At 41.4% G+C, this 69,389-nt stretch overlaps 4 protein-coding genes and 1 non-coding gene across 5 annotated transcripts; 2 read left to right on the top strand and 3 right to left on the bottom strand.

Annotated features, from left to right (window-relative positions):
• Positions 1 to 30,490: 30,490 nt before the first annotated feature.
• Positions 30,491 to 30,598, bottom strand: LOC117134493. Its single transcript, XR_004458678.1, has one exon. It is a non-coding gene; the product is annotated as a small nucleolar RNA R71 (small nucleolar RNA).
• A 12,754-nt stretch (positions 30,599 to 43,352) lies between these two features.
• On the bottom strand, positions 43,353 to 44,481 carry LOC108871884. The gene is made up of 3 exons (XM_018658905.1): positions 44,457 to 44,481; positions 44,013 to 44,373; positions 43,353 to 43,821 (listed from the first exon to the last, which is right to left on the bottom strand). Exons 1-3 carry the CDS (start codon positions 44,479 to 44,481, stop codon positions 43,353 to 43,355), a joined length of 855 nt encoding a protein of 284 aa, XP_018514421.1.
• Positions 44,482 to 46,404: 1,923 nt separating this feature from the next.
• LOC103868876 lies at positions 46,405 to 48,307 on the top strand. The gene is made up of 3 exons (XM_009146933.1): positions 46,405 to 47,178; positions 47,327 to 48,136; positions 48,224 to 48,307. Exons 1-3 carry the CDS (start codon positions 46,405 to 46,407, stop codon positions 48,305 to 48,307), a joined length of 1,668 nt encoding a protein of 555 aa, XP_009145181.1.
• Positions 48,308 to 50,906: 2,599 nt separating this feature from the next.
• Positions 50,907 to 56,231, bottom strand: LOC103868875. Its single transcript, XM_009146932.1, has 7 exons — positions 55,350 to 56,231; positions 54,640 to 55,251; positions 53,099 to 53,149; positions 52,664 to 53,004; positions 52,496 to 52,559; positions 52,021 to 52,407; positions 50,907 to 51,188 (listed from the first exon to the last, which is right to left on the bottom strand). Exons 1-7 carry the CDS (start codon positions 56,229 to 56,231, stop codon positions 50,907 to 50,909), a joined length of 2,619 nt encoding a protein of 872 aa, XP_009145180.1.
• Positions 56,232 to 67,150: 10,919 nt separating this feature from the next.
• LOC103868874 lies at positions 67,151 to 68,515 on the top strand. The gene has a single exon (XM_009146931.2). It carries the CDS (start codon positions 67,151 to 67,153, stop codon positions 68,513 to 68,515), a length of 1,365 nt encoding a protein of 454 aa, XP_009145179.2.
• The last annotated feature ends 874 nt before the right edge of the window (positions 68,516 to 69,389 follow it).

Raw genomic sequence — 69,389 nt, 5'->3', positions numbered from 1 at the left:
TCGTATACTCCCACTTAGAAAAATCTTCATTATGTAATCGAGTTTTTAGAAACTTCAAAAACTTTTACTACAATTAAGTTGTCTTTCTTATCAAAAACGTTTACGCTTCAGTAAAACACAAAAGAAACTTTCAGGACACGCCTGAAACGTGAAAACTAAACTCTTGTCTGCGGCCCCTCCGCCCAAAAATCGTAAGATTATCATCTTCAACAAATACACGCATAATCCTTGAAATAACTGCGAGACGTCGCAAAAGTTAAAATTCGAGGAATGCTAACAAATTGTCCGAACGCGACCACCAAAAACCTTACACCCCGTTCGTCGATTGGCCCCGACGAACACGCCAGCCGTCTTAAACAAACAATCCGATCACTCTTTTGATCTTTAAAAACGTCCAGCCACAAGGACAAAAGCGCGCTACAACAAAAATCTGAAATTTTGGTTTAGCACTTCCAGTTGATTCTGGGAAGATGCTCGATTCGTACCATACAAGTCATATAAGCCGAGAACATATCGCGGACTTTAAATCGGTGCGAGTCAGGAAGAAATCGCAACAGGAAAAAACGATAGCCGGCTAGTCAGACGCATAAACCTTAACCGAAAGTAACCTAGGTCTTGCCCTAAACCCAACGCTCTGGTCTCAAACATCTCAAGGCATGATATCTAAAAGATACGAGATCATAAACCATGTCTCTCCGTTCGTATCTCAATGTTCTCGAAAATCGTAAAGACGGATAAACTTTTACGAAAATCACGAACGAACCAACAGATTGAACGTCTAATTAGAACTACATACGAGACGACAACTCGTATTTACTTCAACCCTACTCAGGAAAACTCGAAATAAAACATTTATCATATAAATAAACCGCGTAAAGCGGCAAGGGAATCAAAGCCACCAACGGCCAGTCCCGGAAATACAAATACGGCCATCTAGGCCTAAACGAAATCCAAATTCAAAGGGCCGCATTTGGCCGAAAACAAGGATAACTGATCCATCCCTCATAATCCAAAGTCAAAGTCCCCGGACAACGAAGCACCAAACGCATCCGCGGGACGATCCACTTCCTCGCCGCCATCGTGAAAATCGATCGGAACCTCCTCGGTATCGGGGGAAACCGAGATGGAATCCCAGAACCCTTGGATCCTCTCGTCGATCGAAGGGATAAGCGCCTCAGCGTGGGCACAGTCACTCATCCCACTCTTCAAACACATAGTCATCAGCTCGCGTCCTCCAAAGACTTCCGACCGAACCGCGGCACTCGCGAAAGTCACCTACCGAGGTAAAGGCATTCTTGAGGTTCCCGTACTCAACCTGGAACTGCGATGCACGAGTCTTCATCACCTCGACGATTTCTCTTTTGCCTTTCCTCTCCGCTTTACGAACAGCCCGGGCATGATCAAGAGTAAGCTGCGCTTCTCGCTCCAGCATCTCGCCTTGCATGCGAGCGAGATCCCGCTCCGCTTTCTCCGCCTTGAAGCGGTAGACCATGGCTTCTCTATGGCCCGCCTCGATGGCCGAGCCCAGCAAGCTCAGGCCCTGCAAAATCGATTGGCATGTTACAAATATATACATAGGACAATCACCAAAACATTTCTCAAAAAAAAAAACTAACCCCATTGATGATGCGAGATCCTTCCGCAACGACTCTCGGCCTCGCCGATTCTTTCGTAAGAGGAGGAGCATCGAAACCCGATGGCAGCCCAGCAAAGAAATCATCGAAATCCGGAATAGGGGCCTCGCTCGAACCGCTCCCGTCGCCGTAAGCAAGGTTCGGATCCCATCCTGGAAGCATAGAGTCATCCATCGAAAACTCTATGTCGCCAAGATCGACATCTTTTCCCTTCCAAGAGCTCGACTCCGGCGCAGCTGTCGGAGCTTCGACGGGATTCTGGTCGTCGGGTTCGGAGTCGCTTCCCGTGTCCGCGTCCAAAGCAGGACCGGGTTGCACAAATCTCAGTGCCTTCCGAACCCTCTTCGGCGTAAAAGAAGTCCAGAAGAAGGGACCATTCCTGAGAAGATCCCTCACCGAAATGATGTCCTCGGGGAATGGAGCAAGAGGGTTGATGAAGGGACGATCATTCGGCAACCTCCGGAACAATGGAATGCAACTCTCTTCGACGGATGCAGCGTCTATACGGACAAAGAAAAATAACCTATACGAGGTTTTTACGAAGAAGTATCCTTTGGGAATCAAACCGAACAAACCAAGCTCGGTCGCTACGTATACACGCCGTCTGGTCGCTACGTAGAAACCAAACCCGAGCCAGGCTCGGTCGCTACGCAGCGACCGAGCGCTCGTCCCGCTCGGTCGCTACGTAGCGACCGAGCGATCGTCCCGTAGTGACCGAGCTAAGCCAAGCTCGGTCGCTACATAGCGACCGAGCGCTCGTCCCGCTCGGTCGCTACGTAGCGACCGAGCTCAGCCAAGCTCGATCGCTACGTAGCGACCGGGCGATCGTCCCGCTCGGTCGCTACGTAGCGACCGAGCTCAGCCAAGCTCGGTCGCTATGTAGCGACCGAGCGATTATCCCGCTCGGTCGCTACGTAGCGACCGAGCTCAGCCAAGCTCGGTCGCTACGTAGCGACCGAGCGCTCGTCCCGCTCGGTCGCTACATAGCGACCGAGCTCAGCCAAGCTCGGTCGCTACGTAGCGACCGAGCGCTCGTCCCGCTCGGTCGCTACGTAGCGACCAAGCGATCGTCCCGCTCAGTCGCTACGTAGCGACCGAGCTCAGCCAAGCTCGGTCGCTACATAGCGACCGAGCGCTCTACCCGCCGCGCTCGGATCCTACGTAGCGACCGAGCGCTCGTCCCGCTCGATCGCTACGTATCGACCGAGCTCAGCCAAGCTCGGTCGCTACGTAGCGACCGAGCGATCGTCCCTCGGTCACTACGTAGCGACCGAGCTCAGCCAAGCTCGGTCGCTACGTAACGACAGGGCGATCGTCCCGCTCGGTCGCTACGTAGCGACCGAGCTCAGCCAAGCTCGGTCGCTACGTAGCGACCGAGCGATCATCCCGCTCGGTCGCTACGTAGCGACCGAGCTCAGCCAAGCTTAGCCAAGCTCGGTCGCTACGTAGCGACCGAGCGCTCGTCCCGCTCGGTCGCTACGTAGCGACCGAGCGATCGTCCCGCTCGGTCGCTACGTAGCGACCAAGCGATCGTCCCGCTCGGTCGCTACGTAGCGACCGAGCTCAAGCCAAAGCTCGGTCGCTACGTAGCGACCGAGCGCTCGTCTCACTCGGTCGCTACGTAGCGACCGGGCTCGAGCCAAAGTTCGGTCGCTGTGTAGCGATTGAACCTTTCCGAACATCGACACGACACCGGTCCATGCATTCTCGTCAAACCTTCGAATGCTATCTCCCGAAGACCGTAGCAAGCTCAGTCCATGTTTCCCGCTATTCTAATTCATCGATCAAACTTCGCGGATTAGAAACCGCGGAAAACTCGTAGTAAACGTGTCAAGTCGGAAGACGGCCCAGAGGGACCTAAAACACGATTCGAAGCCCATCCTACGATTTTCCTACCCAAAAGCCCGTAAACCACAGCATGGTTTACGCTTGGCCCACGAGGAAGGATAAATGTCAAGTTTCCGCGGATAAATACGGAAGTTTTGAAGATAATTATGAAGATCGGGAAAAATGGAAAATCTCCATTTTATGCTATGAAGGCTTAAGGGCAGAAGAGTAAAAGCGTAAACCGACCTTGGAGCTAGTATATAAGGAGTCCTAGGTGAGGAGCAGAGGAAAGAACTTTTTCAGAGCAAACTTAGCACTTAGAGCATATTAGGCAATTTTCCGTTTTTGTTATTTCGAGCTGCGACTCAATTAGGTTTAGCCGTCTTAGGGTTGCTAAAACTAGGAATCTCGCCGACAGCTCTCGAGCCCAGGCTTATACCTTGTTGTAACGCTCATACGCAGATTCGGAATAAAGATCTACTTTGCTCTCTCTCTTTTCGATTTCTTACTTTTATCCTTGTTATTCTCTTGTTCTGATTGCTTGACGTGTGGTAATTAACAGATATCCGGGTCCTCTGGGAAATTAGGGTTTTCCTAGTTTCCTTATTTAAACGGTAATCGACAGTGTGAATTTCGGTTCCCACAGAACTCAGTTCATGTCTTCCGACCATTCTAAAGACATCAATCACACTTTGCGGTAAAAACCGCGGAAAGTTCCTTCTTTATCGAAAGAAGTCGTAATAAACTTTTCGAGTCGTAAGACGGCCCAAAGGGACCTAAGACACGACTCGAAGCCCAACTTACGATTTCTTAACCAAAAGCCCATAAACCGTATGACGGTTTACGCTTGGCATGCAAGGAAGGATAAATGTCAAGTTTCCGCGGATAAATACGAAATTTTGAGGATAATTACGAAGATCGGAAAAAATGGAATATCTCAATTTTATGCTGTGACGGTTTAAGGGCAGAAGAGTAAAAGCATAAACCGACCTTGGTGCTAGTATATAAGGAGTCCTAGGCGAGAGGCATGGGAGAGAACTTTTTAGACTCGGAATTCTCTGCACTTAGAAACTTTAGGCTTTATTCTCGACAAGTTCGGTTTCTATGACTGGCACTCAATTACTAGACGAACTCGCCCAGGCAGTTCGATCTCTTGTCCAGCTCTATCCATTGAACTACGTTCGGCTTGATCCTCAAAAGGGGTACGTAGGCAGCCTTTAACAAGGTTCAGTCCGAAATCAATCAAAAACCTTTTTTGTATCTTTTTCGTCTTTTGTTATCAAGCTGCGACGTAACTAGGTTTGAACTTTTAGGCCGCTAGAACTAGGTAACTCGCTGACAGCCTTTGCGGCCAAAGCTTTTATGATCTCTTGTAATGATCGCAACGCTCTTACGCAGATTCGAAATAAGATCTACTGTTTTTTCTAAACTCGTTTGTTATCTTTTCACGATTTCCACATATATTTGGTCACTTGTCGTTGGCTCTCGCAGAGATCCGGGACCTCTGGGAAATTAGGGTTTTCTTAGTTTCCTAATTTAAACGTAAATCGACAGTGCGAATTTCAGTTCCCACAGTTTGGCGCTAGAAGGAAGGGGGGGTACGGATTACTCTAACTCATAGCCGCAAAACGCTTGATCAAAACAATGTCTGGAGATACGAAAGACAAAATCACAGTTCGCAACAACACTGGTAGGACAACCCCAGCCGCCACTGCGCCTATGGCCAACGCTTACGCAAACGCCATAGTGCCTAAAAGAAAATCGAAAAAACCTAGCCGCAATTTTTCGCCAACAGGAAGTGCAATGAAACGAGCTCGCGATTTCTCTTTCTCAACATAAAGGGAAACGATAAATCTTATCAAACCCCGTAAGTTTGGCTCATTACCGAACAACAAAAATCTTAATGCGTAAGGGTTTTACCAAAACACGTTTTCCGAAAACATTTTGGAAAAGTAAAACTTGTTCTCCCAAAAAAACCGCTGAAAAACCCCTAGGTTAATCGCGGAAAAAGGAAACGCAACAAATCGATTACACAGCTCGGTCGCTACGTAGCGACCGAGCACACACACTGCTCGGTCGCTACGCACGCACTGCTCGGTCGCTACGTAGCGACCGAGCACGCACACCACTCGGTCGCTACGTAGCGACCGAGCACGCACACCGCTCGGTCACTACGTAGCGACCGAGCACGCACTGCTCGGTCGCTACGTAGCGACCGAGCACGCACACTGTTCGGTCACTACGTAGCGACCGAGCACGCACACTGCTCGGTCGCTACGTAGCGACCGAGCACGCACACTGCTCGGTCGCTACGTAGCGACCGACCACGCACACCGCTCGGTCGCTACGTAGCGACCGAGCACGCACACTGCTCGGTCGCTACGTAGTGACCGAGCACGCTCACTGCTCGGTCGCTACGTAGCGACCGAGCACGCACTGCTCGGTCACTACATAGCGACCGAGCTCAAGCCAACTCTCCACTCGCTACGTAGCGACCGGTAAGGCCTCAGAAAGGTCCTCCTTTGGGTTCTCTTGTGAATCCTCATCGCCACGCTTTTCGTTTCGTCTTAATCGGAGTTTCCATTGAGATTTTACGACGAAAACAAGTAGGACTCTTCTTGGCTTGCTTCCACTCGCTACGTAGCGACCTGTCAGGCCGTCAGTCGCTACATAGCGACCTGTAAGGCTTCAGAAGGGTCCTCCTTTGGGTTCTCTTTTGAGTCCTCATCGAAACGCTTTTCGTTTCGTCTCAATCGGAGTTTCCGTTGAGATTTTACGACGAAAACAAGTAGGACTCTTCTTGGCTTGCTTCCACTCGCTACGTAGCGACCTGTCAGACCGTCAGTCGCTACGTAGCGACCTGTAAGGCCTCAGAAAGGTCCTCCTTTGGGTTCCCTTTTGAATCCTCTTCGAAACGCTTTTCGTTTCGTTTCAATCGAAGTTTCCGTTGAGAATTTACGACGAAAACAAGTAGGACTCTTCTTGGCTTGCTTCCACTCGCTACGTAGCGACCTGTCAGACCGTCAGTCGCTACGTAGCGACCTGTAAGGCCTCAGAAAGGACCTCCTTTGGTTTCTATTTTTAATCCTCATCGAAATGCTTTTCGTTTCGTCTCAATCGGAGTTTCCGTTGAGATTTTACGACGAAAACAAGTAGGACTCTTCCTGGCTTGCTTCCACTCGCTACGTAGCGACCTGTTAGACCCCCAGCTCGCTACATTGCGACCTTTCAGGCTTCAAAAACTCCTCCTTTGTGTTATATTTTGAACCCCGATCGAAACGCTTTTCGTTTCGTCTCAATCGGAGTTTCCATCGAGATTTTACGACAAAAACAAATAAGACTCGTCTAAACTCCTTCGCTTGCTCCTACTCGCCCTTACCTCCAGCTTTGTATTCTCCTTCAAATCTCGATCGAAACGTCTCTTGTTTCTATCGGAGTTACCATTGAAACTTTACGATAAAAAAAAACCCGCAAAGACTTGTTTTCTCGCATGGATTCAGATTAATCGTATAAAACAGCAGCGGTTAACTCAACATATTAGCCGCCTTAACTATACGATTACGTTGAACCTTTTTACAAAAATCGACGTCTTATCTAAGGAGAAGATAACAGTCAAGTTCGGAAGATAAATGTCAAGTTTCAAAGGATAAACACCAATATCGGAAATGGCGAACATACACGAGAAGAGGAAAGGGAAATGAGCAAGCAAAACTGAGAAGAGACAAAACTGCATCTTCGAGAGAACTAAGGCATTTCCGACTTGAAATTTTTGAAATCAGACTTGGAATTTTCATAGGAAATTACTTTGAGGCTGCCATAGAACATTAGGGAACGTAAAACCTAGGCGGATAGTCTAGCGAACTAAGTTTTAAAGCGATTTTTCCTGCCTCGATATGTTGTTCCATAATTGTTCATCCAGATCTTGCAAACCGATCTAAACTCTCCGAAAGTTGAGAAATGATCGCCACGCATATCAAGCTCGCTTCCTAAAGAGAGAAAAAGTTAGAGACATGAACGTCGTCTTAAAACCGATTCGTTTCTGGCAATTTTCTCGGAACCGACATATCCCAAGTCGTCAACGTGGAAACAACCAAATCACAGTCCAAGCGTCGTCTATAAATCATCCCGAATTATCGATCATTCCAAACATCAGAAGAAGAAACGTACACAACCCTTCAAAGTATCGGTTCAACCGTTTTCTTTCGTTAAAAAAAAAGGGGGAGTAGGTACGTATACTATACTCGTATACTCCCAAACTTCAAAAACTTCTGCAAATCGTCAAGAATAGGCAAACGACAATCTTAATATTCGTCTAAACGCTAGCAACATATCCAGACGATCATGAACATAATCTCAAAAACTATACATCATTTCTTGTCGCAATCATGCGTACAGAAAACTTGTACCAATATCAAACTGAAACTCGATGATTAGCCAAAGTATTGAAGCCTTTTCCGGCTTCAGAAAGCCAGTTTCGTTTTAAAAAAATTTACGAGAAATCTTCAATCACCAAAGCATTTCTTTCAGTTTCCGTTGTACCTAGTAAGTCACGGAGAAGCATCGAAAACATTTGCGACGAAGAAAACTCGAGAATAGATGTAGCATCGTGCACATTAAAAGGAGCACTTTCCTCCCGATGGTTAGCTAGATCCACCTCTGGTTGACCAAGTCGTGCAAGAAACGAATGTGTCATGAGAATCCTCTCGAAAAACCTATGAAAAACGTTCTGCGACTAGATCGTATTGAAATAAACTTCGGTAACACTCCATGAGTAACTCCAAGCAACTTTCACCTAAGATCAAAATCACGGCGGGAACGTTTCTCGTAAAACCCGCAGAAACAATGCTACTTTGACATATGTATACATATCACTGATTTACGACCTTCGTAAAATCGGTTATATGATATCATAAATTATCGTATAGCCCACAGTCGAAAATCATATGATAAATTCTTCGTAACGAAACTAAGTCCTAACAACCAAACGGTTAACGGAAAATCTAAGCTTTTCGAAAATTGACCAAGTTCAATACGCTCCACAATTCACTTTAAGCCCGCAACGTTTTAACCTAATACGCGGCATGTAAGGAAAAATTCGTAACAAAGCTCCTAGAGCTATACGAAACATCCTCAAAAATGCACGAAATAGATCTCGAAAGGCCAACACTTCAAAAACCATTATGAAGGAAAATGCTTCTTCCCATGGATAAATTTACGCTACACCTCAATCCTAATTCCTCGATCGAAAATCAAACTATTAGCATCTAAACAAGAACACTTTTGCTGCGAACATCCGTAGTCAAACAAGAACGTTTCTCAAACACAGGGCTAAGACTAAACCCTTTCAACATCGCGAAACATCTTCAAGCCGGCAAATATTTCAAGCACGAAACACGGCATACGAAAGAATAACAAATCTTCAACATCGCGAGACGTCGCAGACGCCTGAAGATTCGTTCTTCGACAAAATTTCCTTCCTCGATAAAAACATTTTCTTGGAAGACCAGACAGTCATACACGCTAACACCTTCTCAAAACATATTCTTCGCGAAGACTCAAATTGGTAATTTTTACCATTAAGTTTGTTGCTGATCACAACAAACTCTCAACGTCCTAAACCGACTTAGCCATCTCGTAGAAGATGACTCTCTTACATCCGACACAAGGATAATAGCGCTATAAAAGAAATCCGAAATTTTGGTCCAGCACTTCCGGTCTCCGGAGAGATGCTCGATTCCAACCATACAAGTCGTATAAGCCGAGAACCTATCGCGGACTTTAAATCGGTATGGAATCAGGATGAAACTGAAACGGGATACGTAAGTCGAATTAGTCATTGCACCCTCTAAAACCAGGAGTAAACCTAGGTCTTGCCCTAAACCCAGCGCACTGGTCTCTAACATCTCTAGGCATAGTATCAAACACCCTGATACGAGATCCCAAAATTTGTCTCTTTGCCAATATTCGAGAATCATCAGAAATTCCGCAAGTTTACACACTGCAGAAAACTCTCGAAACAGATTATGGATATCGCAGTTCACACAGAGTTAGATTACGAGATGACAACTCGTAGTCTTCCCTCTACACCCATACAAAATGCCATCGGCAGCAACACGCCTTATAACCGCTACATAAAAACTAGACCATAAAGGTCCCACTGGAAAACTAGTCATAAGAACCTTAACTCCAAGACGAACTACGAAAGGCTTGATCCCTTCAACAAGGGTACGTAGGCAGCCGTCATAAGGCGCAGCCCCAATCTTATCGCGTTTTCTACTTTTAGGAGAGCGAGAATATCACTTACCACAGACCTTTTCAACCACTAAATTCCGCCTAACTCGCCTAACTCACCTAACTTGCCAAGCCACTCGCTAGAACCTCACGCTAGAAGCTCATGGTTCTAACGAGCTGGGGGGCTAACTGTTGGGGTCAAAATCGGTCACGACGGAATCAATGTCTGAAAGTCCGTAAAAATCGGCATAAACGTTTTTACGAAAAGTAATCTTCGTAAAGATATCTTTAAGAAGAGCCTTGCGGTAAAATCTCGTCCAAATCTCAATCGAACCACTAAATACCGATTATCCGAAGGCAACAGACATGTATCCAAATCGGCCGCGGACAAGCTCGAGTATGTAAATCAGACCGCGGACAAGCCAAGCTCGATCGATACGCGGCGACCAAGCATGCACGCAGCTCGGTCGCTACGTAGCGGCCGAGCGTCTGTTCCGCTCGGTCGCTACGTAGTGACCGAGCTCGAGCCAAGCTCGGTCGCTACGTAGCAACCGAGCATGCGTTCTGTTCGGTCGTTACGTAGCGACCGAACTCTTCCGAAACGTCGATACGACACCAGTTCATGCATTCTCGTCTATCCTATGATGCTATCTCCCGAAGACCGTAGCGAACTCAGTTCATGTCTTCCGACCATTCTAAAGACATTAATCAAACTTTGCGGTAAAAACCGCGGAAAGTTCCTTCTTTATCGAAAGAAGTCGTAATAAACGTTTTGAGTCGTAAGACGGCCCAAAGGGATCTAAGACACGACTCGAAGCCCAACTTACGATTTCTTAACCAAAAGCCCATAAACCGTATGACGGTTTACGCTTGGCACGCAAGGAAGGATAAATGTAAAGTTTCCGCGGATAAATATGAAATTTTGAGGATAATTACGAAGATCGGAAAAAATGGAATATCTCCATTTTATGCTATGACGGTTTAAGGGCAGAAGAGTAAAAGCGTAAACCGACCTTGGAGCTAGTATATAAGGAGTCCTAGGCGAGAGGCATGGGAGAGAACTTTTTAGACTCGGAATTCTCTACACTTAGAAACTTTAGGCTTTATTCTCGACAAGTTCGGTTTCTATGACTGGCACTCAATTATTAGACGAACTCGTCCAGGCAGTTCGATCTCTTGTCCAGCTCTATCAATTGAACTACGTTCGGCTTGATCCTCGAAAGGGGTATGTAGGCAGCCTTTGACAAGGTTCAGTCCGAAATCAATCAAAAACCTTTTTTGTATCTTTTTTTTTCGTCTTTTGTTATCAAGCTGCGACTTAACTAGGTTTGAGCTTTTAGGCCGCTAGAAATAGGTAACTCGCTGACAGCCTTTGCGGCCAAAGCTTTTATGATCTCTTGTAATGATCGCAACGCTCTTACGCATATTCGAAATAAGATCTACTGTTTTCTCTAAACTCGTTTGTTATCTTTTCACGATTTCCACATATATTTGGTTACTTGTCGTTGGCTCTCGCAGAGATCCGGGACCTCTGGGAAATTAGGGTTTTCTTAGTTTCCTAATTTAAACGTAAATCGACAGTGCAAATTTCAGTTCCCACACACACGCTAAACAATCAGAACATGCGATAACAACGACAAAGTATAAAAATCGTAGAAAGAGAGCAAAGAGAAGTCTTATTCCGAATTTGCGTATGAGCGTTTACAACAAGGTATAAGCCTGGGCTCGAGAGCTGTCGGCGAGATTCCTAGTTCTAACAACCCTAAGTCGGCTAAACCTAATTGAGTCACAGCTCGAAATAACAAAAACGAAAAGTTGCATAATCGCTCTAAGTGCTACGTTTGCTGTAAAAAAGTTCTCTCCTCATGCCTCTCGGCTAGGACTCCTTATATACTCGCTCCTAGGTCGGTTTAGGTTTTTTTCCTTTCTGCTCTTAGGCCGTCATAGCCTAAAAATGGAGATATTCCATTTTTCCCGATCTTCGTAATTATCTTCAAAATTTCGTATTTATCTGCGGAAACTTAACATTTATCTTTCCTTGCGAACCAAGTGTAAACCGTCCCACGGTTTACGGGCTGCTGGTTAAGAAATCGTAAAGTGGGCTTCAAGTCATGGCTTAGGTCCCTTTGGGCCGTCTTCTGACTTGAAGCGTTTATTACGATTTCTTTCGATAAAAACAAACTTTCTGCGGTTTTTATCGTAAAGATTGATCGATGACTTCAAATGACGGAAAACATGAAATGGGTTCGCTACGGTCTTCGGGAGATAGCATCAAAGGGTAGACGAGAATGCATGGATTCGTGTCGTATCGACGTTTCGGAAGAGTTCGGTCGCTACGTAGCGACCAAACAGAACGCATGCTCGGTCGCTACGTAGCGACCGGGCAGTGTACATGTTCGGTCGTTGCGTAGTGACTGAGCTTGGCTTGTCCGTGTTCCGATCGTCACACTCGAGCCTATCCGTGGCTGGTTTAGATATGTTTCTATTACCTTGGGACAGCTTGTGTTTGATCCAACCGGGACTCGAACAAGGTTTTACCTCGAGATCATTGTATCGTGATATAATCTATCGCGGAAAGAGGTTCACACTTGTTTTTGCGGAGGTTTAGATATTAACTTTGTCGTAACCATTTTTGACCCCAACAGTCATTGATACAACATTTTAAGAAACAAGTATTTTACCCACTTATAGCAATAATCATCAGTTGTGCATACTTAAGAGATGTAAACAAACAATAGTAACTAGTCAAAATATATCACAATTTTTACAAATTTGTGTTGAAAAACTTAGTCAAATTTAGTAAAACTAAGGCAGAAAACATATTTTGAAAATATGAGTTTTACATATCTTGAAGTTAATTAATAGTCTTAAAAATACAAGTTAATAAAAAACTAGCGTAGAAGACTTCTACAGAAATCTTCTCGGATCAGCTAGAAACTTTAATAAACATGAATGTTGATAACCTCATAAATATCACGAGTTAAGTTATAAATTTCATTCATTAATAGACATGAATTAACAAGAAAATATTAAAAATGTTTTATAGTTTTAGAGAAAATGAAAGTTTATTAAACATTGACGCATACGACTTCCACGGAGGCCGTCTGGGAGACTTCTAAGAAATCGTCCATTTAGGTTAGTTTTGCAATTGATTTTTAACGTAGATGACTTACATGGAAGTCGTTCATCTTTGTTTGTTAAAAAAAAACTCGAGATGACTTACATGTATGTTGTCTAGGAAAAATGGGTTAGTTTTGCATTTGACCGGATTGTGTCAGAGATTTGACTTTTCCTGGACGACTTACACATAAGTCGTCCAATAGAAAATTAAAAATCAATATTTTGTTATACCTAGATGACTTTCATGTAAGTCGTCTCATGTTAGTTTTGCAATTGAAAATAAAACAAAAAAATATTTTTTTCTAGACGACATACACGGAATGGAAGTCGCCCGTCCGACGACTTACATGGAAGTCGTCCAAGATAAGCAAGGTTTGACCAGAAGCTCGGAATAAAATCATGGACGACTTCAATGTAAGTCATCGGACATATGACTTCCATGTAAGTCGTCTAGGTATAACAAAATATTGATTTTTTAATTTTCTACTGGACGACTTACGTGTAAGTCATCCAGGAAAAGTCAAATTTCTGATACAATCTGGTCAAATGTAAAACTAACCCGTTTACCCTAGACGACTTACATGTAAGTCGTCTCGAATTTCTTTTTTTAACAAACAAAAATGGACGACTTCCATTTAAGTCATCTATAAAAACATATTTAGAGTCAATTGCAACACTAACCTTTGCATTGACAAGAAGACTTCCAAGTAAGTCGTCTGGACGAACAAATCTGAGAAAAAAACTGATTTTATTGTTTCAACCAGTGAGATAACTTGTTTAGCCCACATAAGTCTTCTCCAAGCACTCAGAATCTCAAACAAAAGTGACCCAACAAGAATCGTAAGCTTCAATGGCTCTATGTAACATAAAAATTTTAGAATCAAAATCTTGGGTTTTTTTTAATGAATATGTAGAGAAAGTGAAAGAGATGTTGTTTTTAGTTCATAAGAATTGAGAAAGAAAGAGTGTAAATCGATTTTTAGGTGCATTAAGAGCTTCAAATTGGTTGTTCATGGTGGTTGGTGTATTGATGGAAATGGCAATATTGTGAATACTTGAGGAAGATGAGGGTGATAGAGTAAAATATGCATTTTCGAAAAAAAAGAAAAAAAAATGATGACATTTTCGTGAATAATCTGAACTTTGGGGATGAAAGATGCAAGTCAAAGTTCCAAAAAAAAGATGGTTTAGTTTTGTATTTAACTTCAAGTTTTGAGTCATATTTGCAAAAAAAACCCTTAAAAGTTTCGTGATTAACGGTTTAAATTTTTGTTACAGCAAACATACAAATGTTAATAAAATCATATGAGTAGGAAGTGTCAATAAAAAAATATTTATATTAAAATATACTATATGCATCTATGTCAATATCACTAAAGTTTAATTATATACCCTATGATTTCTTCGTTTTACCACATGCCAATTAACCTAACGTGCACACTAATAACATGTCATTGCAGCATTTTAGGATCGTATCCACAGAGAACTATTGATCTATAACATTCAGAATACACAAACCTCCTTAATCTAAGCAAACATAGAGGTTTTTTTTATCTAAACAACTAAAACAAACAATATAAACTAAAGAAAGACGAGCCCTTGAGTTAAGATAATTAACCAGGATGAATTATTTCAGACCAAGATGCCAAACATAATCAACTAACAAGTTTCTTGAACCTAGGAACACAATGATAAGCTAATCCACTCTCGTGATAGAAGCTCTTATGCTAGTCATGCATTAATACATCAACTCTCGTTAGACAACTACACTCAAGCATGCATTCAAACAAGTCCTAATAGTCAAAGTGCCCTTAATGCAGCGTCCGGTCAGGCAGCAAAACACAATATGAGATATTCAGACATTTCATCGAACACCTTTCGGGCATGAAATAATCCAAGATCTAGAAATAGAGAGATAAAATCTACTCTACCATTAAGCACATTTCATTTGTAAAAAAAGACTACTCACTATAAGCCATAGAAACCCAAAAATTTGTCATCGATCCTTGAAGAATCATGTTTAGAGAAGAGTATAAAATATATAAACAAGATAAGTACTTAGATTAATTCAAGAACTAACAAGAGTGTCAGATCTAAAAAGAGAGAAAAAGTGACTGCGGTAGCTTAGGTTTTTATCACCCTTAACAACATATATATAGGCACTGTGGCATGTGGTTAATTGTCGTAGCACTAATGGGCCTCAAAATACAAATGCCCAAACCAAACAGTTTCTCTAAAGCATCAATGTGCAAGATGCAGCTTTTCTAAAGTGGTCGCTTCTGGGCTCTAGATAACTTTGCAGATTTCCTTGCAGCAACAAAGTGCTGAAGACAAGTTCCTGAAGTGGGCACTTCAGAGCTGTACGTGAAACTGTGTTTCTTCTTCTTCCTCTTCGACTTTGGCCTCATAACTTCCATTTTGTGTACTTTTGTCCTCCATTTAGCCTCATAACTTTTGATGTGCATTCCATGCAATATGTACAAATGCAACACCTAATGATACCTAAATACAGTTCCTAAACACTAAAATGACCAAAATAAAGAGCTAAAAAACATGTAAGAACAATATACATCAACCCCCCCCCCCCCCCCCCAGACTTTCTTCTTTACTTGTTCTCAAGTAAACTTTCTAAAAGAGTATGGGAAGAGGTTGAAACTAGGGGGTTTAGAACAACCAAATTCACATCCAAGATTCAACCCAATGTCCTTCAAAGTAGTTATAAATTGCATCACCTAAACAATCTATCAATATGATTCATCATTGGCAACACAACTCAAACTTTAGTCTAGAAACCAAGACCAAATTGAACTCAAGCAATAACCTCAAAGCAACTCCCTACATTCATTTTAGATATAAGTGCAGTCTTGCAAAGGGAGTATCAATCACTCTCATTTGGTTGGGTTAAAAGATTTTTTATGGGTGGTGCATTGTTTTGGGTGACTTTCTCTCGAACAAGGAGCAATTGACCTTACACAAAATTTATCTAACAAATGGAACAATATATGCATACAACAATTGATACTCATTGTTCTACCCAATCCTAAGATATGAACAAGTTATACCCTTTTCTTTAATGTCAAACTTTCAATCTCTCACCCCCAAACTTGAAGATTTTTCTTTCTATTCACTCACCCAAATGAACTTAGTTTTTCTTTTGCTAGTCTACTAGGGAGATAGATTTTATTTTTCTTTGGCTCTTTTCAATTTTTTTTTTTGGCCCCATTCTATTTTTTTTCTTTTCTATGAATCAAAGGGGAGTTTCTTTTCTAAAACTTAGAGCTCTTTTTTTTTCACTTGCTCCCTAGCAAATTTCTTTTCTTTCTGCACTCTACAGTTCATTTCCTTCCTTTTATTCTTTCCCAACAAGCTTAGACTTAAAAATATTCTCAATCTCACTCTCAATCCTATATGCTAGCTAGGGGTGGGCAAAAAAAAAAACGAACCGAACCGAGTCAAACCGAACCAACCGAAACCGATTTAAACTGAACCAAAGTCTATTTCAAACCATTCAGTTGGAGATTTCTCCAACCCGAATGGTTCGGTTTTAAACCGAACCGAACCGAGAAACTGATGTGTTTTTGTAATTTTTTAAATTAAAAATATTAGTAATACCAATATACTAAAATTCTAATACCATACCACATATTTTCCATTTTTCATTTATTACATATATTCTTCTAACCGAATATGTAATCATTAAAATATTTGATTTAAAAAATAGAAAAGTCTGTATCTTTATATTCTTATATATGTAAACGTGGATGTTAAATCTAAACCTAAATAAACTGATCCAAAAAATAAATCCAACCGAACCAAATACAAACCGAACCAAATATAAACCTAACCGAATACAAACCGAACCGAACCAACCCAAACTAACTATGGTTTGTTTCAATTATAAAAATACTAGAACCAAACTAACCAAACCGAACCGAATGCGGACCGAACCGAGAAAATAACCGAAGTGCCCACCCCTAATGCTAGCCATAATGAGGTTCTAATAGCATGCTGTAATGAGAAACAACCATTGTCGTTCCCAATACTCTCAAGATTTTGCACATGTCAAAAGCTATCAAGAAAAGGCCTCACTCAAGCAAACTTATGATAGGTTTAAAATGAAAACTAGGGTCAAATGGTGGGAAGAGATGCTCGGGTTAGCAGAAGATTGGCAAAATGGATAAGAAAACCCGACCTTAAGCCATGATAATGCATTTCAAACCCCTAAGCAAGAATAATAGATTATTTTTTAAGTCCAATAGTCTTAGAGTTGCTTCAAGACCATACAGGTTTCACAAACATAGGTTTCTTCAAGAAAGAATTTTCCTAATATAAAAAAAAAGATAAGGCAACAAACAACTACTTCAGAGGGCATTGATCTCAATCTTAAGTGTGAACTCATACAAATTCATAATCCCCAATACAAATGAATGCAATCCTATATGCTCTGGACTCAATCCTAACTTGCAAATGATACAATATGAGCTATATGATTGTTTTTGGTTTTTGAAAATTCAAAAAGTTTCAAATTTTTATGCAAAAAAAGGTATGATCAACGCAGTGCATAAGACTCAAGAAAACAAAATAGAAGACAAGGTGAGAAGATGGTCACTCCCCCAAACTTACTTCACACAGTCCCTTGTGTGAGAGTAAAGGTGAAGAAAAGACCAAAAGAGAAAGAATAAAACAAAATCTAAATATGCAAAGGGTTGGTGTGGGAACCGAAATTTGCACTGTCGATTTCCGTTTAAATTGGGAAACTAAGAAAACCCTAATTTCCCAGAGGTCCCGGATCTCTGCGAGAGCCAACGACAAGTGACCAAAGATATGCGGAAATCATGAAAAGATAACAAGCGAGTTTAGAGAAAACAGTAGATCTTATTTCGAGTCCGCGTAAGAGCGTTGCGATCATTACAAGAGATCATAAAAGCTTTGGCCGCAAAGGCTGTTAGCGAGTTACTTAGTTCTAGCGGCCTAATAGCTCAAACCTAGTTGAGTTGCAGCTCGATAACAAAAGACGAAATAGATACAGAAAAGGTTTTTGATTGATTTCGGACTGAAACTTGTTAAAGGCTGCCTACGTACCCCTTTCGAGGATCAAGCAACGTAGTTCAATTGATAGAGCTGGAAAAGAGATCGAACTGCCTGGGCGAGTTCGTCTAGTAATTGAGTGCCAGTCATAGAAACCGAACTTGTCGAGAATAAAGCCTAAAGTTTCTAAGTGCAGAGAATTCCGAGTCTAAAAAGCTCTCCTTTCATGCCTCTCGCCTAGGACTCCTTATATACTCGCTCCAAGGTCGGTTTACGCTTTTACTCTTCTGCCCTTAAGCCGTCATAGCATAAAATGGAGATATTCTATTTTTTCCGATCTTCGTAATTATCTTCAAAATTCCGTATTTATCCGCGGAAACTTGACATTTATCTTCCCTTGCGAACCAAGTGTAAACCGTCCTACGGTTTACGAGCTTTTGGTTAAGAAATCGTAAGATGGGCCTCGAGTCGTGTCTTAGGTCCCTTTGGGCCGTATTCCGACTCGAAACGTTTATTGCGACTTCTTTCGATAAAGAACAGACTTTCCGCGGTTTTTACCGCAAAGTTTGATCGATGATTTAGAATGGCGGAAAACATGAACTGAGTTCGCTACGGTCTTCGGGAGATAGCATCGAAGGATAGACGAGAATGCATGGACTGGTGTCGTATCAACGTTTCGAAAGAGCTCGGTCGCTACGTAGCGACCGAGCTAGGCTCGGGCTCGGTCGCTACGTATCGACCGAGCTGTGTGCATGCTTGGTCGCCGCGTATCGATCGAGCTTGGCTTGTCTGTTGTCCGATTGCCATACTCGAGCTTGTTCGCGGCCGATTTGGATACATGTCCGTTGCCTTCGGACAATCGTATTTAGCGGTTCGATTGAGATTTGAACAAAATTTTACCGCAAGGCTCTTCGTAAAGATATCTTTACAAGGATTACTTTTCGTAAAAATGTTCATGCTGATTTTTACGGACTTTCAGACATTGAGTTCGTCGTGACCGATTTTGACCCCAACAGTTGGAGAAACACATACTTGAAGCTCAGTTAGATTGGGAGGAGAGAAAACAGAGAAATCATCTTATTTTGACCTCTAGCGATTATGATTGACCTTTGAAGGATAACAGGGGACTGCCTCCTTGTTTTAAGTCTCTAAGTTTGACAGCAGAGCCTTTTTAGGCAAATGGTGGCCCACAGAAGGCCTTGTTGCAACAACCCCGATCACCAGGATCATACTCATCGTAGAACCATCCCATGAATTCGTTCATCCTTATTTCCTCAAATGGTATCTTCCTTGGATCATCAACCTTCAACTCTTCGGTGGAGAGAATACCAAAATAATTTTCAAAGGGTCTGTCAACTGGAGACTCTTCTTCTTGTACCTCTTTGGAGGATTCTTCAGTGTAAATTACTTGATTCTCCGTATACTCTTCACCCTTTGCTCCTTCCTTGGTTACAGGGATACATGCGTTTCTTCTTCATGCAAAAGCTCGTTTATTAAAAACAGGCTCTCTCTTGTCTCCTCAATGCATTCAACAACCAAACTGTCATCACCCCTATCTTCAAGATTTTCAACAAAGCCTACTTCTTTTCATCGATGTTTGTGTAATAATTCATGAATGTCACAGTCTCGGTTTGTTCCTCAATCTTAGAATAAGATTATCATCTACTGTGCATTCAGAGAGTGATTCAAACTCGTGCATAGATGTTGGGCTCAAAATCGGTCACGACGGAATCAATGTCTGAAAGTCCGTAAAAATCAGCATAAACGTTTTTACGAAAAGTAATCTTCGTAAAGATTGTTGGGGATAAAAACGGTTAAGACGGAATTAGCACCCGAAAATCCTCGGAGATCGTATTTCCGAAAGAGATAGTAAAAAGAAGGATACAACTTTCGTAAAATATAACCAACACGAAGTTTTTACGAAGAAGTATCCTTGAAGATTCAAACCAAACAAACCAAGCTCGGTCGTTGCGTAATTACTGCGCATACACGCCGTCCGGTCGCTACGTAGCAACCAAGTCTGGGCCGATATCGGCCGCTGCATAGCAACCGAACGTCCAACCCACTCGGTCGCTACGAAGCGACTGAGCGGGACGATCGCTCGGTCGCTACGTAGCGACCGAGCGTTCGTCTCGATCGGTCGCTACGTAACGACCGAACTCGAGCCAAAACTCGGTCGCTACGTAGCGACCGAGCGCTCATCCCGCTCGGTCGCTACGTAGCGACCAAGCGCTCGTCCCGCTCGGTCGCTACATAGCGACCGGGCTCGAGCCAAAGTTCGGTCGCTATGTAGCGATTGAACTCTTCCGAACATCGATACGACACCAATCCATGCATTCTCGTCAAACCTTCGAATGCTATCTCCCGAAGACCGTAGCAAGCTCAGTCCATGTTTTCCGCTATTCTAACTCATCGATCAAACTTCGCGGATTAGAAACCGCGGATACTACGTAGTAAACGTGTCGAGTCGGAAGACGGCCCAAAGGAACCTAAAACACGACTCGAGGCCCATCCTACGATTTCCTAACCAAAAGCCCGTAAACCGCAGCATGGTTTACGCTTGGCCCACAAGGAAGGATAAATGTCAAGTTTCCGCGGATAAATACAGAAGTTTTGAAGATAATTGTGAAGATCGGGAAAAATGGAATATCCCCATTTTTATGCTATGACGGCTTAAGGGCAGAAGAGTAAAAGCGTAAACCGACCTTGGAGCTAGTATATAAGGAGTCCTAGGCGAGGAGCATGGGGGAGAACTTTTTAGATTCGGAATTCTCTGCACTTAGAAAATTTAGGCTTTATTCTTGACAAGTTCGGTTTCTATGACTGGCACTCAATTACTAGACGAACTCGCCCAGGCAGTTCGGTCTCTTGTCCAGCTCTATCAATCGAACTACGTTCGGCTTGATCCTCGAAAGGGGTACGTAGGCAGCCTTTAACAAGGTTCAGTCCGAAATCAATCAAAAACCTTTTCTTTATCTATTTCGTCTTTCGTTATCGAGCTGCGACTCAACTAGGTTTGAGCTATTAGGCCGCTAGAACTAAGTAACTCGCTGACAGCCTTTGCGGCCAAAGCTTTCATGATCTCTTGTAATGATCGCAACGCTCTTACGCGGACTCGAAATAAGTTCAATTGTTTCCTCTAAACTCGTTTGTTATCCTTTCATAATTTCCGCATATATTTGGTCAATTGTCGTTGGCTCTCGCAGAGATCCGGGACCTCTGGGAAATTAGGGTTTTCCTAATTTTCTTATTTAAACGGAAATCGACAGTGCGAATTTCGGTTCCCACAGTTTGGCGCTAGAAGGAGGGGAGGGGGTAACGGATTACTCTTACTCATGGCCACAAAACGCTTGATCGAAACGATGTCTGGACATATGAAAGACAAACTCGCAGCACTGACTGCTCCTATGGCCAACGCTTACGCAAACGCCGTAGTTTTCAACAAAATCGAAAACTTAGTCGCGACCTTCCGCCACAGGAAGAGCACTAAAACAAGCTCGCGATTTCTCCCTGTAAACACGAAGAGAAACGATAAATCTTATCAAAACCCCGTAAGTTTGGCTCATTACCGAACAAAAGAAATCTCGATGCGTAAGGGTTTTACCAAAACACGTTTTCCGAAAACATTTCAGAAGGATAAAACTTGTTCTCCCAAAAAAACCGCTGAAAAACCCCTACGTTAATCGCGGAAAAAGGAAACACAACAAGACAATTACATAGCTCGGTCGCTACGTAGCGACCAAGCACGCACACGGCTCGGTCGCTATGTAGCGACCGAGCACACACGCTGCTCGGTCGCTACGTAGCGACCGAGCACACACACTGCTCGGTCGCTACGTATCGACCGAGCACATACACTGCTCGGTCGCTACGTATCGACCGAGCACGCACACTGCTCGGTCGCTACGTAGCGACCGAGCACACACAATGCTCGGTCGCTACGTTGTGACCGAGCACGCACACCGCTCGGTCGCTACGTAGCGACCGAGCTCAAGCCAACTCTCCACTCGCTACGTAGCGACCTGTAAAGCCTCAGAAAGGTCCTCCTTTGGGTTCTCTTTTGAATCCTCATCGAAACGCTTTTCGTTTCGTCTCAATCGAAGTTTCCGTTGAGATTTTACGACGAAAACAAGTAGGACTCTTCTTGGCTTGCTTCCACTCGCTACGTAGCGACCTGTCAGACCGTCAGTCGCTATATAGCGACCTGTAAAGCCTCAGGAAGGTCCTCCTTTGGGTTCTCTTTTGAATCCTCGTCGAAATGCTTTTCGTTTCGTCTCAATCGGAGTTTCCGTTGAGATTTTACGACTAAAACAAATAGGACTCTTCTCGGCTTGCTTCCACTCGCTACGTAGCGACCTGTCAGACCGTCAGTCGCTACGTAGCGACCTGTAAGGCCTCAGGAAGGTCCTCCTTTGGGTTCTCTTTTGAATCCTCATCGAAACGCTTTTCGTTTCGTCTCAATCGGAGTTTCCGTTGAGATTTTACGACGAAAACAAGTAGGACTCGTCTTGGCTCCCTTCCACTCGCTATAGCGACCGAGATGACATCCTCACTCGCTATAGAGACCTGTCAGGCCTCAAAGGGGTCCTAACTTGCGTTCTCCTTTGAATCCTCATCGAAACGCTTTTCGTTTCGTCTCAATCGGAGTTTCCGTTGAGATTTTACGACGAAAACAAGTGGGACTCGTCTCGGCTCCCTTTCACTCGCTATAGCGACCGAGATGACATCCTCACTCGCTATAGCGACCCGTCAGGCCTCAAAGGGGTCCTCCTTTACGTTTTCCTTTGAATCCTCATCGAAACGCTTTTCGTTTCGTCTCAATCGGAGTTTCCGTCGAAAATTTACGACGAAAACAAGTTGGACTCGTCTTGGCTCCCTTCCACTCGCTATAGCGACCGAAATGACATCCTCACTCGTTATAGCGACCTGTCAGGCCTCAAAGGGGTCCTCCTTTTGCGTTCTTCTTTGAATCCTCATCGAAACGCTTTTCGTTTCATCTCAATCGGAGTTTCTGTTGAGATTTTACGACAAAAACAAGTAAAACTCATCTTAAACTCCTTAGCTTGTTCCTGCTCGCCCCACCTCCATCTTTGCGTTCACTTTCGAATCTCGATCGAAACGTCTCTTGTTTCGCCTCGATTGAAGTTACCATTGAGAATTTATGATATAAAAAAAAAACCGCAAGGACCTGTTTTCTCGCATGGATTCAGATTAATCGTATAAAACGGCAACGGTTAACTTAACACCTTAGCCGCCTTAACTATACGATTACGTTGAACCTTTTTACAAAAATTGACGTCTTATCTAAGGAGAAGATAAATATCAAGTTTCAAAGGATAAACACCAATATCAGAAATGGCGAACATACACGAGAATAGGAAACGAAAATGAGCACGCAAAACTGAGAAGGGACAAAACTGCATCTTCGAGAGAGCTAAGGTATTTCCGACTTGAAATTTTTGAAATCAGACTTGGAATTTTCGTAGGAAATTACTTTGAGGCTGCCATAGAACTTTAAGGAACGTAAAACCTAGGCGGATAGTCTAGCGAACTAAGTTTTAAGCGATTTTTCCTGTCTCGATATATTGTTCCATAATTGTTCATCTAGATCTTGCAAACCGATCTAAACTCTCCGAAAGTCGAGAAACGATCGCCACGCATATCAAGCTCGCTTCCTAAAGAGAGAAAAAAGTTAGAGACATGAACGTCGTCTTAAAACCGATTCGTTTCTGGCAATTTTCTCGGAACCGACATATCCCAAGTCGTCAACGTGGAAACAACCAAATCACAGTCCAAGCGTCGTCTATAAATCGTCCCGAATTATCGATCATTCCAAACATCAGAAGAGGAAACGTACAGAACCCTTCAAAGTATCGGTTCAACCGTTTTCTTTCGTAAAAAAAAAGGGGGAGTAGGTACGTATACTATACTCGTATACTCCCAAACTTCAAAAAACTTCTGCAAATCGTCAAGAATAGGCAAACGACAATCTTAATATTCGTCTAAACGCTAGCAACATATCCAGACGATCATGAACATAATCTCAAAAACTATACATCATTTCTTGTCGCAATCATGCGTACAGAAAACTTGTACCAATATCAAACTGAAACTCGACGATTAGCCAAAGTATTGAAGCCTTTTCCGGCTTCAGAAAGCCAGTTTCGTTTTAAAAATTTCTACGAGAAATCTTCAATCACCAAAGCATTTCTTTCAGTTTCCGTTGTACCAAGTAAGTCACGGAAAAGCATCGAAAACATTTGCGACGAAGAAAACTCGAGAATATATGTAGCATCGTGCACATTAAAAGAAGCACTTTCCTCCCGATGGTTAGCTAGATCCACTTCTGGTTGACCAATTCGTTCAAGAAACGAATGTGTCATGAGAATCCTCTCGAAAAACCTTTGAAAAACGTTCCGCGACTAGATCGTATTGAAATAAACTTCGGTAATACTCCATGGGTAACTCCAAGCAACTTTCAACTAAGATCAAAATCACAGCGGGAACGTTTCTCGTAGAACCCGCAGAAACAATGCTACTTTGACATATGTATACATATCACTGATTTACGACCTTCGTAAAATCGGTTATATGATATGATAAATTATCGTATAGCCCACAGTCGGAAATCATATGATAAATTCTTCGTAACGAAACTAAGTCCTAACAACCAGACGGTTAACGGAAAATCTAAACTTTTTGAAAATTGACCAAGTTCAATACGCTCCACAATTCACTTTAAGCCCGCAACGTTTTAACCTTAATACGCGGCATGTAAGGAAAAATTCGTAACAAAGCTTCTAGAGCTATACGAAATATCCTAAAAAATGCACGAAATACATCTCGGAAGGCCAACACTTCACAAAGCACTATGAAGGAAAACGCTTGTTCCCATGGACAAATTTACACGACACCTCAGTCATAAATCCTCGATCGCAAATAAAACAATTAGCATCCAAACATGAACAACAATTTTGGATGCGAACATTCGTAGTCAAACTAGAATGTTTTTCAAACGCATGGCTAAGACTAAACCCTTGCAACATCGCGAAGTATCTTCAAGCCCGCGAACATTTCAAGCACGAAACGTGGCATACGAAAGAATAACAAATCTTCAGCATCGCGAGACGTCGCAGACGCCTGAAGATTAGTTCTTCGACGAAATTTCCTTCCTCGATAAAAACACCTTCATGGAAGACCAAACAGTCATACGCACTAACATCTTCTCAAAGAATATTCTTCGCGAAGACTCGAAACGGTATTTTTTACCATTAAGTTTGTTGCTGATCACAACAAACTATCAACGTCCTAAACAGACATAGCCAACTCCCGAAGATGACTCTCTTACATCCGACACAAGGATAATAGCGCTATAAAAGAAATCCGAAATTTTGGTCCAGCACTTCCGGTCTCCGGAGAGATGCTCGATTCGTATCAAACAAGTCGTATAAGCCGAGAACCTATCGCGGACTTTAAATCGATACAAATCAGGAAGAAATCGCAACATAAAAAACGATAGCCGGCCAGTCACCGCACAATCCTTAAACCGAAGGTAAACCTAGGTCTTGCCCTAAACCCAGCGCACTGGTCTCTAACATCTCTAGGCATAGTATCAAACACCCTGATACGAGATTCCAAAATTTGTGTCTTTGCCAATATTCAAACGTCTTCAGAAAATCCCGCAAGTTTACACACTGCGGAAAACTCTCGAAACAGATTATGGATATGGCAATTCACACAGAGTTAGATTACGAGACGACAACTCGTAGTCTTCCCTCTACACCCATACAAAATGCCATCGGCAGCAACACGCCTTATAACCGCTACATAAAAACTAGACCATAAAGGTCCTACTGGAAAACTAGTCATAAGAACCTTAACTCCAAGACGAACTACGAAAGGCTTGATCCCTTCAACAAGGGTACGTAGGCAGCCGTCATAAGGCGCAGCCCTAATCTTATCGCGTTTTCTACTTTTAGGAGAGCGAGAAGATCACTTACCACAGACCTTTTCAACCATTAATTCCGCCTAACTCACCTAACTTGCCTAACTTGCCAAGCCACTCGCTAGAACCTCACGCTAGAAGCTCATGGTTCTAACGAGCTGGGGGGCTAACTGTTGGGGTCAAAATCGGTCACGACGAAATCAATGTCTGAAAGTCCGTAAAAATCAGCATAAACGTTCTTACGAAAAGTAATCTTCGTAAAGATTGTTGGGGTTAAAAACGGTTACGACGGAATTACCACCCGAAAATCCTCGGAGATCGTATTTCCGAAAGAGATAGTAAAAAGAAGGATACAACTTTCGTAAATTATAACCAACACGAAGTTTTTACGAAGAAGTATCCTTGAAGATTCAAACCAAACAAACCAAGCTCGGTCGTTGCGTAATTACTGCACATAAACGCCGTCCGGTCGCTACGTAGCAACCAAGTCCGGGCCGATATCGGCCGCTGCATAGCAACCGAACGTCCGACCCACTCGGTCGCTACGAAGCGACCGAGCTCGAGCCAAAGCTCGGTCGCTACGTAGCGACCGAGCGATCGTCCCGCTCGGTCGCTATGTAGCGACCGAGCGCTCGTCCCGCTCGGTCGCTACGTAGCGACCGAGCGCTCGTCCCACTCGGTCGCTACGTAGCGACCGCGCTCGAGACAAAGTTCGGTCGCTATGTAGCGATTGAACCCTTCCGAACATCGATACGACACCAATCCATGCATTCTCGTCAAACCTTCGAATGCTATCTCCCGAAGACCGTAGCAAGCTCAGTCCATGTTTTCCGCTATTCTAACTCATCGATCAAACTTCGCAGATTAGAAACCGCGGATACTACGTAGTAAACGTGTTGAGTCGGAAGACGGCCCAAAGGAACCTAAAACACGACTCGAATCCCATCGTACGATTTCCTAACCAAAAGCCCGTAAACCGCAGCATGGTTTACGCTTGGCCCACAAGGAAGATAAATGTCAAGTTTCCGCGGATAAATACGGAAGTTTTGAAGATAATTGTGAAGATCGGGAAAAATGGAATATCCCCATTTTTATGCTATGACGGCTTAAGGGCAGAAGAGTAAAAGCGTAAACCGACCTTGGAGCTAGTATATAAGGAGTCCTAGGCGAGGAGCATGGGGGAGAACTTTTTAGGTTCGGAATTCTCTGCACTTAGAAATTTTAGGCTTTATTCTTGACAAGTTCGGTTTCTATGACTGGCACTCAATTACTAGACGAACTCGCCTAGGCAGTTCGGTCTCTTGTCCAGCTCTATCAATTGAACTACGTTCGGCTTGATCCTCGAAAGGGGTACGTAGGCAGCCTTTAACAAGGTTCAGTCCGAAATCAATCAAAAACCTTTTCTTTATCTATTTCATCTTTCGTTATCGAGCTGCGACTCAACTAGGTTTGAGCTATTAGGCCGCTAGAACTAAGTAACTCGCTGACAGCCTTTGCGGCCAAAGCTTTCATGATCTCTTGTAATGATCGCAACGCTCTTACGCGGACTCGAAATAAGTTCAATTGTTTTCTCTAAACTCGTTTGTTATCTTTTCATAATTTCCGCATATATTTGGTCACTTGTCGTTGGCTCTCGCAGAGATCCGGGACCTCTGGGAAATTAGGGTTTTCCTAATTTCCTTATTTAAACGGAAATCGACAGTGCGAATTTCGGTTTCCACAATAGATTCTTCGGCTTCCTGTTGGATTTCATCCTCTTCATAATCACATTCCATGTATGTGGTATATGCTCTATATGAGTTGTTTGTACAGGGGTGATGTGATCATGGAACAGCTATCTGATCAAGACAAGGAGATCAAGGACAATCTAGCTGATGAGGATACCTTAGCCATTCCGGTTGGGCCTATGACTCGTTCCAGAACCAAGAGGCTTAATGACACCATTTGAGGATTGCTTATGAAGGCATGAAAGCAAGAAGAATGTCTTGGTAGAAGCTTGATCAACTAAGACACACTCATCACCATTCAAGCTACTTCACCATCAAGCTGATCATCATCTAGGCAAGTGACTTGTGTGTACTCTTTTTCCCTTGATTGGTTTTGTCCCACTGGGCTTTCCAATCAAGGGTTTTAATGAGGCCACAAGTTCACTTTCACATCTCCTATTTGATGTATCTTGGATGAATCTTGGCCTAGGCAACTTGGACTGACTTCATCATCTATCTTATGTTATGTTTTTTAGTCTATTTATTATGACTTTATTTAAAAACCGTGTGGAGAGTTGTGTTTTTGAGACCTTGTGTATGTACAAGGATCTCTCTACTTAAGTGTTTCGAAACCCTTATTCTAAGTTAAGTTATCTTTTGTTTTAAAACCTCTTTTGTCTTCTCTCTTCTCTCCAGTCTGCTGGTGTTTAATATCCAGTGTTAAGGGCATTAGTTAGGTGTGTCATATCCGATCTATTGCCTAGGAGTATCAAAGAGCCTTTTGATATACCATGGATTTGACCCATTTTCATCCATGGTATATAAGTATTTTACTATCTATATACTATATATATTCTATCCTATTAGGTATGTTTTCAGGTTCAGAAGTATCTTGGAGTAAAGTGATGAATATGGAGCATTTAGGAGCTTAAATGAGTAATCATCCGAGCTGACCATTAGAGGTCGATACGAAGAAGACACAATCGATCAATGCACATCCAGTGTCGTCGATCGATACAGAAGAGAAGCCTCGACGATTGAAGATTAAGATCGATCGATGTACATCATGTACCATCGCTCGATGTCGAGACGCGGAAGCACGACTTGGTTCCAGCCGACTTTAAACCCAAGACTTCACCAAATTACAAGATTACCCCTGACGAGTTTTTAAACTAATAGATATATACTTGCCTAAGTGTTAGGAGGCAGGAGAGCTTGAAGCCACCTTTGTATTCTTATTTTCAGCAGAGAGTTTTAGGAGAGAAGATCATAGAGAGATTTGTGATTGGAACTCCATTGATTCATCTATTCTATTCTATGCGGTTTTTATTTACATTTTGTGTTATGAATTGCTTAGCTATGTCTGAGTAGTTTACTTGTTAGATTCAGGGTTCAAATAGGTTAGAGGGATTAGCCCCAACTATAGATTGCTAAGTTGTGGTATTCATTTATTGATTGTTCTTAATGCTTGTTCTAGATTAGCTACCTAGAATATTGAATCTAGGAATCTGCATGAGTCAAACATCCTTGACCATCCAGTCCTGAACCAAATCTGTCATACTAGACAAATGCAAAAAGGCTACCACTGAACTAGGAAGCTAGTGAGCATTATCAACTTACGCCTAAGGCTTAACTAGAAGCATCAATCGATACTGTCTTCTGACAATCGATCTATATTTATGAAAGGTATATCGATCGATATCCCTATAGGACTATCGATCGACACTTTTTTGTGATCAATATACGACAGTTGAGATCCAAGATCTAGTTAGTTAACCAGTGAAACATTGCCATCGCTGATCAGTGTGTCTAAGGGGTTGAGCTCTAATATATCATGCATGCAACTGATAGGCATCTATAGGATTATAATCTCCAACACCTGAATAGAAACCATGCATCTAATACCTTTCCAATAAGTTACACCCCCAAATCATCTTGTTAGTCGAGCAATAGACTGCTCAATTAGGATTGCTATTTACTTTAAAACCATAAAAGAACAAACACTTATAATTAATAAATTACTAGATTTAATAGGTTTCCTAGCTCCTTGTGGATTCGATCCCTAAGTACAATTGAACCTCTTATTTACGAGAGTAATTCACTCCTTAGGGTAATTTGAGTGGTATCAAATTTGGCGCCGTTGCCGTGGAGCTTTGATCGCCATTATATTTAGTGTTATTAATTCTTTTCTTTTTCTTTACCCCCATTCTGACACAAAAAAAATTTCTTGTCTTTTCAGGTGCATGCCTATCAGTACCAGAAGCAACAAGGAAAAACACATGCTATTCTCAGAAGATCCTGCTCACCTGGAACACATGTTCCACATCGCTCGACGCAACAGCTTTCACGTCGACTGATTCTCGCACCAACCCATCGACCGACACCCGACCTTCATTGTCGACCGATACACCTCGTTCGACATCCATCGATCCTACACCGCTTACATCGATCGATCCTCAGTCGCGGAACATGGTTGGGATTGTTATTCTCAGACAGGATGAGAATGGAGACCTGTATGACTAGGATGGTCATCTGCCTAATGCAACAGGTCATAAACTAGACGCTCAGGAAAATGTAATCCCTGATGTTGATGCTACAAGAGCTGCTCAACCTGTAGAAGAGGCTGCTCCACCAAAGGCACTGGCCGACTACAATCGTCCAGACGAGTACTACACCAACAGATCAGCTATTCGCCTTCCAGAGATTCAGAAGGAGAATTTCGAGCTGAAGCCTCAGTACTACACACTCGTGGCACAGCTACCCTACTCTGGGTTACCGCATGAGCATCCTATCGACCATCTGGAGAGGTTCGAGGATCTTATCGCTGCTATTCGTATGGATGGAGTCCCTGGGGACTACCTATTGTGCAAGCTCTTCAAATATGCTCTGACTGGAAAAGCGATGCATTGGGTTAATCAGCTACCCACAGGATCTCTAAAATCCTGGGCTGACATCAAGAATGCTTTCTTGCGAAACTTCTTTGATGAGGCACGCGCTGAAGACTTGAGGAACAAAATTTCTACGTTCGCGCAGGAGACTGGAGAGTCTTTTAAAGATGCGTGGATCAGATTCAAGTTCTTCCAGCTAGACAGTCCACACCATGGATTCAATGAAGTACAACTGCTGAGCACTTTCTTCAGAGGTATCGCCTTGAGGTATCAGATGGCTCTTGATACAGCTAGCGAGGGAAACTTCAACACCAGGAATTTGGTGGAGGCTATGAGACAGATAGAAAATTTAGCAAACAGCAGCAGCACCAAGAACACTGACTTTGAGATGAAGAAGTCTTTTGCATCTCTAGGAAAGGAGCAGATGGACGAAGTTAGAGGAAAGTTATATGTGGTTGATGAGCTTCTTAGGAAGCAGGTCTGTTCAGCTGAAGGAGAAGTAGCTGTAGACATGGAAGGAGAAGATGATGTGAACTACATTGGAGGTACTGGATTTTAGAGATCTGGAAATCAGGGTGGAAACATAAACTTCTATGGCAATGGTCAGAGGAGTAACCAGAGTTCACAGTTCCAATAACCTTTCAGCAACAACATCAGAGGCTATGGAAACTCATAATACCAGAATCCACCACCACAGACTAAGGAAAGCAAGATTGAAGCACTGCTTGACAGAGTTCTGGAAGGACAGCAGCAACTCACTGTGGACTTCAATGGGAAAATAGATTTTGCCTACAACAGTCTGAACACAAGAATTGATACCTTAGGGACTCAAGTGAGGAAGCTTGAAATGCAAGTGGCTCAAACTAGAGACACTGTAAAGAGGCAAGAAGCCTTGGCTAGAGAGGTAGGAGTTGAGAAAGCAAAACACCACGTGAATGCCATCCTAGATGATGAATTCTGGAAAGTGGTGTATCATGAGAAGCTCGGAGAAGGAGACTTCGAAATTGAAAGCTATGAGCTTCGGCTGATCACACTGGTGTCGACCGATGTCAATGGATGCACATCGCTCGACAGACCAAGACGAAGATCGATCGACGGATTACTCTAGACATCGATCGACATCATCTGCTGAATCGACTGCGGAGTGTAGTGCAGTTCGAATCATGACTCATAAGGAATTCGCAGAAAAATACCCTCACCCACCCTTCCCTTTCAACGTCAAAATCGATCGACCGCATGAGCCAGCCATCGATCGACAAAGAGAGACCGACATCGATCGACCCCCTTCACCTCCCATCGATCTACGGACACCTCTCACCCACCGAGTGCGATTACCATTAATTGATAGTAACCGAATCAACGCACTCAGACCACCACCTAAACCTTTAGCAAACCCACCAGAACCTACAACCAACACTTTAGACACTGCACCACAGCCTATGCAAGTTGATGAGGCAACTGAGGGAAGAGTGTTAAGGAAAAGGAAGGAGAAAACTCCTAAGAACCTTAAGAGGGAAGCTAATGAGAAGGAGATGGATGGTTTCACTAAGAGAGTCCTCAGAATCCCAGTGGAGAAACAATTTGATGAAGTTTATTTCACACACCGGTTGTGGATGTTCTTAAGGGAGACTAAAGAAACTGAGGAGGACACTAGGAGAATGTTTCATCATGTCAGGGAAATGATGAAACTAAGGATCACATTGAAGAAGAAGAGTGATCCTGGGAAGTTTGCAATACCATGTCTGGTAAAGGGTATTGAATTTCCCCATGCACTTTGTGACACATGAGCATCAGTCAGTATCCTACCTAAGGTTATGGCAGACCAGCTGGGTCTGAAAATAGAGCCCTCATCAGAATCTTTCACCTTCGTGGATCTTTCAGAAAGGACCTCAGGAGGCATCATAAGAGACCTTGAGGTACAGATTGGTAACACCCTTGTCCCAGTAGATTTTCATGTCCTGGACATCAAACTTAATTGGAACTCTTCACTTCTGCTTGGAAGAGCTTTCTTAGCTGCAGTAGGAGATGTATGTGACATGAACACCAACAGATTATGTCTGACACAGATAGATCCAGACGTCCACTATGACCTAGTTCGAGTTATGAGACAACAAGTCAACCTCGTGGAGCTTGGAAATGATCTTGGCTACATTGCAGCATGCCATTGTGGAGTAGAGTACGAAACCGAGTACTCGGAATCGATCGACACTCACACTGTCACATCGATCGATTCCAATGAGTCACCAACGACCGATGAACGCTATCCCACGTCGCTCGACGGGATGCAACCAGTAGACCACTCCACCTTACCAGATCAGTACTATCCAGGCTTTGCCTTTCAACAACCCGACAAGAACGGACGAGATGACTATTCCATAGGCAGTTGGGCAGATAGTGGATTGAATGAAAGTTTTGCAGTGGAGACTGTGATTCTTTCATCCAATGAGGATCGTACTAAGGAGTATGATGAGGATTACTGGAAGGAAAGAGCCACAGAGATTTCTATGCAGGATGAAAGATATTCAACCCATTCCTTCAACAACACGCCTCCACCATCGATCGACAGCATCTACTCATCATCAGTCGATTTCCATCCTCATCCAGCAAAACGATCATCTGCATCGATCGATACCACACCTGGTACATCGATCGATATTAAAGCCGCCGCCTCAGAAAAGGAAAAAGAGTATATTCCTATTCCAAATAGGTTTACTAACACCTATATAAGGAGTTTTGCACCCAAGAGTACTTCTCACGAAACAGAAGCAGAAAAGATGAATACTCCCACACACCGATCAGAAGAAACATCCAGGAGAAGCATTCGATCCAAAAACCTTAATTCAGCAGACAAACGTCTACCATCGATCGATACCTCAGTATCAACATCGATCGATTCTCATTCTAAACCTAAACTTTCTTTATCTACTAAAGTATGAGTATTGATTACGACTTTCTATTGCCTGATGAATTTGGTATTTTCAGGGACCAAGATGGTCATGCAAGAGCTATGGATGGAAGGATTCTACAAGTATCCAGAGAGGACATAGCAGATATTGTTCAGTTGGCCAATGGAGTAGACAACTTGTTTACGCAGCAACACAAAATGTTAGAGATCCTGTAGGTAGCTGCTTAGGCCAGTGCATCGCTTCTCCAGTCAGAGTATACTTGAAGAGCTTGCACAGTAGATAGTCCTCAAGGACTCCATCCATACGGATAGAAGCGATTAGATCCTCGAACCTCTCCAAATGGTCCATAGGATGCTCGTGCGGTAACCTAGAGTAGGGTAGCTGTGACAAAAGTGTGCAGTACTGAGGCTTCAGTTCAAAATTCTCCTTCTGAATCTCTGGAAGGCGAATGGCTGATCGGTTGGTGTATTACTTGTTTGGACGATTGTAGACGGCCAGTGCCCTTGGTTGAGCAGCCTCTTCTACAGGTTGATCAGCTCTTGTAGCATCAGCATCAGGCATTACAGTCCCCTGGGCGTCTAGTTTTTGACCTGTTGCATTACGCAGATGACCATCCTTGTCATACAGGTTTCCATTCTCATCCTGTCTGAGAATAACAATCGCAACCATGTTTCACGACTGAGGACCGATCGATGAACGCGGTGTTATTGGTCGATGTCGAATGAGGTATATTGGTCGACGGTGAAGGTCGGGTTTCGGTCGATGGTTGGGTGTGAGTATCGGTCGACGTGAAAGCTGCTGCGTCGAGCGACGTAGAACGTTGATCTTTGCGGATCGTGCGTTCCAGGTGAGCAGGATCTTTTGAGAATAGCATGTGTTTTTCCTTGTTGCTTCTGGTACTGCTGGGCATGCACCTGAAAAGACTAGAAAAAAATTTTGTGTCAGAATGGGGGTAAAGAAAAAGAAAAGAATTACTAATACTAAATCTAAAGGCGATCAAAGCTCCCCGGAAACAGCGCCAAATTTGATACCACTCAAATTACCCTAAGGAGTGAATTACTCTCTCAAATAAGATGTTCAATTGCAGTACTTAGGGATCGAATCCACAAGGAGCTATTGAACCTATTAAATTTAGATGATTATTAATTCTAAGGTTTTGTTGTTTATTGGTTTAAAAGTAAATAGCAATCCTAAATGAGCAAGTCTATTGCTCGACTAACAAGATGATTGGGGGTGTAACTTATTAGAAAGATATTAGATTCAGGGTTTCTATTCAGGTGTGGAAGATTATAATCCTATAGATGCCAATCAGTTGCTTGCATGATATGTTAGAACTCAACCCCTTAACACAATGATCAGCAATGGCAATGTTTCACTGTTTAACTAACTAGATCTTGGATCTCAACTGTCGTTTATTGACCACAAGAAAGTGTCGATCGTTGGTCCTATAGGGACATCGATCGATACACCTTTCGCAAGATCGATCGATTGTCAGAAGACAGTATCGATCGATGCTTCTAGTTAAGCCCTAGGCGCAAGTTGATAATGAACACTAGCTTCCTGGTTCAGCGGTAGCCTTTTTCCTATCGTCTAGTCTGACAGATTACATTCAGGACTGGATGGTCAAAGTTGCTTGACTCATGCAGATTCCTAGATTCAATATTCTAGGTAGCTAATCTAGAACAAGCATTAAGATCAATCTATCAATAAATACTACTACTTAGCAATCTATAGTTGGAGCTAATCCCTCTAACCTATTTGAACCCTGAATCTAACAAGTGAACTACTCAGACATAGCTAAGCATTTCATGACACAAAATGTAAATGAAAACTGCATAGGATAGAATAGATGAATCAAATGGAGTTCCAATCACAAATCTCTCTATGATCTTCTCTCTTAAAACTCTTTACTGAAAATAAGAAAACATAAAAGGTGGCTGAAAAGTTTTCTTGCCTCTAAACACTTAGGCAAGTATATAATCTATTAGATCAAAAAATCATCAGGGGTATTCTTGTAATTTGGTGAAGTCTTGGGTTTAAAGTCGGCTGCAACTAGGTCGCGCGTCCACGTCTCGGCATCGATCGATGGTACATGATGTACATCGATCGATCATAATCTTCAATCGTCAAGGCGTCTCTTCTATATCGGTCGACGACACTGGATGTGCATCGATCGATTGTCTCTCCTTCGTATCGACCTCTAATGGTCAGCTCGGATGAAATCTCCTTTAAGCTCCTAAATGCTCCATAATCATCACTTTACTCCAAGATACTTATGAACCTGAAAACATACATAATAGGATAGAATATATAGTATATAGATAGTAAAATACTTATATACCATGGATGAAAATGGGTCAAATCCATGGTATATCATGCTAGAAAGTGATTAGAGTAGCAATCAAATTGTATTTGATCATAATCCTCTTTCGAGGCCAAGCGAATCGACGTCGGTGAGATCCCTGGGACTGATCTATCTCTCTCTCCGCTTTTACTCGACTCGTCGTTCATCAGCAAACATGTCTTGGTGGGACTCAATCCTTACGGGTCGAACGCTGGCCTTGTCGATCCCTATACTGCGGTCATTCTTTGGACTCCGAGCAGTTCTCGTGGCGAACAGTCGGGTGATCGTCTCGATGATCCTGCTCCCTTTGTTGAACTCGAGGCCATGCCTGCTGCAAACGAGCTTATTGCCTCCAATGAAACCTCTGACAATGCTCCACAGTTAGGCAGCAAGGTTGTAACCTCGCCGGAGGCATGCAAGTTGGTGAAGGGGTCTTGGAGATTTCAGACTCTTCTTCGGAGGATAGGAGTGAGAGAGACCCAGTTGAGAAGATAATGGGTTCAGAGTAGGATGACGCGAAGAAGAGCCCAGGCGCAAGGTCAGACGGAAGGGATCAGCGAAGATCCCCTGAATTCTTCCGCCGATGTCCCTGACGGATTAGTTCCTCCAGTTCCTAACGCTTCTGAAGAATAACCTCAAATGTTGTTGTTGTTTCTCTTAGTCTTTTGCTTTCTTTTGGCCATGCGAGGCTTTTGGTGTTCTAACCCTTTTCGTTTAAACTCTATTTAAATTTTGTTAAATTTCAGAAAAAGTCGTTTCGTTGTTTTTGACTTAGAATTTTTAACGAAATTTCCAGTAAGTGGTAAGGCGAAGTTTTCGGACTCAGAATTGCGACGGTCTTTTCAGTGAGTCGCTAAACGTTGCTTTAGACTTAGGAATTTTAACGATTTTTCGGTTAAGCTGTTTCGTTAGTCTGGAAGTAAATCTGATGATCGATCGGTCGTTCGACGGTTTTATCGAGACTGAATGCTCAGTACCGACAGTTTGAGTCGTCGTAGTGTTCGAGCTCTGACTGCGAAGAAAATCGTCTTATTTTTGAGAGACAACGGTTTTTGATCAGTCTTAGAGTAGTCTTAAAGTATTCTGTCAGCCAAACCTGACTTAAAGAATTATAAGATGATTGAAAGTTATCGTCTCGATCGTATCGGTTGGGGCAGTGATACAACCGAAAGTCCCTTGAACACGAGTCTGATCAGGACATGCTCGTTCGTGGGGTGTGAGTGCTAGTACGGTCGTTCGAGAGACAGGGTCGTGCTCATGCGTAAGCATCGCGGAAGCAAGTCGTGCTTCTTCTCGTCGAGAGTGTTTGTTTTTGTTTTTTGGTGATAGCTGGACCGGTTAAGGCTGTCTACGTACCTCTGGGAGATGATCATGCCACTCATAGTTCTTTTTCTCCGAGTGAAAATGACAATGGATGCGCATTCACTCGTTTTTTTTTTGGCGAGTGAAAGTGACGGTACGTTATTCACTCGGTAATGTTTAGATTTGGTCGAGTAAAAGTGACTGGTTGTCATTTACTCGATATCTCGATGTTTCCGTTATGAATAATATCGACGGAGATGCATGGAGTTCCACGCCCTGGGAACAGGTTCACTGGTGGATGTCTCGAGTCGGTAAACTCCTCGTTTGACGACTTGAGTGATTTTGTATGGGCCTTCCCATGTAGTCCCAAGCTTGACGGCATTCAAATCCTTGGTGTTTTCTAACACTTTGCGTAGTACGATGTCGCCTAGCTCGAGAGGTCGAAATCTAACTTTCTTATTGTAGTAGTTCTCGATCTGATGTTGATAATTCTGGATGCAGAGCAGTGCTTGGTCGCGTCGTTCTTCGATAGAGTCCAAGCCGTCGAGCAACATGTCACTGTTGAGCTCGACGTTCTGTGGCATTTGATCTTCGTAGGTTTGTTACGTTTACCTCTGCGGGAGCCATAGCCTCGACTCCATGGGCCATCGAGAAAGGAGTTGACTTAGTCACTCCTCGAGGAGTCGTTCTGTGCGACCAAAGGACGCCGTCGAGTTCATCAGCCCAGTATCCCTTTTTCAAGTCGTGGCGTTTCTTTAGTCTGTCGATTATTATCTTGTTGGACGCCTCGGCTTGACCAATACTCTGAGGGTATCTCAGACTTTATGTATTGACGCGCATCTTCCACCTCACGCAGAATTATCGGAACTTGTTTAATATGAACTGGGAGCCATTGTCGATCACTATATCGTAAGGCAAGCCATGGCGACAGATGATGTTCTTCCATACGAACCGTTGAACCTCTTTTTCTGTTATGTTGGCGAATGCTTCCGCCTTGATCCACTTCGTGAAGTAGTCAGTTAAGACTAGGACAAAACGCTTCTGTCGGGAGTTTGGCATTGGCCTGATTATGTCTATTCCCCATCGCATGAAAGGGTATGGAGCCATCATTGTCCGCAAAAGTTCTGTCGGGCAGTGGATAGTCAAAGCGTGTCGCTGGCATTGATCGCATCGTTGAGCCAGTAGAAGCCAAGGCTTTTGACTTTTAAGGCAAGTGCTCGTCCTCCGGAATGATTTCCTGCGGCGCCTTCGTGCGTTTCGGCCATGACTATCGTGTTTCTTCGCCATGGATGCATCGCAGGAGTACTTTGGTTGCAGTCCATCAGTGGGCCTCTCCATCCAAGACGACGTAGTGGGAACTTCGTGTTTTGAGTCGTCTCGCGATCCAATTCTCGGGGGGGTAATTTTCCATCGACAAGGTAATCGATGAACTCTGTCCTCCAGTCGGGGGCCTCAATTTGTTCTGTCGGGGAGTCCTCTTCCATAGCAACAGCTTCGAATATGGGTGCTATGATGGTCGTTTCTTCGGATGTCAGCTTAATGCTTGGTTTGTCGATCTTGTGGATTGGGATGGTTTGTTTCACTTGATCGCGTAGTCTGCTGCCTAAGGCAGCGAGGGCGTCGGCGCACACGTTTTCCCCTCTAGGAACTTTTGTGAGTTCGAAGAACTCAAAGTCCTTAGCGAGTGTTTGGACAACTTTAAGGTAGGCGTCCATTCGTTCGTTGTGGACGTCGTAGTCACCGCTGAACTGACTAGTGACGAGTTTCGAGTTGCAGTACGCACTGAGCCGTTTTTCCATGACCGCCTTAGCAAGTTGGAATCCTGCGATGAGCGACTCGTACTCCGCTTCGTTGTTCGAGGCAGTGAAGCCAAAGCTTAACGACTGTCTGATTAATTCGCCTAATTTTTCTTGTTTTACTATCAAAAATGACTTATATCCTTGAATAAAAATAATCACAGAACGAAGAAACCAGAGTTCAAACTCACTTTGATGTCGGTGCTAATGTGGAGATTGCATCAAAAGATGAAGACAGATATGTGAAATGGTATCCAGGAATTGTGTTGAAGACATATATTCGAACTGGGGTTGAGATGTTGAAGGTTGAGTACTCAACACGGTTTCGGGACAAAGAGAAAAGGACAAAGAAACTTCAGAAAAGTGTGTCCATTGACAGTATACGTCCTCAGCCACTACCTGGAGATACAAAAGGTTTTGAACTGATGGATAAGGTGGAGGCGTACCACAATGACGGCTGGTGCAGTGGAAAAGTTCATATAATTTTAATTGATGACATATATTTTGTCCGTTTCAACAGTTCTACTGAATTCATTCAGTTCAACCGTTATGATATGCGCATACCTAAAGAATAGGTAGATGGTGTTTGGAAGATGGAAAAAGAGGTAAACCAAATGCCTAAGATCCACTTAGATTGAAATTCACTTCAATATTCTGATATATCGGTTTTGTTTCTCAGATAGAAGTACAGCAGACTCAGAGTGTGAAGCCAAGACAAGACGATCATGCAAAAAAGGTATAAAAATATTTATACATCATATTATGAAGGCTTTCATGAATAAAAGATAAAATGATCCTGAATTTTGGTCTTTCTAAGATATTTTGTATTTGTTTTTAATTAAAGGGGAAGCATGTTGTTGGTACGAAGAGGAAAGCAACTGCTCAGCTAGTAGAAAGAGGTATATAAATATTTGTGCTTCATATTAGGAAGGCTTTCAAGAATGAAGGTAAAATGATACTGAATTTTTGTATTTCTAAGATACTTTGTATTTGTTTTTAATTATAGGAGAAGCATGTTGTTGGTATGAAGAGGAAAGCAACTGCTCTGCCAGTAGATCGTGTAAAAGAGGTATATAAATATTTGTACTTATTAGGAAGGCTTTCAAGAATGAAGGTAAAATGATACTGAATTTTTGTCTTTCTAAGATACTTTGTATTTGTTTTTAATTAAAGGAGAAGTATGTTGTTGGTATGAAGAGGAAAGCAACTGCTCAGCTAGTAGATCGTCTTGCTTTTTCTTCAACGAGAAGAGAAGAGACCCATAGTACCTAGAAACCCTCCTATGCATGTAAGACCTGAGGTTATCCTTCCTATTGATCCATTTGTGACACCTGAATTTCCTCTGTTTTCAAGGTTTGGATATTGGATGCAGCTAAGGGGCATACATTATGTGTAAGCAAATTCTGTCCTTGTATAAAATATTCGTAATTTATTTTGACAGAGATTTGATTGATACTTCTAACTTTTGTCAAGTGCATGCCTCTCTATATCAATGGAAACAAAATAGAGAAAGATTTCTTTGAATACCTTGACTATGAAGAAAACAATCTCAAATTTAAAATATGTTTCATATCCCACAACTATTCTTTGTGCATATGAATAGGAAGAGATTAGGTTGAGCTATACTAGATGTTCTTGTTATTTCAATTGTGGCTTTTGTCAAAAAAGAAAGTTGGTTTCGGTGGTTATAGAGCATGATGTCATTCTTGTTTATTCGATTGTGTAAATTCCATTTTGTCTATGAAATCTTCTAACTATATTGTTACTTTGGCAGCACGTAGATGCTGCATTTGCAATGCTAAATCAAAAGAGAATTGAGCAATCTTCTTGGTTCAGCGAGCAAAGTATCCCAAAAGCTTGATTTGTACCAGTCCAGTTCTTAGAAACGGTGGGATACAGTTATGAAAATCTCCAGAAGCAAGATAAAAAAAAAATAAAGATCTTAAAGGGTTGGGTAGGCAAAGTTGTGAGAGGTTTAATATGTCCAAATAAGATGTGGATGCAAGATGTTGACATTGTCTATGGTGTCGTTTATGAAAGACTTGTGGATCACTTCATTGGGGTGGAGATATATCTGATGGAGAACACAATCACAATCTTTTATTATGGCATTCACAAGGTTAAAGAAAACCCTTAATCCAAAAACTGGCAGGTAAATGTTTGTGTTTGTTTAATGTCTTCTTTCTTAAGATTTTGCTATGTTCTGATGTGTTAGGATTGTTGCTCTGTTGTTTAAACGCTCTATTCTTGTTTCTCTATGTGAAAATAGAGTTATCATTGGAATGAGTAAGCATAGGATATCATTTGTCAAATTCAGGATGGCTCTCCAAAAACGAATATGAAAACAATTTTTTGTGTTCTGACAGTGTTGATTCCTGCCATAAAGTTGGAAATGATGAATGAAGAGACAAACTTCAACGATATCGTCCCGTTTCAAGTTAAGAAGGCAGAAGGGCTCCCGAAGACAAAACTTCCTTTCAATTGTGGTCTCTTTGTTGTCAAGATGCAAGAATGCAGGTCATTAGGATTGAAGAAAATGTCTAATATAAATGATTAAACTGTGATGGATTTACGAAGCAAGCTATGTTGTGAGATATTTTATAAGTTTATGGATAAAGATTTCCAGGAAGGTTGTAGAAGGTGATCATTCAGTTTCTGTTAGATGTTTGTGTCTGTTTAATGTCTTCTTTCATAGGATTGTGCTCTTTTCTGATGTGTTAGGATGGTTGCTCTGTTGTTTAAGCGCTCTGTTCTTGTTTCTCTATGTGAATCTACGGGGAAAAGTTTACCCAGATATAAGACCACTAATCCTCTACATTTTAATCAGTGTTTTTGTTTTGACTGAAACACAACACATGAGAAAACACTGTAAACAAGTACTGATTCCATCGTCTGTCCAACTGAAAATAAAACATAATGTGGTTTCTTAAAACATAAAAAAAGAGAAGATGCTAACATGAGATTACTCATCCAACAGCCACTTTTCGTTAAGCTTAGACCAATCAGTGACTTTGACCTTCACATCAGCATGCATTTTGTCCGCTTCCATGAGTTCTTCTTTGAGTTTTTCCAACTCAGCAGTGAAGTCAAATTTTTCTTTAGCCTTGATAATCTCTTCAAGCAACTCGATTTAGGAAGCAATGGAATTTGCTTTGCTGGCTGCCTGATGCCATTCAATTTCAGATAGCCTGTGTTCGTTGGACAAACGAAGAAGAGCCCTGTAACGTTCCACAGTTTCCTCCTTTCTTTTGTTGAAACCTTTGGAAGCATCAGATCCGTAAACCTCCTTTATGGGACGCTTCATCATCTTATTTGAACCTTCCATTGATACTTGATGCTGCAACAAAATCGAAACCAGGATGTTAAATCGAAAAGCAGCATTTTACAATATAATAGATCTAGAGAAAATTTTGTAAATTGAATTAATGAGAAAAACCGAAAACTAACTCAGATCGAAAAGAGTAAACACAGAAGAAATGAAGTCAGTAAAAAAGAGATATGATATCGTCCCTTGTATATATAGAACAAAAAGTAACCCTTCGATTACTATGAAATGGTTTAGAAAGCAACCTTTTCTTTATTGAACGGTTACTGAGATAAATTATGGATGATGTCTCTTTTAGAATGGAACCGTTAAAAAAAAAATCTGATTCCAAGGGGAATCGAACCCAGGTCAAGACAAGTGTTTCAGTTTCGAAAGATAGGTGGTTTGGCCGCTAGGCCAAGGAAAATCATCTGGTAGATTCTTCCAAATAAACATATTTAACTGTACAAATTATAGTATAAACTTTGGAAAGAAACTTAGAATTTCAGGATGGGTTTCCAGGATAGTTGAATATTAGTGTGCTTCTTTCTTAAACTAGAAAAAAATGAAATGAGATCAAAACTAAGGATTGATATCTGCATATTTGGAAAAATTCAAATTGTGATTAGTAAAATTTGGAGAAAAAAATATATAAAAATATACACATCTCCTAGGATTCGAACCTGAAATGTCTGGGAGGAAAGGCGGAATAAGGTCTACCACTAGACCAAGCGTGTTTCAATCGTTAGGTGATGTAAGTAATGGAATATATTTCTTTTATCTGTATTCAACTATAATTTAAAAAAAAAATCTGATTTCAAGGGGAATCGAACCCAGGTCGAGACAAGTGTTTCAGATTTGGAAAGATAGGTGGTTTAGCCGCTAGGCTGAGGTGAATCATCTAATATATGTGTCCACATAAATGAATTTAACCGCAAACGTTATATTATAAACTTTGGAAAGAAACTCTGAATTTTGGGATGGGATTCCAGAATAGTTGAATATTACTGTGTTTCTTTCTAGCAAAGAAGTTTGAACTAAAATTGAAATGAGATCAAAAAATAAGATTGTATAGTACAAATAATAAGGAAATTTGAAATTGTGATTTGGAGTTTTAGAGAGTAATGCATTAAAACCTAGGTTGTATATTACCAAAGTTGGAAGACATCATACTTATTCAGAATAGGGTTCCAAAAGGAAAATGTATATATGGTCTGGTCCATATCATGTAACCATCAAATAACCAACATCCATTAATGATCAATAAAAATGTAAAAAACATGAAAATGAAAAAGAATAGAGCAACGATGAATAAAGATCTTCATCCTATAGGCCTCTTGCATGTGACCTTGTTGTGCCCTCCTATGCCACATCTGCTGCACTTGTGGGACTGAGATTTAGATCCAGGAACACCAAACTCGCCAACGGATATCTTTCTCTTTGTAGGAGGACGTCCACTTCTCTTTTTGGTAGCTGTAGGTGGGCAAGACAGTTCGTCAATATTTGCTGGATAGGTGGATGTTGACAACTCTCCACCAGGGTGTGTGTTTTCGGCATAGGCTTTAGCCCACGTTTCTGTCAAGTGAGAAGTATCGACGTAACGGTTTTCATCTCTCTTAATATACTTAGCAGCAGCAATTGCATGAATGCAGGGAATCTTGTCAATGTCGAAAACATTACAAGTGGAATGCCGCTTCTCTAAATCAACAACATACTTCATAGTTTCATCCTTCACCTCAAACTCGTTTTGATTAACTTGATACACATTCAGCACCATTGCAGCCCCAAACCTGGATACCAACTTCTGCACAACTTTTGGAGTAACCAGGTGCTTATGTTCCGCAGCCGCTTCGCGTCGCTCAAAAACCAAGTGGTCAGTGTCAATCTGATCGTCTCAAGGAGAGAGATCAGTGGCAACTCACGAGGCAGCTTCAACATAGAATTGAGAGACTCTGCAATGTTGGTAGTCATGATATTGTACCTGTTCGCAGGCGCAAAGCATCTTGCCCACTTCCTAAAATCTGAATCTTCCAAATACTTAGCCAATTCATAACATTTATCCTTTATGTCCTTCAAGATTAACCAGAACTCGTGACACGTGTAGGCATCAGCAGTGCTTTCCACCAGAGGTAGCAAACCAGTCTTCGAATATGTAGGAGTGATGTTGCAGAGCAGATGGATTCTGCAGATTCCATGGTGAGATAAGGGATAAACATCCTCGAGCGCTGAAGCAATGGAGTTACCCCTGTCTGATACAAAAACAAGATCCGAAGCGTCCGGGATCATCTGGCTCAAACCTCTAAAGAACCATTTCCTAGAGGCGCCATTTTCTGCGTCGACCACTGCAAAGGATATAGATGATAATCCCCATCTTGAGCACAAGCTGCCAATAAAATCCCATTGAATTTTCCCGTCAGAAATGTACCATCCACTGCAATAACTTTCCTCATCAATGAGAATCCTGTTATCGATGGACCAAAAGCCACAAATGCATACTTGAACTTTCCAGCAGCATCCACTTGTTGATAAGTTAACAAACCAGGGTTTGTCTCTGTGACTTTGTACAACCACCTAGACAAATTGTAATAGCTGTCTTCAGGAGTCTCTCTAACCAAAAACTGAGCTTCTTCTTTCACTCTCCAAGCTTGTTTGGGAGAACTACATGCTGGGGCCTGTTACTCCGGTCCTTGTAACCTATGGCATGCCTGACTGGATGATGTTTCCAAGTGGACCGTCACCACCGATAACTATTGCTACAACAGCTGACCTAGTCAGTTTAATGAGTCGGAGGCCCCCGCTTAGTGAGATAACACTTCTCGTTACATTTGGAGCTAAGAACGTAGTTGAGTTTCAGTTCCTCTGTCGTTCCGATTTCACCATTGGCTCATCTACCTACGTCGTCGGCGATGGCCAGGATGAAAGGGCTAGAGCGAGATACGAGAGTAAGTGATGGGAAACATTTAGTGTTGTTAAACTACTCTGTGAGTCTATTAAGTGTAATAATGGTTTTTATTTAAATTTTCAGGCTTGGTATTGGGTGAGAGGCTTGTTACAAGTGAGAGGGTGATGAATGAGATATTTGGAGAGCAAGAGATGCTTATCCTCCACCGTGTTGCGCTGGAGATTGGGCATGCTGACCGGGTTCTACGCCCTCAACCATCTACCGGAGTTACACAAGGAATAGAAATCATTCAACTCGATGATGATGATGAAATGGTGGATGTTTCTCAGACTGGTGGGACCGGGAATGGAACCTTAGCAACAACTGAAGGTATGTAATTTGTGTTAGTCGGCTATACTTAATAATGGCGTTTGTTGAGATGTATTGGACGGTTATTTAGTAGAGAAGAAGTGATTAAGAAACATTTAACTAATGGTTTTTGGTGACAACAGGTGTGATCGTTCCTATGGAGGCTCTACCACTTGCACAAATCCCGGCCGCCGAAGCCCCTTCGGTGCTTTGGGATGTTGGGTTGGATTTGTTGGACTATCCCGAGTTCTACAACGCCCAGAGGGATGGTGGCCTTGTATCACAGGACGCAGCTTTCTGGAATGAGCTGATAGATGATAATTATCAGTCTATGGAAGGTCTTTTCCTCCTCCCCAACACCAAGGAGACCGACGTAGGTGTGACTCTGAACCAGTCGTTGGTTGGTGGCGGTGTAAGCTCTGATTTTGGGAATAAAGATGTTGTTGCTTTGCATGAGACAGCAGGGGAATATTTTGGATTTCAAGGGTTGAAGTTTGTGTGTGTTTGCAAGACGGCATCTTGTAGTCATAAAGGGAAGGTGTTTAGGGGGTTCGAAGTATTTTGTTGGTTGGTCAAAATATTGTCAAAGTTTGTATTAAGAATGACAATTTTCATGGATTTGGTCCATGTATGTAATGAAGTATTGTCTTATTAAACTTCAAATGATCTCCGTTGAGTGATTCTTATTGTGAAAACATGTTAATGATTTTCCCACTTTAATATCCAAATCAGTAAACAACTTGTTTAATGCAATCAAAAGAAATGGGTTGAATATAGTTTGTTAACTACAGTATTGTAAGATAGTTGGACGGACAATATGAATGTTAACCCTTGTGGGCTGGATTGGAGTCCAATAGGAATATAACCGGGTTAACTATAGTACTACATATACTGCCTTCGTTTGAAACCGGTTAAATTACTTAGATTAACATGACTAAATTTTATTGACCGGCTATGACCAATTATATTATCAACTTAGACCGATTTCTTATCTTGTTTTTACAGTTACACAATTTGCATCTGTAACTAATAGTTTGTGTCTTTACTAAATCAGGTGAAATGGGTGATTATGGAGCTGAGCTAGAAGTTGGGATGATGTTCAGGAACCGTGCAGCATATAGCAATGGTTGCTATAGCTAAAACGTTTTGCTACCGTAGCGCCAAGTCAGATCCTAGCATGATGATACTGAAATGCATTAGCTCAACTTGCCAATGGCGTGTGTATGCGACCAAGTTAAAAGATTCAGAGGTTTTTGAGGTGAGGAAACTTGTAAGCGTTCATACATGTTCTATAGCAGAGCGTGGTGGATACCAAGGGCAAGCGACTTCAGCTGTCATTGGAGAGCTGATGAAATCTAAATTTGCTGGAAACGGTATCGGACCTAGGCCGAGGGAAATTAAAATGATGATGCGGGGTGACCATGACGTCTCCATTTCATACTGGAAAGCGTGGAAGTCAAGGGAATTGGCTGTGGATAATGGCCACGGAACGTGTAATGCTTCTTACATAAAGCTCTCGGTGTATCTCAATAATCTGGTATTAGAAAATCCTGGATCTTTAGCCAACTTACACACTGAACAAACCGAGGCAGGGGGCCACCGGTTCAAATATATGTTCCTCGCCTTAGGAGCATCAGTAGAAGGATATAAGGCGATGAGGAAGGTGGTGGTCGTTGATGGGACTCATTTGAAAGGAAGGTATGCAGGATGTCTGCTGACGGCATCAGCACAAGATGGGAACTACCAAATATTTTCCTTGGCCTTCGCCATTGTTGATAGCGAGAATGACATGTTGTGGGAGTGGTTTTTCGAAAACCAATCAGCATTTGTGCCTAATGAGCCCCGATTGGTCGTCGTATCTGACAGGCATCCCTCCATCTACAAAAGGATTAGCAAGGTTAGTAACTTTTGTATTGAAATAATGTTTTTGGTTTAACCGCCCATAAATAGTTTTAGTCTTCTTGTAACTATAGTTGGCTGGCTAAATACTGTAATGTATATTTAACCAATCCAGTAACCTGGCAAAATAAACTATTTCGTGTCAGGTTTATCCAAGTGCAGGCCACTGCGTTTGTGTGCTCCATCTGAAGAGAAACATCAGGTCCAATTTTCGTGAAAGGCATTTGGAATACCTAGTCGCGAAGGCAGCAAGGGCTTATAAGTTGAATGATTTCTACGTTACATTCAACGAGATTAAAGCGATGGATCCAAAGTGTGCAGCATACCTAATCGAGATTGGATTTCAGCACTGGGCACGATCCCATTTCCCTGGAAACCATTACAATGTTTTGACTAGCAACTTCACTGAGTCTTGGAATTCCGTTTTGAGCAAGGCGAGAGAATTTCCAATTTTCCAGTTGATCGATTTCATCAGGGAGAAGCTAATGACTTGGTTTGCAAAGAGACGAGATTCTGCTAGCAAAAGCGGTGGACCTATCACCCCACGCATTGAAGGAATCCTGACTAACAACTTCGAGATGACCGGAGGATATGAGGTTGTCGACATAGCTGAGAAGGAGTACGAGGTACGCAACAAGACTGGGGGAAGCTTCCATGTAAACCTCACCGCACGGACTTGCAGCTGTTTTGAGTTTCAGATGCTAGCTATTCCATGCTCTGACGTCATTGCTGCTGCACTCAAAGCGAAGATGAATGTGGAGGAGCTGGTTATTGATGAATACAAGCCAGATTCCCTCAAGCGTGCCTATGAAGGAATTATACTTCCCGAATCAGCCGCACCGGTGGAGGTAGGAATGCCTTCTATTGTGACCGACCTCCAGTTGGGTCCACCTGCAATACGACGTCCCCCGGGGAGGCCTAAGAAGCAGAGATACTTTTCAAGAGGCGAAAAACGTGTAAGTCTTTTGTTGCATCTTTTTTAATCAACACTGGGTTGCGTTGTGATGTTGCTATTTACAGTGCATTTGTTCAAATGTAATCAGGTGAAGTGTGTACGCAGAAGGATCAAATGCGGGAGGTGCAAAGGCATTGGACACAACAAGGCCACTTGCAAGAACCCAATATGAGATAAGCAGCAGGTGTAAGAATCTAGGAGAGAACTTATAGCGATGGGGAGAAGTGTACTGGATGGTTGGAGGTTGAAGATGGTGTTATAAATTATTACTTATGGTTAATATTCTCGATGCTTAACTACCATTACACCATCTTGGGTATGTAGGGGATTTGGGAAAACGCTTTGTTGTGATAAATAATTTGTTCTCTTCACTTTTTAGCATTTCAATTACCTCGTTAACATTTTGATTGTCCTTATATAACATTTCTGGACAGGGTTAACATAGTTCGCACATCAACTGTAAACCCAAACCCTGTATAGACCCTAAACCCTATAACCTATAACATACTCAAACAACTATAAACCCTTAACTATCAACTCTAAACTCTAAACCCTAAAACCTATAACATACTCAAACAACTATAATCCGTCAACCCTAAACCCTAAACCCCAAACTTTATACCCTAAACCCTAAAACCTAAACCCGAATACAGAAAAAGTAAACCTTACACCCTAAACCATCGCTATCTTAATATTAGGCTAAATTCATCTTATAATAACATGTCGTTACGCTTGGAGGGACAATATCTTCCGTAGCCTGCTAATCAAGATCGTACCCGGAAAGCTTACAAGATTAGCGCAGTAATGGTAAAATAACCCTAAACACTGTATAGACCCTAAACCCTAAGCTTTACTTAAAAACGAAAACCCGGTATAGACCCTAAACCCTAAAACCTAAAACATACCTAAACAACCCTAAACCCTAAATCTTAAACCTTAAACCCTAGACCCAAAACCCTAAACCCCAAACCTCAAACCATAAACCCTAAACCCTAAAACCTAAACCCAAATACAGAAAAAGTAAACCTTACATCCTAAACCATCGCTATCTTAATATTAGGCTAACTTCATCTTATAATAACATATCGTTAGACTTGGAGGGACAATCGCTTCCGTAGCCTGCTAATCAAGATCGTACCCAGCAAGCTTACAAGTTTAGTGCAGTAATGGTATTACTAGACAGTAAACGTAGTTACACGGTGCACCTAAGTTATTACCAGACTTTTGTAGAAAACCAAAACCTTGTATAGACCCTAAAGCCTAAAACCTATAACATACTTAAACAACCGTAGACCCTAAACCCTTAACCCTAAACCGTGAACCCTAATCCCTAAACCCTAAACCCAAAACTATTAACCCTAAACCCTAAACCCAAAAGTAAACCCTACACCCCCTAAACCATCGCTATCTTAATATTATGTAAACTCATCTTATACTAACATGTCGTTAGGCTTGGAGGGACAATAGCTTATGTCGCCTGCTAATCAAGAACGTAGCCGGCAAGCTTACAAGTTTAGCATAGTAATGGCAAAATAACCGTAAACCCTGTGTAGACGCTGAACCCTAAGCTTTATTAAAAAACGAAAACAAGCTTTACTAAAAAACGAAAAAACCCTTATAGACCCTAAACCCTAATCCATTTATATACTTAAACAACCCTAAACCCTAAACCCTTAACCCAAATCCCTAAACCATAAACCCTAAACCATGAACCGTAAACCCAAACCCTAAACCATAAACCCTAAACCCTAAACCCTGAACCGTAAACCCTAAACCCTGAACCATAAACCATATACCCTAAACCCTAAACCCGAAACCCATATCCCTAAACCATAAACCCTAAACCTTGAACCGTAAACCCTAAACCATAAACCCTAAACCCTAAAATCTTAACCCTAAACCCCGAACCATATACCCTAAACCCTACACCCAAAACTGTAAACACTAAACCCTAAACCCTAAACTCGAAACTCTTAACCCTAAACCCTAAACTCAAAAGTAAACCCTACACCCTAAACCATCGCTATCTTAATATTTTGCTAAATTCATCTTATACTAACATGTCGTTAGGCTTGGAGGGACAATAGCTTCTGTAGCCTGCTAATCAAGAACGTAGCCGGCAAACTTACAAGTTTAGCGCGGTAAAATAACTGTAAACCCTGTATAGACCCTAAACCCTAAGCTTTACTAAAAAACGAAAACCCCGTATATACCCTAAACCCTAACCCTATAACATACTTAAACAACCCTAAACCCTAAACCATAAACCCTAAATCCAAAGCCGTTAACCCTAAACATATACCCTAAACCCTAAATCCTAATCCAAAACCCTGATCCCTAAACAATAAACTCTTACCCCTTTATTAGTCACCTAATAACCCTAAACCCTAAACCGTAACCAATAAATCATAATCCGTAAACAGTTAGAAGGGTAACTAGATTAACCATAATTCGGATTTGCTGATCAAATAATTGTGTAGCCTGCTACTAGAGGGATTGGACAGGATTGTTAATACTTTACCGCAATCATGGTATTAGTAGAGATTAGAGATTGATGGTCAGCTAAACATAAGAAATGGAGATATTATTTAAATTATCGATTTACTAAATTTGTTACCGGCTAAATAAGTCATACGATATTTGGTCCATACAGAACAGGGTCTTTATATTACATTAAAAACATGGGGTGACAACAAAGGCGAAGCAATTCATGCCTTCTTCATACGGATCTAACATTACTTTCGAAGTTTGGAAGAAAAGGCTGCAACCACTTAAACAATCTCCGTAATATCTTTTTTAATATCTACAAGTTGTTCCTTGATTTCAACCAGTTCATTCTCCACTACCGAATGCTTAACCGCCAGTGATTCTATCTCCTCCAGCAAGGCTTTGTCGGCCCACTTGAACACGTGATTCTCCCCAAAAACTACCTCGCATCTGTAGAACCGCCGGCCAGGGTTCTCCTTCGTCTTCGATGTAAGTACCACTGTCGCAGCTCCACACGGACACCTCCGAGGAATGCCAGGTCCGACTTCCATGGAGAAATCCAAAACCTGTCGATGTAACCTTTCCGACGGTCTTATGGACAAAATCACAATTGTTTTAGAGATGCATTAGACTTTATCGGTATAGAGAAAATGTATATATAAACGGAAGGCAGTCATGGAATTTACCTTTAACGAGGATCTATGGTCTCCTCCAACACTTGCCGGCAGGAAACGGAGGTGTGAGGTACTCGGCGGACATATTACAACGGAGGTATGTTGTGGTTTATATAGTCCAAAATAACCCTAATTGCACAGTAAAATTGTGGGGGACTAGGCCTTTAATGGGTTTAGAATGTGTAATTTGTTGGGCCATTTCTATTCAATTATTTGACGTGGTTTGGCCTTTGGACTCTCCATATGATTTTTGTGTGAAGTCAATATTAATATTGGCTGGTTAAACGAAAAACAACTACTTCAAGCCGAGTAAAATGGAAACTAAATTGCTCACAACTTAATCTAAGTGGAATAAAAAAAACAGTAGATATAAACTACAAACATTCAAGAAACATTCGGTTATCATATTATAAGAGGAAAGGAAGACAAGGGTTGTAGTTTTTTCGGAATCATAAGTAGAACATAAATGGAGTACATCACAGGGCACCGACTGTTGACTCGTATAGGGTCACCACCAGCCTCTCCCCTGGCTGTTGAGAACGTCTGGGGTTATGCATTTGCAAGCATTGACCCCCCCCCCCCCCCCCCCCCGCCCCAAAGCATGAGCTTGGATAAGAAGCACAAATGTGAGTCCAGAGTCTGTTACAGCAGTTTGCTAAGGTGTGGTCCGGGGCCTTTCTATTCTCATTGCTTTACCGTCTCTCGTGCCAACTTCCCTTCCAACCTGCTTCAGAAGATATGGAAACAAGGAAGCTATTGGCCTTACGTCTTTAGTCATCATGTAGTCTGACCGGAGAGCGGTGTTGCAGTCCAAGACAGTTACGGTCCAGCTACTGCAATCTACACAAACGGTAACCCAGTACTTTTTATCCACAAAGAACGGGGAATAGAAACGAACAGCATCGGCGTAAGACGGGAGCTGCAAAAACATGTCAACAATGTCTGGGGTGAACTTGAAGCCATCTTTTCTTGACAGCTTTGAGAACTTAGTGTACAATTTGGTGAAGTGCGACAGGAACTTCGTGTCCATAAAAACAACAATGGGGATTTGCTTCAGAGATGATCGCGACACAAACAATGCACTTGTGTGGAAGATAAGGACGTCCAAGACCTGTTTCCAGAAGATTAATGGAACATATTATAATGGTAGACATGTTAAAGCTGGGAGACTTTCTATCATGAAGAGGCCAAAAACATACCTGAGGCGACAGTTGGGTTGCCCTCTCAACTACCTCGTAAAGCTGGTTGCTTGTAATAATCCCCCTATCAGTTGTTAAATCACTATTCAACAAAGTAAAGGGAAAGCTGTTAGCCAGCTAATAACAAGTCAAACCTAATTTGAAAGTAACTCAGAATTAGCAACTTACAAAGGCGTCTTCAGCTTGTCCATAAGAGCGGCAAACTTGGCGGAGTAATCAATGGTACCTCCCTTATAGATCGCATCTGTAACCGCCTTTCTTGCACGGTGCAAAAAGCCTTTATCACATTCTTTCTCACCCATAAGGGACTTCGTTGGTACCTTCTGGCGCTTGCTTTTCCTACACGCAGGTGGAGCTTCCTCCGCAGATGCTTCATCGTCATCTTCATCAACCCCTTCGTGGTCAGCGTCGACGGTGACATTGGCTTCTTTAGGCCGCTCCACACGTGTCTCCTGCGTCAGGCCAAGCGAGAAGGTTGGGTTTGGAAACAACAAAGCAGGATCAAGAGCCTGCATTGTTTAAAACAGTCGTGATGTGGAGATAAAATCAGAAAAGATGGAGTTGTGGAGTGATGGAAAATAGATAAGTTTCAAGGTTACTTACCGAGTCCACTTGTGTATCAGATGGTTGGGGCGTGATACCACTCAAATTACCCTAAGGAGTGTTACTCTCATCAAAAGAGGTTCAGATGTAGTACTTAGGGATCGAATCCACAAGGAGCTAGGGAACAATTAAATCTAGTGTTTATTAATTCTAAGGGTTGTAAATGTTTAAATGAAATAGCAATAGTAACAAGCGAGTAAATAATAAATGTAACTTGGTTGGAAATGATATTAGATGCAGGGCCACTGTTCAGGTGTTGGAGATTATAATACCTATAGATGCCTAATTGTTGAATGTATGATATATTAGAGCTCATTCGCTTAACTCAGTGATCAGCTGTCGCATGTACCACTGGTTAACAAACTAGATCTCGTGTCTCAACGGTTAGTATGTCGACGACGAGAGAGTGTCGATCGATGGTCTATTAAGACGTCGACCGATACACCTTTGCCAACGTCGATCGATTATCAGTTGAGGACATCGATCGACGGATTCTAGCCAGGCCTATGCGCGAGTATGAAATGCGCTACTAAGATACTAAATTGGCGGTTAGCCCTCTCTAGCAGTCCTAATATGATAGATAGATGTCAGGATGGGATAACAAGGTTGCTTGAGTATGCAATCCTATGATCAAGTTCTAGTTAGCAAGGCTAAAACAAGCAATGAATACAAATCTATCATGAATATCACAACAAGGCAGATCTATAGTTTGGGGCTAATCCCACAAACCTATCTGAACCCTGGATCTAATAGTTGAACTACTCAGACATAGCAAAGCAATTCATAACAATAAAGGAATAGAAACTCATAGTATAGATGAAAAGAAATGAAAACAAGGAGTTCCAATCACAAGTGATCTTCTCTCCCAAATGAAACTTGTAACAAAACTAGGTCTAGAAAAAGCTCTTCTGCCGTCAAAACACTTAGGCTGTATATATTCTACTAGGTTAAAAACTCGTCAGGGTATTTTGGTAATTTGGCTTGGCCTTGGTTTTTAAGTCTGCTGAATCCAAAATGTCGCGTGTCTGGTGTCTCGACATCGATCGATGGTACTTGTGTACATCGATCGATATTAATCTTCATCTGTCGAGGTATCTCCTGATATCGATCGTCAGCACTGATGCGCATCGATCGATTGTTCTTCCTCTCGTCGACCTCTACGTGGTCAGCTCGGGTGAAATGTCTTTTAAGCTCCAAAATGCTCCAAAGTCATAGCTTTACTCCGAAATGCACCTGAACCTGAAAACATACCTAGAAGAGTAGAAAACATAGATATATATATATAGTAAAATACTTATATACCATGGATAAAAATGGGTCAAATCCAAGGTATATCAAGGCGCTACATGCTCTTTTTGAGCACATTCTGGTGCTAAATGAGCGGTCTCGAAGGAAGGTCGGACACTTTTGTTTGTCACACCACCCACCGCCGTGCTAGCATCCAAACCGTTTTGACCACCCTAAAATAAAATTAATTTTAGCTGCATTGTAAGTGTGTTAATCGGTTAAACTATATTATAGACGTTTAACTATAAACTTACACCAGCATCAGATTGGGTTGATCGGTTTGCGAAGTTGATAGCATCAGAAATTATTGTAGGGACATCTGGGACTGTTTGAGTGCCGACATGAACCACGTTGGGTTGATTGTTGGCCATCTGCGGAGGAGATACAGACACTGTCGCCTCTAAGTTACGAATGTCAGCAGATAGAGTTGCGATTTGGTGGACTCTATCCTGCACACTGCAAAACACCTCGTTGATATTTGCAAGGATAGTCTCCGTGAAGGCATTAGCTGATTCTTGAATCGATGATACGTCGCCATGTAGGAGCTGGAAGTCGTCCTTCATCTTTTCAGAGACTATAGAGGCCAACAGATCAATGTCTACGCCGTCGAGTCTGTGAGAGGAGGTACCTGCCTTCGTTTTGACTGTCTTGCGGCCAACCAATTCTGCTTTTGCCTCTTCCCGCATCCTGTGGACCTCCTGCTTTGTTGTCCCACCCACAAAGCAGTGCGAGTTGAAACCAAACCGCTGGTCTATCAGATTCAACATATTAGAGACGGCAGCATCGTCTTCGTCGTCTGTCCATTCGTACTCTGGTGGAACGTTTGTCTCACCGTTCGCATCTAACATGACAGACTGAATTAATGCCTGCATTTCACCAAACATTATGACATTACATTTTGTTAGATGCAGTGAAATTAACAGCTACAAAATTGTTAATATGCTCTCGATATATAAATGGATACCTTCTCTGCAGCATCTGTGTCGCGGGCATGCCCAGGGCTTATGCCTTTTCTACCCAGTTTGTCACTCTCATTGGTATCATCGTCGTCAGAGCCAGAGGAACCTCCTTCATGCACCACTTCGGTGAGCGCAGGTACACATTCGACGATGACAAGTTGCAGAGCAAGTACAAATCCCTTAAGAGCAATTGTGTTCTGGGATAGGGAAACTTCCTTTCTCTCCTTTATGCTGGACATCAACATGTCGAATGAGACCCTCCCCCATGGATACGCTAAGATTGCATCCAGATCTTTGATTTTCTCAGCGCATTCTTTCGAGATCCGCGGTGCATGTGTCGTCGGGAGTATAACGGCGGCCAGCAAGGAGAGGTATGTGTATTTCAACCTGATGTCTTTGTCAACAATCGTTTTCTGCTCCAGCATCCGGAGGACAGATGAGACGGGTACCTCTTTCAATGATCCAAATAGCTCACCCCAGTATGGTTTCTTAGTCATGAAGTTCTTCGATTTCTTTTTGCTTTTTTTCGGGAATTTTCTGCAGTTTAGACCCGTGACCAGAGCGAATTTTCGAATTGAAAACCTAATTGGTTTTCCAGCGAAGAGGAACCACGCCTCGTGCTTCTTAGCGACCTTGAGTTGTCTGGATATAATATATCGGCCAAACCTCCAGGAAAAACTAGGTTTGTCGGCGATCTCAAGCAATTTTCCGAATGGCGAAACCCTAATGTGTTCAACCTCGTCAGGATCAAGAACAGCGATGATTTGTCTGATTGCGCCTGCCTTGTGATACGGAGTCACCCTAACGCCGGCGGGTTCTTCTCCGACGGCGAAAATCCTTTCCGGGAGAACACATGGGGGTCGTCGCGCTATGTCGTTCTCCTCCATATATTGGTTCGGTGAGAGGATAAAATTTTCTGATTTTGGGATGGGAGAATGAGGGAAGAGAAAAATCGGAAATTTCGAATTTTCGAGTGACGATGACTTTCGAATAACCACCGGTCACCGATACGCAACCTCTGACAAATAGATTCGGAGGATAGCAGACCTCTCCGTATCTTCAACGAAGATTTGGTCCAGTTCTCTGTCTTGTTCAAACGTTTATGTAGTAGGAGTAGTAGAGTAAAACGACACCATGAACAGTTGCCTCTATTCGCGCCGTTGGTGTATTGCAAATATGGGGAAAGTCCGTTGGTAGAGCTCCTAATTTCTCAAAAAATAATTATAAGAAAAATAATTAAAATTAATTTTAAAACCAAACACGAAATAATAATTTAAAAAAATTAAACTTATGGCATGGTTATTATTTCTTGCATTCTAATGATCACCAAATACTTCATCGAATTTTATAACCACCAAATATTTCATCGAATTTTATAACATACACGAAATGTTTGTTCCAAGACGTGGATTTCTGAATTCATCAAACACATATTGTAAAAAAAACTTTTAATAATCCCAACGATTTTTAACGTGCTCCCAATTCAAATCTGTTTCAAAGTGATCACCAGCTTCTTGACAATATATATATGAACTATATGCTGGTGATTAAGAAAAATTTGAAAAATCATCAAAAAAAGGGCATTTCTCATGAAAGACACTACACCAAAATAGCACATAAAAAGAAAATGACCAAAATAGATTTCATTAAAGAGGTAAAAATCGTTTTTACCCTCCCTTTATAGATATATAAATATAAATAGTTATTTAAAAATAATAGATTAAAAATAAAAAAATATAATTATTTTTGTGTAATATATTTTTTTTAATTCTGGCACTTTATAATTTTATTTTCCGTGTTTTGAAAGTTACTTTGAAATTAAAAATTGTTTTAAAAATATATATATATTTTTTAAAGTTAAATTACTTATTTATTTTTTAAATCTTAAACCCCACCCCAAAACCCTATCCCTCAAATCTAAAAATTAAGTCTAGATTAGTTAACCTTATGGATACAAATTTTTATTTACCTCTTTAATGAAATATTTTTGATCATTTAACACTTATGTCATCCTAAAAGTTTCCCAAAAATAAAGCTATAGAAAAAAACATAATAATATAACAAAACCACTTACGTTGGTTTTGAAAATCATAAACCACCGGTCATGAATGCAACACCAAAGATGGAATCAGCATCAAACCTGGATGACAACTCGAGACACGCAGGACTCCGGAGCGGCTACTATTGGAGGTGGATTTCATCCCACTCCAAAACCGGTTCAAGGATCCAGCCCAATAGCCCAAGACTCATTAAGAAGATAATAAACCCAAGAAGAGCGAAGCTCCATCCCAAGCTCGGTAAGAAGTGAATGCGACCTGATTAGTAAACTCCACCATAAAGAAGATCGGAGCATTAAAAGTGATATTATTGGCACTGGATACACACAGAGAATCACAATGCCGTTATGATTGTCCTTTGAACAGCTATAAAAAGGGGGGGGGGGGACAAAGGAGAATCAAAAGGGGGATTGAAGCTTCATATATCAAAAATATACTGATTTTGAACTGAAATACATCTGTATTCACAAATTCTTTATTCATCATCATTGTATCAACATGGAGTATCAATAAACAAAACACTTCTGCACCTTCAAATAATTCACAATTAGTCTTTTTACTCATTTCTTGTTTGGCATATTAGGCTAAACCCTAACCATAATTTATGAGTGGATCATGTTGTTCATCAGCACACAACCTAGATCATCTCCTCATATAGCTGGACCATGATGCTTGAGATAACGACATGACCCGAAGACCACTAAAACAACCATCCACATCTCAAATATCAAACATCAAATCTATCGGAAAATATTTGTAACACAAGATGAAGCACGAGGCACAAGACCCTCTCACAGCACCGATGGCAGAACTCGACTGCCGTGGAGAGTGATTTAAGGAGATGGTATCTTCAAGAAGAGAGAAAAGATGAGAGAGATAATATGTTGAAAACACGAATTTACCCTTTGTCATTTAGTTCAAAGATAAGCAATATATATGGTCAAAATCATGCGCCATAAAAAAATCAAATCATTCCAAGATAGCTCGCGTTACCGGAAAGTAGGAGAATATCTTTGAACTTGACCAAATCCTAAGATCCTAGAGGCTTGAGCAAAAGAATAATTATTTCATACAGACAAGACTAGATTTCTATTGGGAACCTTCCATGCATGTTCAACAGTCATATAAGCATCTTGACTATTACAACAAAAAGTATCACTCCACATCATTTTCTAATGGCCACAGATACCTTGTCAAGAACATGAATTCATTTCATGTCTTTATTCACTAGCACACACACACGAGTTCAGTATAGGACTAATACATTGTCCATTGTGCGATACCCAGTTACACCAATTCTCAGAACCTTCATCAATTCTAAATCATTTTTTTTTCACTTCTCTAACACTCCATAGCATGTCAGTTCAGTCTACTGCTTCCAATCCAACATCATTCTCTTCAACAGTCACAACGCACATCCTTAAGGTAATTAAGATTTGTTGTAAGTTCTTGTACATCTTTGCTGGTTGTCGCATCTCTTTTCCTTCTACTTAAGGCGTATGTAACATGATTAGCTTTTCCTAGGTGGTATTTTATATTCAAATTTATAATCTGCATTTTCCTCAATCCATCTTCATTGTCTTACATTTAAACCACCGTGAATGAATACATACTTCAAACTCTTATGGTCTGTAAATATCTTAACTTTTTCTCCATATAGGTAACAACATCATATTTTTAAATCAAAACCCACTTATGCCAGCTCTAAGTCATGAGTAGGGTAGTTAACCTTGTGTTTTCGTACCTGTCTCGAGGCATAACTGATTACTTTATCTTCTTGCATGAGCAGACATCCTAATCTACTTCATGATGCATCAGTGTAAACCACATACGGTCTTCCCCTTTGGAATACCACAGCTGGAGTTTGAGTCAATACTCCTTCAACTTCTTAAAGCTCTCCCCATACTGTTTCGACCATTCAAACGCTACTCATTTCCCATTAGTAGATTCATCGGTTTAGACATGATAGAAAATCCTTTTACAAACTTTTGATAGTAGCCAGCCAACCCGAGAAAACTATGCACCTCTGTGGTACTCTTAGGCAAAGGCCAATTAGTAATTGATGTGGCCTTTTTCGGGATCCACAACTACTCCCTCTCCCGTAACCACATGACCCAATAATCCTATATTTATTTTCCAAAACTACACTTCTCAACTTAGCAAATAACTGATGTTCACATAACTTATTCATCGCCACACACAGATGCCACTCGCGCTCCCCTTTAGTCCTTGAGTAAACCAGAATATCATCGATGAACACAATTAGACACTTATCCAAATACTCCCAAAACACGTTGTTCATCAGTTTCATAAAGGTTTTTGGCGTATTAGCTAACCCAAAACGCATAATTACTGTGGGAACCAAAATTCACATCGTCGATTTTAATGAATAAGTATGGAGGAAAACCAAAAAAACCCAATTTTTCCTGAAGGTCTGAATTCTTTGCGTAATCACTTTTAGAACGTAAAAAGATAGATAGCAAGATAAAAATAAATAGTCGCTCGGAGGCGTTTTATTAATGAAATAGTATGAATACTTGACTTCTCCGAGAGAAGTAGAGATATGCTAACTAAACAAAAGCAGAACAGAAAGGCGGCAAAACGTCCTAAGCTTTGCCTTGCTAGTCTAACCACCTAAGTTCTAAGTTCCTTAAGCTAGCAGGAGTTCTCTAAGTCTAAATTCTTGGCCCCTTTTTCTTCTACTCGAGCTCTCTTTATATAGTTGTTTTAGTTTGGTGGCCCATTTACTCCTTTGCCTTTGGGCCCAAGTTTATCTCTTTTGGGAATATTCCATTTTTCATCGATCTTTGTAGTTATCCTCGAATCTTGATATTTATCTTCGGAAACTTAACGTTTATCTTACTTCCGCGAGTTAGGATAAACCGTCGTAACTCCCATTGGGCTCGGGTCCCTTCAAAATCGTAGATTGGCCTCTAGACACGTTTAGATCCTCTCGGGCCGTTTTTAGGCGTTCGGGCTTTTCTATGATTTTCTCGATTTTAGTCGTAAAACTTCGAGAGTAACTCCGATCGAGACGAAACGAGAGGTATATGATCCAAAAGTCGGATATCACAACTATACGGAGGATACGAGAGTCGAAACGAGTCGGACTGGCCGGGATTGGATTGTCCTCGCCTAGGGCGAGGTGAACCGGGCACAGATCGTCCTCGCCCGTGGGCGACATGACCGCGGTGCTGGTCGTCCTCGCCCATGGGCGAGGTGACCATGGTGCTGGTCGTCCTCGCCCATGGACGAGGTGACCTTGGTGATGGTCGTCCTCGCCCATGGGCGAGGTGACCGTGGTGCTGGTCGTCCTCGCCCATGGGCGAGGTGACCTTGGTGATGGTTGCCTCGCCCATGGGCGAGGTGACCGTGGTGCTGGTCGTCCTCGCCCATGGGCGAGGTGACCTTGGTGATGGTTGTCCTCGCCCATGGGCGAGGCGGACAAGTGAGAACGGTCCAGTTCTCGGGTCTTGACCTGTTTCTTTTCGTACCGACCTTTCCGGAGACCCTCGTCCATAAGTATTTGTATTCTTCCGATCTTTTTTTCGAGAAGTCTTTCGTTAAGAACTTGCTAAAATGATAATCTTAGCCGTTGATTTCGAGATAACCGTTTTTGACCCCAAAAATTACACTCATAGTGTCCATAACGAGTCTGAAATCCGTATTTCTCACATCTTCCTCCGTTACAGATATTTGATGATAGCTCCCTGAAGTTGGTCTAACAGCTCGTTAATACGTGGTAATGGGTACTTGTTCTTAAATGTGACTTTATTCAATCCCCGATAGTCAATGCAAATTCTAAAACTTCTGTAAGGCCCCGACCCAGCTTCCTAAGCCGCGGTCGATACCTCAAGTTGCTCGGTCCATACACTGACCGAACCTATCAAAATTTCGCGCTTTATTATAATGTCGCCCATAAGGTGAGGCTAACTTAGACCTTAGCTTAAGACTACCTTAGTCATTCCTTAGCTTAGATCATTTCAACTTATGCACAGCGGAATATTATCTACTTAACCATTGGTCTAAAACCAATATAATACTTGTCTGGTCAAATCACCTCAGCTAATGTTTAGTATACTCAACTACCAGCTAGCTCCAAGGTTGATCCTGAACCCAAATCAAGTCATAAAAATCTGAGGTTCCATTCTCCTAACCATTCTATCTAGATCTATGCAACATTGCTAGATCATACCTTTGCCACATCCACGGAGCTTGTTAGCTGATTGTCCCAGCTGACTTAGTTGTTTAGCTAGCTCATCCAGCTAGTTGAGCTTAACCACTTCACTTGAGGTTCCATCTACTCTCTTCCAGCTGATAGAGCTGCGAGGTAGCTTCGACCAGCTCCCTGTCTACTCGTACAGTTCTCTTATACCTGCATAAACTCTTTCCTTTGGTACTTAGTCATTAAGCCAACCATCCCCACAGACCAAGTACCCTTGGGGAGTCTTCAGCTACAAAAATGACCTCAAGCAAACATGCTCCAAAAATTAATTAAAATTCATGAAAAATCCTGATAAATCCCCACTAAGATATTCTCATAATCACAATCCAATGAATCGACCCAGTCCATATGGATTCCGATCATGATCAGTCCAACCGGTTGAAAGTTGACATCATCAAATCAATTCCTAAAAATTAATTAAAATATGTCAATAATTATTATAAATCCCCAAAGTAGGTTTCCCATCATCAGAATCCGACCCAGAGGTCCAGATCATGTGAAACCCGACTTTGGTCAGTCCGGCCGATGGCCAAGGACTATCACCTCCTGAACCGGCCAAGGCCATGGTTCAGTGCCTCCATGTCTAAACAACATAGCATTGGATTATTAATGCCCATCAGATCCTGAGTCAAACAACCAACCACCCCCACATGACTCAGAACTGATGAGTCAAACAACCAACCACCCCCATGTGTCTCCTCCATGAGTCGGATCATTGATTCACACCATGATCAGAACCAACACACACCATGATCCACCATGGATCACTATCCAATGAGTGGCCTCTAACTTCCATTCCACATGGATGAGTTAGATCAACTAAGATCTACCCTTCTCTCAGGGTCCTGGATCCTTAGTTTACATCACAACATATGGTCTTCAAGGGGCGTGCCATACTTGTCCTTAGCCGCACCACAAGAGACAGAAATACAAACTAGAAAGTAATCATAAAGATGTTACCTTATACTTGATGGTTGTTGATCTTGTGTCCTCCTTTACCAGGAACGACTATACCCCTCTTGAACACGCCTCTATCAATCCTTATCATATACTTTCAGTGATGATATGATCCATTCAAGGGTCGTGTCTCTCTTCCCTTGAATTCCAATTGAAACCAGTTTCCACATTGCATCCACCTTTGAGGCTGTTCATGCCATTGAGAGTGAAGTCCGGCCTTCTCCCTTCTCTCCTGGTTATTTGCGTGTTTTCCCAAGACACAGAGGAAGCCTAGGACGTGTTCATCCATCATCAAACACCACCCAAGAGTCGTGCATCACTTCCCTCTTCAGTGCCCATGAAACTGCCTTTCTGCACACATATGCCTTCAAGGCTGTCTCAACCATTTGAAGTCCATTCCGGCCCTCCATCTCCTCTCCTGGCTACTTGCGTGTATTTTATGGATGTAGATGAAGCCTATGGTGTGGCAAACAATAATCAAAACTCATCAAAGGGTCATTCATAACTTCCCCATTGATTGCCCTCCAAAACAGACTATTTGTTGCCTTTGAATGCCTCTTGGTATTGGATTGTTGAATCCGACCATCTCTTTGTTTTTCTCTTTTTTTTTTGTTTCAGGGTGTGGGAAGAAGTCATGGCGTGCCTGCAAAGACACGGACTAGCTTTCCTTTCATAGAAGAAGGATTGGTTACTTCTTAACCATTGCATCCCTTTGGTATTAATTGTCCATTGATTTAATCAATGGACCAGATCACACCCATTTGCCTATGGCGGTTACCAGACGTCCCTGGCAGTCCTAACTGCTCCTAGACACATCACACACAAGCCCAGGCTGGTTGCCCAAGCCCCTGGTCCGATCCCAAGTGCCCACTGGACCCGACCCAATGGTCCGAGCTTCCAACACTCCATCTAGCTAAGTTGAGCTGATCCCCAGATGTCCCATCTGACTGAGCTAGTATTCTAGCTGCTGGAGCTGACCTACACTTCAGTGAGCTACACCGAGCTGCACTACACTTCACCTAGCTGGTCGAGCTTGCTTACCGCATCGCCCAGCTGTTATACACTGCATCCAGCTTGCTTCCTTTATCTTCTTCAATCCTTCAAAGTTTCTTGGTCTATTTACAGACCTAGACTTAGTTTTCCCATGATCCATTCTGATCATTCACTTCATCGAGCTTCACCCGGACCTCGTCCAGCTACCGGCTCGCTTTTCCAGCTCCTTTGAGCTTGCCTCTGCCTTATTTTGGTTAAGTTCCAGCTATCTGATTCTCTTAATCACGTTTTAGACCATGACACGCTTGTCTTTAGGTCGTATGACCAGGCTGGTGTGTCTCCTCGCACTATGTTCCATCCAGACGATCCTATCTAGAATCGGGAATGCTACAACTTCCATCATTTTTCTTTACAAAAAAAAGAACTGGTGTTCCCCATGGCGAACTACTAGGTCGGATGAATCCCTTGTCTTTTAAATCCTTTAACTTATTTTTTAACTCCGCCATCTCTGCATAAGCTAAGAGATATGGCGTTTTAGACATTGGAGCAACCCTGGATCTATCACAATGGTGAAAGCATCTCCTCTCGTTAGTGGGGCTTTTTAATATTTCAAAAAACGTTCTTGTATTCTGCTACAATTAGAGTAATGTCTAATTTTTCATCTACTTCACTACCCTCCATTGATTTTGTCGCAAGGTAATCTTCGTTTACCTTTCCTAACAACCCTTCTGCTTGAATCATCGAGATGATAGTGACTCTACTATGACATTTAATTTCATCGTAACCTAATCTTCTTTCTTGAATGCGTAAATACCTTAAAAATTTGACACTTCTTACTAATCAACATGATGAAGTCTCCGCAAAAAAAAAATTCAAACTTATTTAGAACGTTTCAAGAGTACTCTAACCTCTCCCCTTTCTATTATGACCCTCAGGTTAGAACTGGAGTGGTCTTTAATCTAGGTTCTGATACCAAATTGTAATGCCATCCTCAAATCTCTAATATTGTGCCATAACTTGAACCACAAGAAACACCTACATACGCTAAAAAGGAAAAAGGGAAAGAGGGGAATAAGACAAAGATGGTCATGTTCGCCAACATGAATATCAACACTACTAACCAATCTGCAAGTGAAAATACTAGTCCTAGAACATGCATGACTATTAACATAAACAAACATATCCCGTCATTCATATCAACACTCATATTTATTAAACACATTAACACTTTACATCTCATAACCATTCCCAAATAATAATAATAATAATAATAATAATAATAATAATAATAATAATAATAATAATAATAATAATAATATGACACCTGGACTGGCCATCACCTTACACAATTATTTGATACACAAAATAGTAATTATAATAATAAAAATTAAAATATTGTAAAAAAAAATTTAAATAATCCCAACGATTTTTAACGTGCTCCCAAGTCAAATCTATTTCAAATTGATCATTAAGCATATTGACAATATATATGAATTATATACTGGTGATTAAGAAAATTTGAAAAATCATCTCAAAATAAAAGGCAATTTTCTTGAAAGACACTGATTCACGAAAATAACACATAAGATAAAAAAATGATCAAAAGAAATTTCATTATTGGATAAAAGATGCTTTACCCTTATTTTATAGATATATAAATATAAACAATTATTTAATAAAAATACATAAATACATAAATAAATAAAAAATATTTTTTTGAATAATACGTTTTTGAATTCAATTTTATAATTTTATTTTCCGATTTTTTTTTCAAATGAAAATATTTTGAAATCTAAAAATTGTTTTGAAAAATATGTTAAATTTTTATTTTAAATTTATATATTTATTTTTTTTTTTTAATCTTAAACCTCATTCTATAACTGTATCCCTCAAATTTAAACTTTAAGTATAAATTAGTTGATCATAGGAATATAGACGTTTATTTACATGTTTATTGAAACATTCTGATCACTTTAACCCTTATGTGTTATATTTATATTAAAACATTTTTAATGTTATCTTAAAGACTTCTCAAAAATAAAGCTACAAAAAAAAAATCATAATCTCAATATAACAAAACTCTTGGCTTTCTTCTTGTATGGAAGCCATGATCTCGGAAAACTAGATTAGGAGTAATGTAAACTAGAGCTTGATCCGCACGTTCGTGCGGATTTGGTTTTATCTTTTTAAATTTTTAGTGAGATTTTTATACATAGAGGTTATTTAAATATTTTTATGTTCATACAAACTTATCCCAACCCAAATGAATCCAAATCGAATCATGTCCAAAAATTTATAATACCTAAACATAGTTTAATTTTAAAATCCAAAACCAGATACCCGTAAAAGATGATCTGTATCCGAACATATACTTAAATGTCAATGTCTAACTGATTATGTAAACAAAGAAAAACAATTTTGTTAACCGGTTTGAATTTTGTCACTAATAGAGCAATTTCATTAAACACGTGAAATTATTATGGTTAATACGTAAAATAAATAACATGAAATTTTTATGGTAAATGCAATTAATAATTTAGTTTGGAAGAGTGAAAAAATGTAAAAGATGTAATAAAATACTTAAATGAAAATAATAAATGAACTGGTTAGAATTAGTAAAAAAATGAAAATGTGTAAAAATCCACTTAAAAAGACAAGTATTATTTTGTACTTCAGTTTTAATTGAGTGGATTAATTAAACTTGTATGATATAATATAGAGAAGTGTCGATGAACATAAATAATTTCATTGATTAACATTTCATTGCTTTGTTTGTGCATGTTTAATTAGCTACGAGTGGGGAAGAAAATAAATCGGAAAATGTAACAGATTTATGGTTTAATCTTTTAGCTATGCGTGAAGATGAAAATGATTTGGACAATATAGAAGATTAATGGTTTGATAAATTTTCATGCGTAGACGTTGGCAAGCCAATAAAAATGTTGCATTGATTGTATTTGATTTCTAGAGATTCATTTAATTGCCGAGTAAGTTGGATCAATTTACGAAATCTTTATTATTAAAAGAGAAAAAGACAGAATACTTAAATATATGTTCATTAATTATCTCAATGACATTCTAATGTAAACAAATCGATAATTAAGGGATATTTTATTTTTGTACTCCTGTTTTTAATAGATTAGATGTATATTGTAAAAAAAATATAACATTGCCAAAAAAGAAAAGAGATTAGTTTGTATGATTAGTTAGGATATATCTAAGTCTTTTTTGGATCAAAATCGAATTCAAAGTTTTTTTTTTGTTTTATCCAATCACAGTAAGACTCGGAGTCAATCTTTCTAGTTTTTCTTTCTCTAGAGAATATCCTCTCTAGAGCTTTGGACCCTCTTTCTTGGTTTCTTCAACAAGAAAGAGCTTTGATTCCACGCTCACCATAAAAAATTCTTGATCTTGTTCTTTCATCTTCCTGTTCTTTCACCTTCCTCTTCCTTACCTATCTCATCATGACCTATGAAATGGATAAAGTTCTAATGACCCTTTCTCTTAAAGATGACGATGAAGCCCCCTACAATCTTCCAGATCTCCCACAATATTTCGCTACTGAAAGGAATGCATGCAGTCTGATCGGTCGCATCCTCAACCCGGAGTTTCAAATGTTGCGAATCTCATCCTGGATATGCCGAGAAAGTGGCAGAAAGTTAATCGAGTTACAGGAATTGCTCTTACCAAAGAGCGTTTCCAGTTCATCTTCTTGCATGCACACGATCTTCAAGATGTCCTTGACAAAGGCATGCAAACTTTCAACGACTGGGGATTGGCAATAGAAAGATGGGTCGAGAAGCCTCCACCGGGATATCTTCAGTATGTCTCGATCTGGGTCAAAATTAGCAACATCCCTGTAAACCATTACACTAAACCGGCTATTACAGATCTTGGAGGTCTGATCGGGCATGTCGAGCTTGTAGCGTTTGACCCTGAAAAATCTCAAAGACAAGACTATGTTCGAGTAAAGATAAGGATCGAAGTTACCAAACCTCTCAAGAAATCAAGAGTTCTAAACCTCTCGGGTGGTGATCAAACTACAATCTATTTTTTCTATGAAAAAGTACAGAAGAGATGTACTTACTTCCAAATACTCACGCATGCAAAAGAGAGATGTCCTCTTCTGGTCAATCTTCACAACAGACAAGTAACGCAGATTAGCAGTAACCATCTTTCTCAATCTTCAAAAAGTGATCCGATATTGTCTGAAGGAGATCCTCTGTTTGGAGTTTTACAAGAAGATCAAGTAGGTATCAATCCTATCTCTGGATGTCCCCGCATTGCTCCAGAGATCTTACAAAAAATGCGCAACTATCTGTTAGCCTCAAGCAATGAAGAAAAACATGTCAGAGAACATAGAGTGATATTCTCTGTCAAGGAAGCAGAAAAAGATCCTATCTCTCAAAAGGCGATGCTCCAGCTTACTCCTCCACTGCTGTTTACTACAAATTTAAAAAAAGGAAAAGGAGTGGTCTTTAACTTTGATAAAGCATCTGTTTCATCTCAAGTCTCTACCCTCAACCCCCAAGCTCCAAAGCTTATAGCATCAGCGATCTCTGCAGGTCATACACTGGTTAACTCCATGACCAATGTATTTTGTAGACTCTCTTTGCCGACCTGTCAAGCTTCTTCTAGTCAGATATCAGAGCTATCACCAGTCATGTTCTCAAGCCCCTCTCAGATTAAAAAAAAAACCAAGAGAAAGCCGGGGAGATACAAGAGAATCCCAAAGGACCAGAAGAAAGCGTCAAAGGCCTCAGTGAAGCAACCTCAAACTCTTATTGAAGGGGGCTCCAACAAGAAGCGCAAGGCAGGAAATGACTTAGACGACGATTTCTCATCAGCAAAGAAGAAAATGCATTTGGCAGATGTATCCAAAGCCGCTCCGAGCAATGCATCATTGATGGTCCCGCATGAGGGACCGTCCAAAGCTTAAATGAGCATCCTTAGTTGGAACTGCCGGGGTTTGGGAGATCCTCATGGCCTGACAGTTCAATGCCTCACAGAATTGCGACGTACGTACTTTCATGAGGTTCTCTTTCTGATGGAAACAATGAATCCTAGGAATTATCTAGTAGATATGCAATGCTGGCTAGATTATGACCATGTATACACTGTCGACCCGGTAAATACTTGGGGGGGGTCTTGCTTTTTTTTGGAAGAACAGTGTGGGTGTACACATTTTGTATGCTGACAAGAATATCCTGGATGTAAAAATCATATATGAAGATAAATGTTTCTATGTCTCTTGTGTTTATGGCAATCCTAATATTCGTCTGTGTCATCTTGTTTGGGAACGTTTAATTCGATTCAGTCTAACCAGAAGTAGCAGCTGGTGTATGTTTGGTGATTTCAATGAAATTTTAAATAACTCTGAGAAGGTTGGAGGGCCTAGAAGAAGTGATTCTACATTTCAAGAGTTCTCAAACATGTTAGATATTTGTGGAATGATAGAATTACCAAGCTCTGGGAACGGTTTTACTTGGAGTGGCAAGAGAGGTAACTTATGGATCCATAGTAAACTTGATAGAGCATTTGGTAACCAAAAATGGTTTGATCATTTCCATGCTTCAAATTAAGCTTTCCTCGATAAGAGAGGTTCTGATCACCGTCCTATTTTGATAAAGCTAATCTCATCTCAAGACTCATATAGAGGTTCTTTCAAATTTGATAAAAGGATGTTCCATAAACCTCTGGTCTTTGAAACCATTAGTCAAGCTTGGAACTCCTCTTCTCCGCATTCAAACCTCAGTGTTGCTTCCAGAATCAGATCTTGTAGGAAGGCTTTAAGTAGATGGAAGAAAGATAAA

Source organism: Brassica rapa, chromosome A05 (genome assembly GCF_000309985.2).
Source record: "Brassica rapa cultivar Chiifu-401-42 chromosome A05, CAAS_Brap_v3.01, whole genome shotgun sequence".
Classification (NCBI taxonomy): domain Eukaryota; kingdom Viridiplantae; phylum Streptophyta; class Magnoliopsida; order Brassicales; family Brassicaceae; genus Brassica; species Brassica rapa.
This window is presented reverse-complemented; position numbering and strand designations above follow the sequence as displayed.

Coding starts and splice junctions, on each gene's coding strand:
- LOC103868875 (XM_009146932.1), bottom strand. CDS start 56,231: ATGGAGGAGAACGACATAGCGCGACGACCCCCATGTGTTCTCCCGGAA. Junction 55,252..55,349: donor ACACAGATGCTGCAGAGAAG/GTATCCATTTAT, acceptor GGTGAAATGCAG/GCATTAATTCAGTCTGTCAT. Junction 53,005..53,098: donor CTGATACACAAGTGGACTCG/GTAAGTAACCTT, acceptor TAAACAATGCAG/GCTCTTGATCCTGCTTTGTT.
- LOC103868874 (XM_009146931.2), top strand. CDS start 67,151: ATGCAGTCTGATCGGTCGCATCCTCAACCCGGAGTTTCAAATGTTGCG.
- LOC103868876 (XM_009146933.1), top strand. CDS start 46,405: ATGGTTGCTATAGCTAAAACGTTTTGCTACCGTAGCGCCAAGTCAGAT. Junction 47,179..47,326: donor TCTACAAAAGGATTAGCAAG/GTTAGTAACTTT, acceptor ATTTCGTGTCAG/GTTTATCCAAGTGCAGGCCA. Junction 48,137..48,223: donor TTTCAAGAGGCGAAAAACGT/GTAAGTCTTTTG, acceptor AAATGTAATCAG/GTGAAGTGTGTACGCAGAAG.
- LOC108871884 (XM_018658905.1), bottom strand. CDS start 44,481: ATGAGGAAAGTTATTGCAGTGGATG. Junction 44,374..44,456: donor GAAAGTTATTGCAGTGGATG/GTACATTTCTGA, acceptor TATCCTTTGCAG/TGGTCGACGCAGAAAATGGC. Junction 43,822..44,012: donor TGCTTTGCGCCTGCGAACAG/GTACAATATCAT, acceptor GTTGGTATCCAG/GTTTGGGGCTGCAATGGTGC.